At 39.2% G+C, this 72089-nt stretch overlaps 1 protein-coding gene across 1 annotated transcript; it reads right to left on the reverse strand.

The window, feature by feature from the left end:
• Positions 1-15491: 15491 nt before the first annotated feature.
• On the reverse strand, positions 15492-51239 carry PRR35 (proline rich 35). Its single transcript, XM_044088909.1, has 2 exons — positions 49528-51239; positions 15492-16988 (listed from the first exon to the last, which is right to left on the reverse strand). The coding sequence occupies exons 1-2, from the start codon at positions 51150-51152 to the stop codon at positions 16121-16123; spliced, it is 2493 nt and encodes an 830-aa protein (XP_043944844.1). The 5' UTR covers positions 51153-51239; the 3' UTR covers positions 15492-16120.
• Positions 51240-72089: the final 20850 nt, after the last annotated feature.

The following is a 72089-nucleotide window of genomic DNA, read 5'->3' on the forward strand; positions in this document are numbered from 1 at the left end:
CTGGGCCATTCCAAAACTTTAATTTTCTTCTGGTGAAGCCATTCTTTTGTTGTAGGTCTCTTGGCAACCTTCCTGACCAGTTTTTGTCTTGTCTTTTTGTCAATTTTGGAGGGGTGTCCAGTTCTTTGCACTGTCACTGTTGTCCTGTGTTTTCTCCACTTCACACATCAGAACCCAGGAACTACCGCCCCATTAGCCTGACTAGCCCGGTCTGCAAGGCCATGGAACATATCATCATGGAATTCATAAACAAAGACATTGGTAATCTCCAAACTCTGGACCCCACACAGTTTGGGTTTGTAAAAGGCAGATTATGTCTCCTAAACTTGACAGACTTCTTTGAAGCAGTCACCAAAGCCATAGATAAGGGTAATGTGGTTCACACAGCCTATCTAGATCTCACCAAGGCTTTCAACACCATCCCCCCACTCTGGAATTATAGATAAACTCACTAAACTAGGTATAAATCCCTATGTCACAAGATGGATTGCCATCTGGCTCACTGACAGAACCCACACTGATAGGAGCCATAATCAAAACTCCTAACGATGTTTACATCCTACAAAAGGGCCTCACTGACACAGATGCCTAGTGTTAAAGCCATGGCCTCAAGCTCAATGCCAAAAAGTGCATTGTCATCCCCTTTGGTAAAAACTCTGTACCCATGAACTACCACATAGGCTATAGTCTACTTAACACTGAAAGTGTGATAAGAGACCTTGGGACAGTGGACAGTAGTCTCTCCTTTGATAATCACATTGCCACAGTAGTCAGGAAATCCTTCTACATGGTACACCTCATCACAAAAGGTTTCTCATCCAGAAAAAAAGAGGTCATTGTTCCCCCTCTACTCATCACTCATTAGACCCATTATAGAGTACAACATCCCTTTTGGTATGTACCTCAGAAGACATCTACAACAACTGGGAAGGCCACAGAAATACCTCACAAAGAGGATTACTGGCCTCAAACAGATGCCCTACGCAGACCATCTAAAAAACTCTAGCTTCACTCCGTCGCATATCGCCTACTCAGAGGCGATCTCAGCCTAACATACAAAGCTATGTCAAACCCAGAGCTGTTGGACATGCTCCACTTAAAAAAATTCCAATCCCTCTGAGCTACATGCTCTAGGGACCTTAACCTTGTCACCACAATAAACAGAACATGCTGGAGGGATAGATTCCTGTCCCAGAGACTTTCCATACTTTGGAACAGACTACCTATCTATGCTAAACAGAGCTCCTCATTAGCACTCTTCAAGAAAAATCTTTATGATTGGATGGGAAACAGGAAATTCACTCAGAGGATCACTTCTGTGCTTGACAGGGGCACAGGAAAATAATTTTCTTGGGTGGCGAAAGCCAGGGTACCTTTTTGGCTAGGCTTATATAGGCCCTAGGGCCAATAGCCTAGTACCTACCTATGAACCTATATGTATGGTATGTTTTACATAGCATTATGATTTTCTGGTACATCAGTGGCAACTCATTATAGATTGATGTTAGGAACTGATGACATACATTTGAGTTACTGACTCCATACACACCAGTGAACCCATGCTACTGCACGACCTGTTATTCTTTGCACTTTCCAAATTTGTCTGGCCACTAGTTAATCTTTTTCCTTATATTTGGGCCTTTGCCCGACTCCTCTTCATGGCTTTGTCCATATTTCATGCTCTAAGTGGTTATAGGTATGTTGTGACTGGGGTACATGATGTAACACTACACACAGGGTTACAATCTTCACACCTCTGACTGTACATGTTTTGCAGGGTGTCCAGCATTCCACCTCATATGTCTGCTCTGCTCCTCTGACAGTTGTGTTTTTCTGGTAATATACTACTAAATGGTGCCCACTGAACTGTGGTCCATACTGTCAGTTATGTGATAGCCTTTACATCCTGCTGCTACTCTGACTCGTTACAACCTGCTGTTATACTAACCACCTTCTTGGTTAGTCAGGGCATGTATAATGTCTGTATGTTTGCCCCTATGTCCCTCCATTGTCTCTGGCTTTGTCCAGTTTTCTTGCAGTAACAGATTGGGACATATTGACAGCTTGTGGGACTCATACCATAGGAATACCTCACAGCCAGCTTTGAACCATGAACACCATCAACCATGCTAATGTACTTAGCTCACTGAGCCACAACAGCCACCAGAAAGTGAGTTTTAATTCCTCACACTATCTACAGCAGACATACATGTACACTTTGACTCCTGTATATTGTGGAAAATAGGACATGTAGCCAGGTTGTCTAGGACAGCCCTGGGAGTGTGGGTGGTCTGCTGATATATCCTTGCAAACATATGCTGTGGTATTGCAGTTGTATTTGAACACTGATGTGTGGGGGTAGGGGACTGTAGCACTGTGAGTCCTGCATCTGTCCTATGACCCCGCAGTTTGGCACTTCCCTTACATACTGCTATGAGTTTTGCTGCCTTGTGGCCTATTGCATATTATGGGCAATTACTATTGGACAGAGTATCTGTTGTCCCACACAGCTGTTTTTTTTTCTGCAACTAACCCAGTTGCCTGCTCTATTTCCTTGCATAAATGCAGCAGGCCCATACATATGCAACCATAGTCTAGTACCCTGTACATTTGCTGTAAAGGAGATTGACTTACCTTGTGCACTCAGCAGTTGTAATACTTGTTTTCTAGGACTGACTGTCTGATGCATGTAGTACACAGCCAATACATGGTAAGGTACAGGTTGTGTGGTGTGGCTGGCATTATGTATGCGAGTTGGAGTAAGGTTTTCATCCCTGGGACCCTAAGTTGTCAGTGCATGTGCTATGCTTTGCCTCTTTGTCAAGGCCAGGGCATACTGGGCATGCCTATGTCTGCCTACAGGGACAGCCTCAGGGAGTTCCTCCTCCAAGTCCCCTTGTGGGTGTGGCTGTGAGGACCTTGGCACTTGTGGGGGCTGTGTGCCCCTTCCTCGTGATGATCCTGCTGCAGCTGTTTCCGCAGGATCATATTGTGTAGCATGGCACATACTGTGAACATCTGTGCACATATGGCTGGAGGGTACTGCGGGGCTCCACCTGATATACAGAGGTACTGGAGCCATGACTTCAGCAGCCCAAACACACCCTATATGATGTTCCTAGTTTGCCAGTGTGTCTCATGGTATTCTTCGGTAAGTGTGTGCGCATTTCTGATGGGTGTCATCATCCACGGTTCCAGTGCATAGCCAGCATCCCTACTAGATGGCTGTACAGGATGCCCCCCCTCAGCAAACATCTGGTACAGCTGTGATGCATGCCAGATATAGGAGTCATGATAACTGCCAGGGCTGCCAGCACATACATTCATGATGATGCCCAGAGCATTGCACATGACCTGGCAGTTGATGGAGTGATACCCCTTGAGGTTGACATAGACTCTACCCTCCACACCGGGCAAGGCTTTAATGTGTACATGAGTACAGTCTATGGCACCCAGTACCTCAGGGTAGTGTTCTACATAGTAGAAAAGACACATACTGCTGGCCCTATCCTTAGGTGTGCAGGGTAAATAAATGTGCTCACTGGCATGTGTTTGCATGGCAGCCAGGAACTGGTGGAGTACCCTGGATGCAGATGCCTGTGAGACTGCCATCATATCCCCAGTTGGTCTTTAAAAAGTACCTGTAGCTAGTATTCTAAGGGCTACATATACTTTTGTTTTCAATGGGATGGGTTCCCCTCTGTTGGCTCTGTGTCTGAGTTGAGGGTGGCAGAGCTCGGTGAGTTCTTGTAGTATGTCTCTATCCACCCTCTAGCACTCCACAATCTCCAGCTCATGTAGCTCCTGGAAGGTTATCCTGGGCCTGAACACTCTTCTTCTTAGTCTAGGCCTATTGTTCATGGCAGCATCAGCACTGACCTCAGCCACTAACACATATGGCTGTAGCAGAGCAGCAGCAGCCCCTAGCATTCTGTTAGTTAAAATTCCCAAGTCTGTACTCCAATGGTGCAGAGTGTCTGGGGAAAATCAGATTGTAGGGTGTATGTATAGTTTATAGTGCTTTGCTGCAGATGGAGCCTGTTTGATTGGCTAACTATGATTCATTCCACCTGTCAGGTACATCATTGAGTGGTTTGAATGGGCCAGTGTAAGTGGAACAGGGGTTATCAGTATTTTCTACATGATTGGCTTTCCCAGGCAGCAATTTCCTTTTTTTTTTTTTTTTTTTAAACTGCCTTCCCTGTTGAGCACTACTGAGCGGCACTGGTCAGCAGTCTGGACACCCCACACCCCCATGCTTGGGCACGCTTAGTATAGCTCAAACCAGCTAAAACACATGCCGTGTAGCTAAACAAAGCTTAGCAACACTGGACACACCCCCCGGTTAGCTGAGAGGTGCGCCATGTAAATGAGCCTTGCTGAGATCCAGTCAGCTTATACATATAGTGACACACCCTCTTTTGATGTCAGCTAGCTCTTCTGTGGACACCAACATGGTTTTGGTGGTACACAGATTTTATCTGTGGACACAGTAGCCCATTTTTGCTATTCAGTAACCCCAGCTGATTTGCATACAGATCCGTGCACACAACCTGGATACTTCACTATTCCGGGGTCTGTCTCCTTAACAATCACTGAAATCTGCCATTGTACATACTCCATGCAGGGCCTATAATGCATTACCCTCATATATTTCTCATTTTTACTTGTTATACTTTTTAATATTTTTTTTTTTTTGTAACGGCATGTTTGCATGCTGCTGCTTGATGCGCACACGTAATATGAGTATTAAAAAAAATATTTATTACATTATTTTGCATGATTTTTTTGGATACACAGGGCATAGTTTTGCACATAACTATGCCTATTCGGCAATTCCTGACCTTCTAAATGGGCTTTTACAGCCCCTGTTCCATTTTTATTTTTTTGTACATGGATATTTTCTGTGTACACTTCGGACACCAACATGGAGTCTGCAGGACTGATTATCTGCTTGCTGGATCACTCCAGCACCCTAATTTTCATACAATTCACCTGCTTATGAGGTGATTTGCATTCCACAGACACTTCCATGTCTGCACCCCCCTCTGTTCTGTATACTGGATTGCATGGCAGCTTACTTCCGTGTAAGCTCCGTGCCACTAGGGCCTACACAGAAAATCACTTTGTGTAGGCTTTATTGAATTTCCCCCTTAAATCTATCTCATTAACTAGCCCTCATTCTAACCTTAACCCACAAAGACTTGCACGCACACACTCACTGTACTTCACCAGATGTTGCAGGGGATAACTGTAGAAACAAACTCAACGCAGATGTGATTACATTTTTGTAGAAAAGTCATGGAATGATTTGTAAGTTGCAAGAAGGTGAGTCAGGGTAAAAATATTGCAGAAGAAACAACAGCTCCATCACAGTAATAAAGTTGCATTGTTTTCATAGAGTGAAATCTGGAACATATCATGTTTATTCATTAGAATTTAGAACATATTACTTATGTTACCAGAAAAAAACATTTTATACAATCCTCAGTGTCCAGATCTGCACAACGTTAAACTGCTTTATGTGTGTCTTGGCTTGCTTATCATGTTGCTTAGAATTTTAAATCCGTTTGAACTGAAATATACTTCCTTCAAAATGTCTTTATAATATCACAAAATCCTATCAAGTTGATTGCATGTGTTGACTGAAATGGACTTGGAGATGCAATTCATTCTGCTTATCAGTTGCAGCTAATTTATCTCATTGTTTGGAATAAAGAATTGATTTATTGTCAGTACATTGCCAGTTGAATGTGCTAATTTATACAGTGAAATGAAGGCATCACAGTTAATATGGGAGATACAGATAGCAAGTTTCTTGAACTGTTTGTGCACATTATTTTGTCATGTTATTTTGTCCTCCACTGCCTGTTGACTGCCAGTCTAGTTGTCTTTTCTCTAATCACCAGGTAATAACTGACTGAGGAGGGCTATCATTGATGCAGCCATCAATGATGGCTGAGTTGTTTTATGATCCTATATGTCTTCTGCTTGCTGACAATCATAAGGACAAGGGGAGTGCAATGGGCTGTATGCACTTGGCATCCACTCAGTTCCACAAGTGACATGGCAAGCAAGCAGTTCTGCCCCTCTTCCCTGAAGCACAGGATGTGGTTTCCCTGTTTCCACTGGAGGAATCCTTATATGCCCCAAGCACTCCCACCCATCCCTCTGGAGAGGTGAGTGGACCAAGCCTCTTCATTCCTCTCTCTCTCTTCCTTCCTTCCTAGATTCTTCACCATTGGAGCTGCTAATGGTTGGAATTTAGGCACAGAACTAGGCATTTCTGGACAGGTGGTGGCCTCTGTAACAAATGCATGTCAGTATCCATCTGATTTTTACTTACCTACTTGCTGCTGAAGAAATGATAAATAAAAAACTGCACCTAGAAATAGAAGAGCCCAAGGCGGCTCTCTTTGCACAACTCAGGATTGCCACTAAGGGCTCAGAATGGATATTGCACTGCTCTCACCTGCTGCTGTCCCCACATTCTTTCTTTTCTGTATATTTGCAATATGTATATAAATTGGCTGTTTCTATCTAACTAGTAGAAAACAGGCTACATAAGTCATATCCATATTTTGCAGTCTGAAATATGAGAGAGAAGGCTATGGTCATATTCATGTGCATGCAAAAGCATAAGCTATAAATCCCATAGCATATATACCCACTGAATGGCATTTTTTGCCCTCAGGTGTACATGTACTGGCAAGGCCACCAGAAGGAACAATGCCTAGAAAACTTCAATAGCCCTGAGAATGAACTACTACTACAGGCCACTGCACACATGGCATGCACATCTTGGAGAAAGGTACTGTAGACACACATTATTGGGACCAAATTTGGTAGAGACTGGTGTTGTCTGTGAATGCTGCAGGTGGATATATCATGTCTCTAAAATATGTGCGGTGAAGGATTGTTGATATGAGTCTCCATGCAGAGGAAAATGCTTGGACTGCCTTCACTGAAGTGGCTAACATATATCACTTGCTGGCAAGGGGGGATCAGTCTCATGTTGTCTGGCATCACTCACATATGTCAGTAGAAGTACCAGGTTATTAATATTCATTGCAGATCGCAATAACATTCACATGTATGACTGAGGAAAGGGATTGATCTAGGCCTACATGCATATTTTTCTTTCCAGATACTTCTGGTCTGCAAATGTCACATCCTGTCAAGGTGTATCATCAACACATTGTATATCACTTTTTTCAGGTATAACAGTATATGTGCCTCATGCTTTCACAAGTTCCAGGACTCAGTACAACAGCTCAACAAGACAACACAGGGCTATTGTCAGCTGGGTGTCGAAAGCATAGCAGCATGCAAATGGCACAGACTGATGACACAGTGGCATTATCTGCTAAACTACTTGGGGAGGGGTCCCCCATATCCACCATTATAGCAGTAATAGCTGAGCATACAACTTGACTGAAACATGGCAGATATCCTGTATCTTACAGCCCCACACAGTGGCTCTATCTGTGCCCCCAAACCAAACAGTATCTGACATGCACATTTCCTTTGAAGTGGGCATAACTACCACATGGGAGAGATGTAGGAGTGTAGCACTGCCATGAATTCAGGGCTGTCTTTGATGTGTCTGCTACAGTTTGAATCAGGCAACAGATGTGCAGATCAGTAATTCATACACAGATGGCTGCTATACTCATCATTATGTAGATAATGAATGTTGTCCATAGCTTCCGGGAGGACATGTACCAACTGCACAGTGACCTGGAGTATAGGGGCAGGTAGCACATACAGTGTTGCTGATGTACTGGTGACAAATGGTGCCTTCATACATGCATCCATGACATTCATGAGACACATTGCAGTTGGTATTTAGTCTGCCTCTGCAGGAGGTGCAGCCCATGGGTATGGATGGTCCCAGATACAAGGTGTCAGGCACAAGCCAGCCCATATCACACTACACAGAACATTGATGAGATGGCATCAGTATTGCTTATAGGTACATGTTCTGTCACTCCCCTAATTATGGCATAATGTAACTGATGGGTGCTGTCACTCTTGAGGCATGACAAATTGGACTGCTCAACAAGGTGTGTACATGGTTCCATAGTTCTACCCCTTTTCTGCTGTTGACCAGATCCATGATAGTATAATTCAATGCACTGGACAACTGCAATGGACACTTCATGCCATCCCAAACCCACCACTGGAAAATGTGATCCCTTATTCTATACTGCCTCCCAGAGTACATGGTTATAATTTTTACTTCTTGTGGCCCTACCCAATACTGTAGTGTAGCAGTCATCTGTCAGTTTGTCCCCCCATCTGTATAAGTGATGACGACTGTGCCCAACCAAGACACTAACATATGTGGGTATGGGGATGTGTAATGCATAGCCTGAGTGTGACATTACATCTGTCATTTGATTATGTGGTGTCCATGTAATGGTACATAGTTGTGCACCATATGCCACATCTTTTCCAGTCCTGCAATGTATTGTGCCTGCTTTGATCTTGGCTGTGGTATGGTTATTGAATGTTCCTTCCTCTACTCCCCACCCTATTTTTTCTGATGCTTCTTCATCTTGTATGGCAGATCCTACCATGATGTTCACCTACTGCTCCATTTTTTTCTACAATACCATGTTATGGAGCATGGCACAACCAATGGATATCTTAATGCATATCTATAGTCTATATCACAGTGCCCCTCTTGAAGTGTGCATTCCTGCTGTAATCTAAATACCTGTTTCAGTATATTTTGGGTTTCTATATGGGCCATATTATATGGCATTTTTACATGGTTCAAAGGCTAAGTATTGTGGCCATAAACCAATGCACTCGAGCATATTTTGGCATTGCCTGCAACACGCAACAAACAATTTATTGTATGTGGCTTGTTCTCCGCATGCGTGGTACATGTCTGTATTGGCTTGTCTATCTGTCTTGTGTGTAAACCTACCAAGTAGGTGATCCTATGGGAAGTCCCCACACAGGAACTGTTGATATCATTCAGGTGCATGTGTAAATCATTTGATCTGCCTGGGTGATAGACAGACACATTGTATATAATGATTTGAGCATTACAGACCACCTGGCAGTTCAAGGATTAGAAGCACTTCCTGTTTAGATATTGTCGTGGGGTTCTGATAACAACATGGGTACAGACTATGACTTCTAGGAACTCAGAGAAATGAGATACATCATAGAAAGTCCACATGGTGTTACCTGTCTCCTCTGCTGTCCTGAGAAACTAGACATGCTCCTCTACATGTTGTAGCATAATTTCTATGGGACCAGTTTAAGATTTGAGAGGCAGATATTTGCAATATCCCTAAAGAGTCCCCCCTTAGGCCACTGGAAGGTCATTGAAGCTGAGATGGTTAATACTACTCATATATCTTTGTGTCTAGAGGCATGAGAATACCATATATACATTTTCATTTAATCTGTGGACAACATACTTCATTTATGTCCCTTATAGTGTCCTTTTCAATTCAGAAACAGTTCACAGTCTGTTGTTCTGTCACATGGAAGTATGTCAGGTGTTGTCTGTACCTCCGACACAATTTTGTGAGCAGTGGCACTGACAGCACTCAACACATGATGTTGTGTTACTGCTGCTGTGATTCCTAGGATGGTTCCTATCATGTACACCATGAATCGTGGCATCCAAACTGTGTAAGCACCACAGCACAGTGCCACCTTTTTATACATCTTTGACTCACTCTGCCATTTTGGGTTCTTTCTTTTACATATTCCATGCAGCTCATTTACATGTTATTATCCAGTCTTTAACATACTGTGCTGTACTATTTTGGCCATTGTATGGCTATGTTGTCTGCGTCTTAGAATTACCCACATCCTCTGCGTGGCCACTATTCCCACTTATTTGACCGGTACATTGCTCTAATCTTCTATGAATCACAGCCATCCTTAGTCTATGACATTCATGGTATGAAAACTGATTTCTCTTCTGTGTACTTTGAATAGACAAATTATAATTTTAGAAACAATTTTTTCATGGAATAAATATTCTTCTTAACCCTAGTAAAACAAATCATCCTAATCCTGGCACTGGCCTTGATTTATTCAAGAAGAAGTAGATAATCAGTTTTAATATTTTTTTGCATTTTAATTTTCCCATATGTAATTTAGAAGTAGCAGTCTCAACAAATTACAACAAACTTCTACACTTTTTGCCCATGTAAACATTCAAACCAGCTATATTTATTTCCCCTAATTTAAAAAAAATCTTCCCCAAGAATACTTCATATCTACTTGAAAATGTGTAGCTAGGCCTTCCATCTTAATAAATTGCTATGTAAATGAAAATTAGGACTCTGTGTCCTCTGGAATATGGTAATAATTTTTCCCATGCATACATGGGGTCTATCATGCTCGGGTAGTAATTTTAGATATGTTGTTGTTTTATCTCCTCATTCAAAATGTTTAAAAATGCACTCACTCACTCTTAATGCATATATTATTTTACTGTCCAAAACATATTTTCAGATTTGCAATGTGCCTTTCACCTAGGGTTTATTGACTTTTATACAATTTCATGACAATCATCTCCATCAAGGCAGCTCTGTAGGGGCACTATATCTTGACCTGACCAAAGCACTTGACTCTGGCAGACACTCTTTCTTCTTGCATAGCCCTGCTAGAATTGATTCTAGCTAAAACAGACCTTCAGTGACCCAGCAGGTATTTGCAAGGCTGTTATGGTGGTAAACCCAGGTTTAGGTCTTTGTTCCCTTCTTTTTGCATTTATAGTCAGTGACATGTCACTGCACTGAGGAATAGCTGGATTAAGCCAATATACACATAACTTGGCTAATGCTATACTCATACCTTGGGGAAAATGCATGTCCATACAAATTCAGCCATCAGCTGAATTAGGTGTAGGTCTCCTCCACACGTTCACATGATATTTTTTTGCCTTGGCGTCATACCCCTACATTTGATGTGTTCTAAATTATCAATATTTAATGTCTGATCTACAAATAACAGTTATCACTCTAAAAGTCTATCAGACTTGGACTTCTGTGCTGTGCTAAACCTTAGTTGACTAACTTTACTAGAGGCACAAAAGTCCCCTATCATCTTAATTCATGGTCTTTTGTCTGCACCCTAAAACTTACCAAACTCATGCACTCCACATAGCCCATTTCTGAGCAGTTATAACAGAGTAGATGACTTTGTTATTGGATTACCTTTTAAATTACATCTGTACTTTGTCAAAGACCCTTCAATGACTTCAGTTTTTGCACCGTTTAAGTATGCCACTAATTCGGAAGGCACATTCTAATTCATTTTCCTCAGTTAATAATATAAAACTAGAGCCCTAATAGAAAGGTACACCTTACCCATAAATCTTCACTTAATATGCTTTTCTAGGTAAGATCTACGTCCAACATATCATCATTTTGGTAAAGCAAAGGGAGAAACAGAAGTAGGTTCCATATCACGTACACACACACACACACACACACACACACACACACACACACACACACACACACACACACACACACACACAAAGGCAATTTAGGGACCCCAATCCACCTTGTTGCACATCCTGAGAATATAAAAGGAAACTAAAGTAAGTAGAGAAAACCCACACAAACACAAGGAGAACATGCAGACTCCAAAGATGGTACCCCAGCCAAGAACCAAACTGAAGGACCTTGCTGTGAGGTGCCGATTGTACCTGCTCTACCACTAATGCCAGACTGCAGTTCCAACATTTAAAAATGAATACATGTCAGCAGAGCAGGGATGATGCCCTGCAGAGACATGAAAATGTTGTTATGGAACATATGTTCCACTGTGGTTACTGGAGTGTTATAGCCACACATCCCCAAACTCTCACCCAAGCTTTCTGTCCCCTGTCCCAGGAATTTTTGAACTGCTGAGTTAAATTAAACTTTGTGACTGATTCAGACAGTTTATTCCACATCCTTGTCACCCTCTGTGTGAAACAGTACTTCCTTAACTGCATCTTAAAACCTCATCTATCTGTAGCCCATGCCCTCATTTTCCCCTTCTGTGCTGTTTCTTCATTCCCAGCCTTATTACTTGGCTCTGATAATGCATTGTGTTTAAACATGTCTATCATTTCTATCTTCTCATTTCAGCTGTATATTATGTGCAACTGTCCAACTCAGCTGGCCATTAGTTTTGTTATTTTGGTAGCTTTCTATTGTAGTCTCTTCTGCCAATTTAATCTCATATTTTCTGTGTTGCTGTAAGAACTGGGCACAATATTTTGTATAGGGTTTTGTCAATATCAGGTACAGTGGAAATGTGATGTTATCATCTTGGAATGCATTGCATGAGCAATAGACTCCAGCATTCTTTTGGTTTTTGCCACTGTCTTTTTACACTTCCTCATATGACTTAGCTTTTGGGTGAGTGAGGCCCCTGGCATCCCTTTCATCCTCTGTCCTTCATAGAACCATCCCTAAAAGCATGCTTATTTTACCCGTATTACACCTCTTCCAGAGTGCACAGCCCTGCATTTAATCCCATCTGCTCTCTGCACGTATAGTAAGAGAACCTGATGGAGATGGGCCTCTTCCGTCTGTGATCCCTGCACCAATCCTGTCAGGACCATTCAATTTAATGATAATCTCCATATCCAGTAGGATAAACTGTCTACACAGGACTGTTCACAACTCTGGACCTTGTGGACTTTCACTGCTTACTGGCTTCTTTTCTGACATCTCCCTTCAAATGTAGCTCCTGCTTTTGATCAGCCAACTAGTTTCCTATGCACTTCATTGTTGTGGGCCTTACCCATATACATTTTAATTTTTCTCTCCAGCTTTCTATGAGGCACAGTATCTGAGACCTTGTTGAAGTACAAATGTTAACAAATCTGTAGAGTTCTGCTTCTCCACCTCATAGGTAAATGGGTAAAACGAACTGGATCTAGCTGAACTGACACTGTTGTTACTGTGTGAAGCCATACTGTTATCCATCAGTCAAAGAACTAATATTCAGAAACATGAACTGTCTGTCCTGTAGATATTTTTTCTATAAACTTTCTAGGGATGCTAGTTAATCTGAATGGCCTGTAATTTTTCAGCTGCTTCCTATACCTGTTTTTCATCTTTCCCATAACCCCTCCATCATCACTTGTTTGCATATTTTAACAGTTTAGTGATAGCTGCAGATGGTTGGAAAAACCTTCACACTTCTTATTCAAATAACAAAATAACACTCAAAGTTATTGAAAATACATTGTGCCCCAGAGGTCATATTTTTTAACACGGCAATAGAGGAGCACAAGTAGGCTATGTTATTTTGTAAGAATCACACTAACTATAAATCAAATGTCATGGAACTTAAATCTTGGTCTTCAGTTTTGCATCCACATTTTTTTTATCTTATAGATTCTAATTCCAGGGGGAAACCATTGTGCCTCCTCAGCCAGAGTTTGTGGGTTCAGGCCCCATCTGGTTGGTTTACTTTTGAAGTCTCAGTGGCTGCACAGGTAGCATACTCACCTCTGCTATTGAAAAATCACAAGACTGTGGGTTCTATTTGCTCACCTCATTCTTGGGTTTGTTAGTGTTACTGACTCTGCAGTATGACATAAGGGGGATGCTGTTGTCCTATGTGCCACATCATTTGGAGATGACATTAAACAAAAGTCCCATATGTCGGAGTTAGTAGTGGCACAGATTGATGTAAAAGATCCCATGACACATTGAAAAGACTAGGGGTACACAGAGGTACTTTCTTTGTCTGGCAGTAAATACAGATGACTAAGGCTGTAAACTATTAATGAACTACTTCCTACACTATGACTGAGAGCAAGTTACTTAAACAGACAGTAATGAACCATGTCTGGCACACTAAAGTAGTGATCATGGTACTCTGATGCAGACAAAAGCTGAGGGCACAATTCTAAACAGTCTGGTGACACGTATATATAACTTACCAGTCCCTTACCCATTGTTAGCTTATCCTGTCTTTGTATACATCTTCATACTGTGCTGTCTTTTCATGACTGCTCCGTTTTGTTGACAGCAAACTTACTGAGGTTATCCCAGTCATGTTTAAGTTGTTAACAGTGCTGAAATGGCAACAAGCACTGACTCACTGAAAAACAGGAGTAACTAAATGTAAGTATTTAGATAGGAGCACATTGTCTGTACTCCCCCTCCTACTTATATATACAAGCTATGAGGCCACACTGCCATAGAGAAAGGAGAATAGGCCAATCCCCCCCCCCCCCCTCTCTCTCTCTCTATATATATATATATATATATAATTGTATCTGTTCTGTCTGTGATACTGATTGATGAGTTGGCTCTTAGCATTTTTAACTACTAGACTACAGGAGCACTTATTCGAGAGGCACTTAGTTATAAATGAGTTATTTCTGAAATGCATGATAAATATATTATCGCAAAGCACTACCCATTAAGAAGCAAGCCCCCTTTTTCACAAGGCAGAATTAGTGTTTTGTATCCTAATTATGCATGAAGTACAAATAAGTAGTCTGTCCTTTCCTTTACCCTGTCTACTAATGTCATACAAGATGATAGTCACAGGTGATCTTCCTGTTAACAAGATTTTATGCTGTGCATGATCCTTCCAGTCCTGTATCTTACTAGCAGCCAGTGCAAATCCCTTTCTCATCTACTGACTAGCATTACCAGGTTGTGGTCATTAAGCATGCGTTTTGTGCATTGGATGTGACCAGCCAATGTGCACATCACATTTACTGGTTGTGCTTTGCTTAAGGTGCTGATTCAGGACAAGGTGTAGCTAGGCGCATGGAACTGTATTGCTGTCCCTGTGGTGGGTGCCTGAAGATCAGCAGTGTCACACATGCCATGAATCCTTAAGTAGCTCATTTAGCCGATACTCTTAGTGTGGGAAAAGGATACAGCAAAAAATTGCAGTTGTTATTAGGCTATGGAAAAGGAGAGCTTGTTCAGTTTAGCAAATACAGGTGAAGAGCTAAAGGCTTATGTGTCATTTTTATTAGGAAAGCTAAGGCTGTTTTTTTAACAAATTTAAAGATAACCAAAATGGAGTACTGTGTTGAATGCCATAGACAATTAAATACATTAATAAGATACAACACCAGCTTTTGGCCTGTTCAGTTATTAGCACTCAGCTCCCTACCTGCCAGCTGACTTTCTCATTCCCTTACAAATATATATATATATATATATATATATAAAAATATACACAAATATAATATATATATATATATATATATATATATATATATATATATATATATATATATATCTATATCTATATATATATATATATCTCTATATATCTCTATATATATATATATATCACAGCTATAATGCATGGACTGCAGTGATGTATCTTTTAAGAAGCACCCCCAGTTTGGGCACTACATATTGAGCAGATTCTAGCGACTTTGCTTTAAAAAGTAAGCAGTGACAGACTATATTGCCAATGCAACCAAAAAGAGGGAAGTGCCAGTATGATACGATTTGTTGCGTACATGAAGGGAAATGTGTAAGCAGTACCATCTGGCTTTGAGGTACTGTGACATTACTTAAGGACTGTAGAAATGGAACAATAGCACTTCTGGTATCTGTGGGTATGTGAAAAAAATAATCCTTCTTATCGTTTCCAGATGGGCTTGTCAAACCATTACATCGCTAGTAGGGGACAAAGAAAGCATAGAGCATAACTTCCTTTTCTTTCTTTCTGTGAAAATATAAACGTTGTGGCTTTTTACTAATTTCTGACTTGTTTTGACAACCACAAAATCCTCTTTTAGAGATACAAATCCTTGAGAAACTTGTGTTGCTGTCCCAAGTGATGAATGACGATGAAACATGTCCCCCAATTCATTTCTCAAAAATACAAGTTTTACAGAGAATGTGTGCTGCTTAACAAAGAGAGGGTCTGTCTCACATTTTAAATTTGGAATATTTAGTAATTTGTCATAGTAGATTTTGTTAAATTAGTACAGGCATGCTGTAGTAAAAAACAAGAGCTTGGTAATCAGTTTTGTCATTATTCTGCTAAGGATAGTCAGACCAATGCTTTGACAGTTTTTGTGGCTGTTCTTATTGCATGTCATTATTTTCCAACTTGGAAACAAACAATAACTTTGTTTGGTTTACATATATCACAGCGGTTCATTATCAACATGGGTGTGACGGGACACTGACCTTGTCCCACCTTTGCTAGAAGCTACTGTCTCCTCTGTTTGTGGAAGCAGTGGGCTTTGATGCACATTAGACCTCCCATCTGTGCACAAAACGCTAGAGTCAGCCTCACATTTTGTTGTACGGTTGAAGTATGGCTCAACATTCGGTCGCAGCTCTAGTGATCCCAGGTGAAATGTCTCAGTCTTGATAATACTTCCAAAACCAGCATCAAACAAGGCATGGAGATGCTGTGATCTTCCCAGTTTAAAGTCTGTCGATGTGTTACCAGTCTTTGTGAGGTGTCTTGATGCCAGACTTTCCCCAGTACTTTCATCATCCTCTGAATGAGACGATGCCATTTCTTTATTTTTAGAGCTGAACCCCAGTAGTCTTGCTTTGTTTTCCTCTGGGCTCTTCATAGATGCTCCAGTTGACCTTTTAAGGGAAAGGTCCAAAGGCCCTTCATGCTGTTTTGTTGTTTGCTCCAGTGTCTGATGGACATAAAATAGCTCTTTTCTTATTTTTAAAAGCTGTTCTTTGAGTTGCTTCTGTCCAGGAATATCCTCCTTTACTAAGATGGAGAGTTTCTTTTCTACTTCTTTATATTCATCTAGTGTTTTGCAGAGGTCATGAATCAGTACTGCTGGGGTCTCTGAGTCTTCATGGTTCCCTGCAGTCCTAGGCATGATATTGTATTTCTGGATGTCAGGGTGAGTGAGTAACAAGGATGTTGGAGATGCCAGCTCTTGGCTCATTGCTGTCTTGGAGTCTTTGGTCAATGATGACATTGTTTTAGTTTTCCAGTTATCTGAGAACCACAAGTGCTGTGGAGAGCATGACAGATTGCTGCAAGCAAAAAAAAAAAAAAAAAAAAGATTAATTCTCACATTTTTGAAACTTCAAAACATCATTGGATTTATTACTGATGTTAAAATCTTCATTTGCCAGTCCTTTCTTTCTCAAGTTTTTCTGCATACCAGAATACCCTCCTGTTTCTCTAACAGCTGTCCCTTTCTTATGTAACTTAACTACAGCTTACATAAAACACACCCTTGTTGTTAAAGATGCAGCTTTCTCTGCCACACCCTGCTATAGCATTTTCTTTTACTTCCTCTTTATTGTTAACTGTGACTCTCCTTGAAAACATCCTTATGTCTCATCATAATAATGTAGTGGGGTGGGATTGTTTGGGAGAAGCTAATATGCTTGAAATCTACTAGGGTGGCTTATTTGGCCATTTTATCAAAAGCACAGTTCATCAGATGGCCACTGTAACATAGGATTTCTCCTTAAGCCCAATGTGAGTGCACTAACCCAATAGTTGACTATATTAAAAAGATGGGTACACAGTAGGTAGAATTTCTTTACTCTTCATTTCTCAGGACAAGAACCACTATAACAACATAAATATAACACACTCATATACTTTCACTAAAGAAAGCTAAAGAAACAAACCAGTATATACTTCTGTGGAACATGTGGTTACATTGATGCTGAATGATAGAACTATATCAGCTGTATGTCTATACTGTCAGTGAGTGCTAGTCAGAAGTACATTAGCTGTATGCTTACACTATTTATGAGTGATAGTCAGATGTATATTAGTCGCATGGTTACACTGTTGGTGAGTTGGTAGTCAGAAGTGCATTAGCTGTATGGTTACACTGTTACTGAGTTGGTAGTCAGAAGTGCATTAGATGTATGGTTGTACTGTTGGAGAGTGGTAGCCAGAAATGAATTAGCTGTATGGTTATACTATTGCTGAGTGATAGAAATGCATTAGTTGTATGGTTACACTGTTGCTGAGTGGTGGTCAGAAGGGCATTAGCTATATGGATACACTGTTACTGAGTGGTAGTCAGAAATGAATTAGCTATATGGCTACACTGTTGTTGAGTGGTAGTCAGAAATGCATTAGGTGTATGTTTCCACTGTTGCTGAGTGGTAGTCAGAAATGCAATAGGTGTATGGTTACACTGTTGTTGAGTGATAGACAGAAATGCATTAGGTGTATGGTTGCACTGTTGCTGAGTGGTAGCCAGAAATGCAATAGGTGTATGGTTACACTGTTGTTGAGTGATAGACAGAAATGCATTAGGTGTATGGTTGCACTGTTGTTGAGTGATAGAAATGCATTAGGTGTATGATTACACTGTTGCTGAGTGGTAGTCAGAAATGCATTAGCTGTATGGTTACACTGTTGCTGAGTGGTAGTCAGAAATGCATTAGCTGTATGGTTACACTGTTGCTGAATGGTAGTCAGAAATGCATTAGCTGTATGGTTACACTGTTGCTGAGTGGTAGTCAGAAATGCATTAGCTGTATGGTTACACTGTTGCTGAGTGGTAGTCAGAAATGCATTAGGTGTATGGTTACACTGTTTCTGAGTGGTAGTCAGAAATGCATTAGCTGTATGGTTACACTGTTGCTGAGTGGTAGTCAGAAATGCATTAGCTGTATGGTTACACTGTTGCTGAATGGTAGTCAGAAATGCATTAGGTGACATCATGTGTTCAAGAGAAGAAAGCAGCCAGGCAAGAGTACAACTAAGAATAGAGAACGTCTTCCCACTGAAAACCTTGCAGCTCCTAAGTTGCCAATTGCAGGTTTTTGTCATAAAGATCTTTGCTACAGAAGTCTTACTACAGATGGAAAAGAGCCAATGGCTCATGTTCTTACATACATTTTTGCATCTTACATTCTTAATCAGTTCTTACCTGCTCTATAAAATTAATAATAATTCTATTGAGCTTTGTCTTGTTTGATGGCTGTTCCTAGGATTGTCTCTTTGGAGTGACAACAAGCACAAATAAGTCCAATTTTTGTGATAAGTCATTTTTAAGCTGTGAATTTCTTATGATGCTCCCAAGAGAAATTAACCAACAAATGCTGTTGTGCTTGTCAGAATTCCCCGAAGGTTTTCTATCTTCAGTACCTGCTTTGCCTTAGGGAGAATCATGATGCTGCAGATTGCCCTCACTGTGATCATTTTAAGAAGATGGCTAGAACTTTTCATTCTTTTTTAAAATACCTTTATTAAATTATTGCGTAAGACATAGATACATATACATTATAGAAAAGAAAGCAAACCAGACTGCAGTCATTGTGATCGTTTTAAGAAGCAAATGGCTAGAAGACAAAAGTGCACTTAAGTTAATAGAAAATTATACATTACGTCTATGTTTTATTTCATAGGTTCATAGGTTCATAAGAGGTTACTAGGCTAATGGCCCTAGGGCTTTTACAAGCCTTGCTGTGTAATAACCTAAGCACCGATATTGACCATAGTTAGATGGTCATTGTTAGCAGAGCGATTCTGTGATCACCACTGACTGCCCTGTTCATGAGGGACATAGGCGAAACCCTCAGGGTGAATTTACAGTCACCCACCCAATTGCCAAGATTGTGCTTGAATACGGCCATTGAAGAGCTCTGCTTCACATGGAGTGGGAGCTTATTCCAGAGGAGCACAGCAACAACAGGCATCATTCACTTTAACATTGCATAAATTGCTCAATTCCTGCCTTCCTTTAAAACTCACTCCTCCTGATGAATATTATTCTGTATGTTTTGTTCCCACAAATTCCATTTATTTCTATGTATTTTGCTGCTTTCCTTTTCTATAGATCCTACTTCCAGTTCTTTCATCTCTTTAACAATATTTAGTACTTCAGTTACAGTTTTTACATACAACTAATGCATTTCTGATTACCACTCGATAAGGCCTTACTATATCTAGACAAGTCAGATGTTATGTGCCAGCTCAAATGTTATGTGCCAGCTCAAAATACCCATTTCTTTAGTTACAGCCATTTGCTTCACCAATATTTCTGACAGAGTGTTCTGTAGGGAAGTTTTAAAAACTGCCAACTCATTACACTCCTAAAAACATGTTCCCAGTTACCTCTCCCATTCCCATCAAACGTCCCTCCCAGCATTTACTGTCTTCCTTAGAAAAGAGTCTTTGAAGTCTGCTTAGGGTATTTCAAATACCTATGTAAACACTTACAAGCAAAAATCCTAAACTTTCTGGACTTTGCTGGATATTTGGGAGCTATACATATATCCTTCCATTGATCATTTGTAAATTGCTTTTCCAGTTTCTCTTCACAATCTTTTCTAACCTCCTCTGACTGATTTTTATACTTACATACAAATATTTCAAGCATGGGCATTAATGCCCTTCTAGCTTGCCAATATACCAAAACATTTGTTCCCATAATAAATGTCCAGGCTGTTCTTAAAAATATCTAAACTAGTACTTGCTTTAATGTAATTTGGTAGTCTGTTTCAAGCATCAGCTACTCTGTCAGAGAACCAATTAGTACACTTCTTATTCCTATAGAATCTTCTATATAGGTTGTCTGATGATCCTCTAGTACTTTTTGATAACCCCAAACATTCCCAGAGGTAGTTGTCCCTAACTGCCCTATATACCTGAATAAGATCTCCTCTTAAATATCTGTAAGAGACACTGTACAAGTTCAGATATTTTTGTCTTTCATAATAACTTAGATTTTCACATCTATGGATACCCTTGGTATATTTCCGCTGTACTCTTTCCAGTTTATTCATGCTTGTTTTCCTGTAGGGTTTCCATATTGTTATTCCATACTCAAGTTTGTGTCTAATGTAACTAACTAACAATTACTTTGTTATGTTTGATTTCCTAGACTTTATACATTTTTTTATACAACCTATAGTTCTATAACTATAATTAGCCAATTGGTTGATATGATTAGAAAAACTCATAGCTGAATCTACCCATATACTCAGGTCCTTAAACGAGTCTACAGTTTCAATCACTGTGTGCTGTATTAAATATTTACTTTTCAGTTTATGCCTCCCAAATCTCATATGCTTAGTTTTTGATGTATTTATCAACATATTATTCTCCTGCATCCAAATGGTCACTTTAATCAAATTATTTTGCAAACATGCCTTATCTGTAACATTTGTAATCAGTTTACCCAATTTCAGGTCATCGGCATATAGACTGTAGAACACCTCAGATGAAAAAGTAAGGTCTGAAAGATACAATCTAAACAAGTAAGAGCCTAAGACAGAGCCCTGTGGGACACCTTGACTGTAACCAAGGATTTCACCTGTCCAGTTGGTGTGTGATACTTGCCATGTCCTATTTGTAAGCCATACAGCTATCCATCTTATCAACAGTACATCAATACCTAGTTGTACTATTTATTGATCAGTGTTTTGTATATGACCCTGTCAAATGCAGAAGTTAAATCTATATAAATCACATCACAGCACACTTTTTCATTCATAGCTGTTATATTGTTGTAGAACATCATGTTACAGGTGGTAATAGATTTATTTTCAACATATGCATGCTGATATATGGTTTCAAGTCCCAACCTATCCATTTCTGACAATAACTTATCCAGTATTACCTTCTCCATTATTTTTCCACAACATGAAAGTAGACTTAAGGGTCTATATGATTCTGGGTTTGTACTACTCCCCTTTCCCTTAAAGACAGGTTTAATAAGTGCATGTCTCCAATCTTGAGGAATCTCCCCATATTTATATGACCTAGTGAATATCAAATATAATGGTAGTGTAAGTTCTTGCTGAAGTGTTCTCAGGTCATTGTTACTTATTCCGTCTCCTCCCTGTGCTTTGTTTGGATCCAGTTTGCACAGTTCTTTTTCAATATAATCTAATTTGATACCAGTACCTTATCATGAAATATTTATAAGCCCTACGAATTATCTCTTTTTCACCACAGCTTCTGTTCTAAACTCGAGTAAAAAGTCTTCCAGAACGTTTCTTTCACTTAGACCTTCCCTATCCATTTTTCATTGATGAACTCCGATATCAGTCCCTGGTAGTGAATATTTCTGGCTAGAGATTTTCTTGATATAAAGATTGCAGAGATTTTGTCCTACTTCACTGTCTCACACTGGTTCTTCTGTTATTGTTTTTGAAAATGCTAAATATTAGTTAAGCATTTATATAAGTAAAAAGTAAAAAAAAAAACATAAGTTGAGAAAGAAACATAAATAATTATTTTCTTTAAAAAATACTTTAAAAAGCCAAAGCCAGTAGACCAGCCAGATATCTTACTTATATGCCTACATATTAGAGTGTAATGAATCTGTAGATCCCATTTCAGAAGGAATACATTTTATTAATTTGCATAATATTTGTGTCATTAACACATTTATTCATATTCTATGTTTATGACCAATTCCCTTGACAATCTGAAATGCTATTCTAAAACTTATCTTAATGCAATTAAGGTAAGAAAAATAAAAAATAAATAAAAAAATAAAAACTACACATAGATCATCTGCACTAAGAATAAATACTAACCACACCAAAACAAGTACTACTACCCAATCAGACCCATAGAACACAAATGTAATATTTGTGGAAAAATATGAAATAACCCATAATAAAAATGGAACATAATCATTCAATTGGAAAATAGGATTATTACCAGCAAAATGGACATATTCCAAAATAACTAAAATAAATCAAATTAAACTCCTTAAAAGCATAACTAAGCTCTAAAACTAAGCTATACTGATCTAAGTCTAGTTGTAATAACAAAATAATAGCAGTAACTTACATGACACCATTAAAAATAAATTATAAAATCACTCCAGAATTAGAGTAGAAAAACCACTCATGTTGTAACATTTTATAAAACCTAAGAAAATTACTTGAAGCCTATACAATATACAGTTTAAGTAAATTATGTAGTTATCATACCCTGTTGGAATGAATAGGAAACAGCAATGCAGACTTAAAAAAAGAAAAAAGCGAGAGCAAAATGGAATATGTATATGAGGGTGGGGTTTAATCCACGTTATATGTGAAATATCGGTTTACCTTTTAAAACTTGAAATGCACACTGTCGAAAGACAATTGTGTGGAAGTATGTTTTCAAGTTTTCAGATATCCAAATAGAAATGCAGCGAATGTGCAATGAGCTAATGCACATTGACATTCGCTCATTGCAGATTCGGCATCGTGGGTGCAAAGTGCACTATAGTGGGGATCGGAAAGTGGACCCTTTCCCCACTGTAGTGTGACCTCGGAGTAAGAATAATAAAGTACAAACCAGGAATCCTTCCAGATGATATCAGTGACCATGCCCTAACCTATATAATTAAACAAAAAACTCATAGCCCTTATTGTAATACTTTTAAAACCTCCCGATCAAAAAAAAACTTTCAACCAGAGAACTTCCAAAATGAACTGAAAGCATGTGACTGGACACCACTGCATCATCTTCAACTAGACAAAGCAGTGACCTACTTTAATACTAGATTCCTTCAAATCCTAGATTACCATGCCCCCTGACGCACCTCCCGAACTAGGACCAAAATAGCCCCATGGCTCACAAAACAAACTAAGCAAAAGATCCTCCTAAGAAATACAATTTGGGCCAAATGGAGAGCCTCTAAAAACCCATCAGATCACCTTCACTTTAAACAGTTGAGAAATGCCACCAAAAAAGATATTTTGCTAGACAAAAATAAAAATGTTAACTTCACCTCCAACAAACCCACCAACAAAATCCACAAAAGTTCTGGTCAGGCATTAACAGACTACTTCAGCCTGGATGCTCAGAAACACCCACCCCATCAGGTATCACCCATAATAACTCTAAGCAAATTGCTGATGCCTTTAATAACTACTTTACTGAAGCCATTCAAACTCTAGCTTATACATTACCACCTATTACCACTTCCCCACTGAATACCACCAACAATCCAGTTCCTACCCTTTGTATACAACCTGTACCTACATCCCTCATTTGCAACCTCCTTCAAAAACTCAAACCTTGAACCCCTTCTGCTGACTGCCTACCAGCAGAATACCTGCAAACTGCAGCTAAAGCCATTGCCTATCCCATTTCCATCCTTATAAACACATCTATTACTGAAAGCACAATCCCCTCCATATGGAAAGTCTCCCACATAATCCCTCTACATAAAGGTGGGACATCTACTGAGCTGTCCAACTTTCGACCAATTGCCTTACTCTCCCCAATAGCTAAAACAATGGAAAAATGTATCCACCAACAACTACTTCACCACCTTCTACATAATAATTTACTTGCTAACTGCCAACATGGTTTTCGACCATTCCATAGCACAACTACCACCCTGCTATCCTTTGCTGACTGTATAAACAAAAATCGTAACAATTAACTCTCTTTCCTCTGCACTATTTAAAAAACCTCTCAAAAGCCTTTGACATGGTCAACCATCATCTGCTTATTAATGTACTAAAAGCCCAGTCACTTAACCCACAAGCATTACTCTGTTTTACATCTTACTTAGAAAACAGACAGCAAGCTTTGCTTTGGGATAATAATCTTTCTACACCCCTGCCTGTGAACATTGGAGTACCTCAAGGTTCTATTTTAGGCCCTCTTCTCTTTTCAATATTTATTAATGATCTAAATACCAAAATTCCTCTAGCCACCTGCATTCAATATGCAGATGACTTAACTCTCATATGTTCAGACAAGTCCACAACCACGCTCCAGACCCTCACCCAGACAGTATTTAACATTGTTAAAGCTTGGTTCATGGAACGCTGCCTCCTCCTGAACCCCAGAAAAACAAAACTATTGCTCTTTGCTCCTACTCAAAAGTCACCACAAATTCACTTCTCAGTAACCTCTAATAATGGAACTAGCATCTCCCCTGACACAACAACCCGTCTCCTGGGAATAACAATAGACAACAACCTTAGCTATGATGACCATATGAATACTACCATAAAGACTGTCAACAGAAAACTAGGCTCCTTTTATAGAATCAAACCCTTCCTTACCCCAATAGCCAGAACCACTATTGCCCAGACCCACCTGATCTCTACCCTATTCTTTGCTTCTGCCATATATACCAATCTTTCTAAGAACAACCTTAACAAACTATCAACCAGCTATAATAACATAGTCAGATTCGCCACTGGCTGTCCTTTCAGAGCTCACCACTGTCACAACCTCAAACAACTGGGATGGTTAGAACTCCAGAACCAACTACTTTGTCAACAACTTGTTATCACACAAAAGATCCTCTACCACCCTAATAATACCCCAATCCTCACTAATCTGATAACTCCCTATAAAAATCTTGTAACATTACGCTCAGCTAATAAGCTTCTAGTTTCCACTATAAAATGTAACAACAAAGCTGCGGACTCAACTTTTCACCAACACAGTGGGGAAAAACCTGGAACCAGCTTCCAAGTGAACTCTCAACTCTTGCTTCCTCACTGCTTTTTAAAAAACACCTGAAAGAATATCTTGAAATACATTGGCTTTGTCCTTGCTGTAACCTGGACTGATACCTCATTGCCCCCTGTTGTACTTCCCTATACTTCTCTACTCTACTGTTCTGTGTTTCCTACCTTATTAACAACTAAGGTAACCTAACGAGATTTTCCTTCCTAGTATAAAAAAAAAAAATCTATATTTGATTTTCTCTCATATGTTGCTTTTTCTCAGATTTTTAATCTCAGCTTAAATTAGACTCTGTGCAAATTTATCTCATGTACAATCTAAACAATGTATAGCATTCTCATGTTACTATTGTATATATTCTATGTTTTGTTACTGCCTATGCTTGGAGCTTTTCTTCCCGGGCCTCTACTGAAAATGGACATATATCCAGTTAGACTAGCCCGGTCAGCAAATGTAAAATAAAAATAAAATAAATAAATAGGGGGTGTGGAGGGTGCAACAGAGCTTGCCCCCCTGCATTATGATCTGTATTCATAATTGTAGTTTGAAAATCAGCAAATCTGGTTTTCAATTTGCTGATTTTAAAACATCGGTGCAGTTCGGAATGATGGTTTTTGTCATTCCGGTTCGCACAAAGGGCCGTTCGGCAGGTTGATTTTCAACCTTTCAAAGGTAAACTGAAATATCTTGTGCTGCAAGACTTGTGGCTTCACTACTCTTCATACAATTCATTCCATAGTTGTATCATTCTGCAGAACATCTTTGCAGAAGATTTAGCCATGAGTAAAAACTATTTATATGCGCACCAACATGGCTAACAACAGGAAAAACAATGCTGCCACTTAAGAGTGAACCTGCAAGCTACCCTAAAAATTATAGTCCAATAACATACCTACCAACAATGTATAAACAAGGAGAAAGTTACTGTCAGTTGCCTTTCAGGTGCCAGGATCCACCACATAACGCATGCACTCAGGTCACTCCACAACAAGTACAGATATGACTCTGTCATTGTCTATGTTGGTGTGAATGACCTGAGATGTACCTCCCTGGACTACATGAAAAGAGACATGGAGGAGCTGTCCGATCTTGTAGCTCAGGCAGGTATGACCCTAGCCCCGAGTAGCATCCTGCCATCACCCAGAATGATACCACAGTACAAGGACAAAATGATTGACTTCAACAATTGGCTAAGCTTCTGGTGTCATTCTAAGGGGATCCAGTATCTGTCTGCCTGGGATGACATGATTGACAAACCACGATGCTTTGCCAGAGATGGCCTGCACCTGTCTCCCTTAGGATTCTGGATACTGGCTAAGGCTCTTGCCAACCCTATAGTTCCTTTTTTAGGAAGGTTCAAATGACAAATTCACCACCGTAACAGGTACAAGCAAGCAAAACCTGAGGGTGTTACTCAATGCTAGAAGTCTAAACCTCAAAATGCACTCACTCGAGGCACTCCTTAAAATGGAGAACATCGACATCTGTGCAGTGACAGAAACCTGGTTCAAGGCTCCAGAGAACACCCCTGCATTACTAGGCTATAATTCATACCACACCTTTTGGCCACCTAACCTGGACCGAAACACTAAAGGTGGAGGTATGTCCATATTCATTAAGGATAGCCACACCTTTAGGCTAGTTGCTCAGCATAATGCATCCGAGATTATCCAAGTGCAACTAACTCTTGGCAAGACCGCAATCCAAATTGTAGCTTGCTACAGATCCCCCACCATGCCCCAGGATTCCCACTCATTTCTTGATAAACTGGAAAATATTAGGGTACAACCTAACACCCTAATAATGGGCGATTTCAACTACCACACCATTAATTGGGAAAACTACTCATGTACCAACTCTTGTGCTCAATATTTTTTGGAATTCATAAATTCCAATGCCTTGGATCAACTTATCTACACCCCCACCAGGGGCAGTAATACCCTAAACCTGGTCATTACCAACATGGGCACCCGGTGTTCCACACCAGAGGTCAATTCCTCATTGATCAGATCCGACCACAAGCTAATCACCCTAGACATCCACATCCCACCCCCACCCCCCATTAGAGAAACCACCGTAAAATATTTCTCCAAAGCCAACTTCACGCTTCTTAAGACAGAAGTGACAAACTTCACGACACCCATGCTGACGGACAATAGAGGTATGACTGCTGAATCGTATACATATGCACTTTATAAGCACTTACACGAGTGCATGGATCATGCAATCCCTAACAGAACCAAGATGCTATCCTCCAAAAAAAGGAAGCCAATCTGGTGGTCCCCTGCCATAAACAAATTCTACAACAGAAGAAAGAAACTGTTGCAACAAAGAGTAAAATCCCATGATTGGAGGAACTCCCTGGTCAGCCTCAGTAAGAAGCCGAGATCCCTCATAAAATTCTCCAAAGCTAGTTATGAAAACAAAATCACCACTGATTCTAAAGACAACCACAAAGCATTCTATAGCTATGTCAAGAATCTCAATGGCAACACTCAGATCTGCTCTGAATTACAGCGCAATGGCACTAAATATACAGAACCAACTGATATTGCCAACATCCTGGCAGTAGCTTCAGTGCTAACTTTACCCCTCTCTCACCCCCTAAAGGGCCCATCTCTATACCGGAAGAATGCAAAGTTCCTGTAATCACAGCTGCACAGGTAAAAAACACACTCTCCAAAGCCAAGAACACAGCATCCATGGGACCTGACAACATCCCAGGCTGCGTTCTACACAAACTACAGAACGAACTGGCACCCCACCTAAGTACCATGTTCAGTCATAGCCTCACCTAAGGCTTTGTGCCCACTGAATGGTGCATAGCAACGATTATCCCAATCCACAAAGGGGGAGCCACCACGGACCCCGGGAACTACCGCCCCAAAAGCCTGACGAACCTGGTCTGCAAGGCTATGGAATGTATCATCATGGAACTTATAAACAATGACATTGGTAATCTCCAAACTCTGGACCCTACCCAATTCGGGTTTGTAAACGGCAGATCATGTCTCTTAAACCTGATAGACTTCTTTGAAGCGGTCACCAAAGCTGTAGATGAGGGTAAGGTGGTTCACATAGCCTATCTAGATCTTGCCAAGGCTTTCAACACCATCCCCCACTGTGGAATTATAGATAAACTCACTAAACTAGGTATAAATCCCTATGTCACAAGATGGGTTTCCAACTGGCTCACTGACAGAACCCACACTGTGAAAGTAGCAGACTCTAAATCTAACTTCAGACCAGTGACAAGGGAGTACCACAGGATTCAGTCCTGGGTCCTCTCCTGTTTGGTATCTACTTCTCTGAAGTACAGGCTAATACAGAAGGTCTTTGGCTAACAAAGTTCACAGATGACTGCAAACTAGGAGCCATAATCAAAACTCCTAAAAGGGCCTCACTGAGACAGATGCCTGGTGTCAAAGCCATGGCCTCAAGCTCAATGTCAAAAAGTGCATTGTCATCCCTTTTTGTAAAAACTCTGTTCCCATGAACTACCACATAGGCGGTAGTCTACTTAACACCGAAAGCGTGATAAGAGACCTTGGGACACAGGTGGACAGTAATCTCTCCTTTGATAATCACATCACCACAGTAGTCAGGAAATCCTTCTACATGGCACACCTCATCAGAAAAGGTTTCTCATCCAGGAAAAAAGAGGTCATTGTTCCCCTCTACTAATCACTCATTAGACCCATTATAGAGTACAATGCCCCTTTTGGTATGTACCTCACAAGACATTTACAACAACTGGAAAGGCTGCAGAAATACCTCACAAAGAGGATTACTGGCCTCAAACAGATGCCCTATGCAGACTGTCTCAAAAAACTCCAGCTTTACTCCGTCGCATATCACCTACTCAGAGGCGATCTCTGCCTAACATACAAAGCTATGTCAAACCCAGAGCTGTTGGACATGCTCCACCTAAAGAAATCCCAGTCCCCCCGAGCTATATGCTCTAGGGACCTAAACCTTGTCACCACAATAAAAAGAACATGCTGGAGGGATAGATTTCTGTCTCAGATACTTCCCATATTCTGGAACAAACTACCTATCTATGTCAAACAAAGCTCCTCATTAGCACTCATCAAGAAAAATCTTGAGGATTGGATGGGAGATAGGAAATTCACCCTAGGGATCACTTCTGTGGCTCTGCTCGACAGAGACAGAGGTGCAGGAAAATAATTTTCTTGGGTGGGGAAAGCCAGGGTACCATTTGGCTAGGCTTATATAGGCACTTGGGCCAATAGCCTAGCACCTATGAACCTATACACTGGTATTGATGCTGACAGAGTTTATACTCATTTAGAAGAAAACTTAATTATGGCAGTAAAACAAAAGGGCAATAAAAGAAAGTCATATGGAACAAAGGATCATTTGTTGTTAAATAAAGTCATAGTGGAGAACTGTAAAAAAAGGGAAGATTCTAAGTATGGCATGGATTGACTACAAAAAAGCATTTGATAGTGTCCCACTTTCATGGGTAAAAGAGTGCTTCGAAATGTATAAAATACACCCTATGCTGATTGACTGTATTAATGTGACCATGAAACAATGGTAGACCACTTTGCAATTAAGCCACGATAAAGGAGAAATTATCCCAGGGATAAAAATTCAAAGGAGGATATTTGAGGGCGACTCTCTGTCATGCTACAATTCTGCCTTGCCCTTAACCCACTGTCTACTTAACAGCTTAGGCCATGGCTATAATTTGGCTCCTAGAAATCAACAAAGTGTAAAGACTTCTCATCTTCTCTTTGTTGATGATTTAAAACTGTATAGCCCATCAGGTGAGGAACTGAAAGCACAACTGCAAGTTGTCAAAACTTTTTCAGATGATATAAGAATGTCATTTGGTCTTGATAAATGTGTAAAAGCAACCTTTAAAGAAGGAAAACTGCAACATCAGGAAAACATTAGTTTGGGACAAAAATGTGATATAAAAGAACTTGAGCAAGAGGGAGTGTATAAATATTTTGGAACTGATGAAGGATCAACAATAAAACACGATCAAATGTGGATAAAACTTAGTGAGGAATACTTTAGAAGACTTAACTTAATCCTGAAAACAGCATTGCCATCTAGGAACAAAATCCAAGCTATAAACCAATTTGCTCTTCCTGATCTAAATTACAGTTTTGGAGTGACTGACTGCAAAATGTGTTGGATAGATTAGACAGGAAAACAAGAAGGATGCTTCATGCTCACCAAATGATTTATAAAAAAGCAGTGCATACCAAGATTATATATTCTCCATTCTGTAGGAGGGATGAGCCTCCTTGAAATTGATTACATGTATAGATCTGCAGTCATGGGACTCCACACATATCAGCTGATCTCACAAGACCCAAATGTAGTGAAAGTTTTGAAACATGAGGAGAATAAATCTAAGATGACTTCTCTGCTTAATCTAGCAGAAGCATATAGGTATCAAGCAGGAATAGAAATCAAACTAGAAGTAGATAAAAATCAGGCAGCAACTGAATGTGCCAAAAAAACAAAAGAAAGAATATATGGTAAAGGACCACATGAGAAGGCAAGAAATTTGGAAAATGCATAAATATAGTTGCAGTACAGAAAACATCTGGAAAAACCTCATGTTGATCAGGAATGAATGCAGGAATGGTTAAGGAGAGGCAAATTCAAACCAAGAGATGAAACGTTAATATTGGTGGCCCAAGATAGTGGGCTACGTACATGCTGGTTTACAAAGTCCATTGAACATATGGAAGAAACAGACAAATGTAGGTTTTGTACAACCAAATTGGAAACAGTTGCACACCTCATTGCTGGTTGTGACATACTAATGGCAGAAGGACTGTATACTGAAAGGCAGCATAATAATGTGGCAAGACTTTTGCACTGGGGATTGTGCAAACATTATGGTATTGAAGTAGCTGAAAAACACTGCAAACATGAGCCACAAAGCATCACAGAAAATGATGGTCTACATCACATGAGATCACCCATTACCAACAGTTCAAAAGATAGATGCTAGAAAACCAGATATAGTGGTCCATGAAAAGAAGACAAAAGTAGCATTGTTCATTGAAATTGCCACACCCAGTGACTACAATGTCTTGCATACAGAGAGACACAAAGTCATAAAATGTCAGGATCTGCAGGCAGAAATGAGAGCGATGTGGAAGAAAGATACGCAGACAGTTACAATACTAGTAGGAGCAGCGGGTCTTATAAAAAATAAACTACAATCGTATTTAGATACATTACCAGTACAAGTAACCCCATACGACTTGCAGAAGGAGTCATTGCTGGGCTCACTGTGGGTGCTGCAAAGAGCAGTCTTAGCTGATATCAGATTGAAACAATATTTATTTTATGAACTTTAATCGTACTTTGACTTAGAAATGGGGTCCATTCCCATCATGGTATTAGAAACCCAAAAGACTTGGAGAAATTAAAAATTAGTTTTACTGTGCAAGATATTTCATGCATCACATTTCATACTCCCACATATTCAATGTGTATGTGTATATGTGTGTGTTTAACATCTATCTTGCTATATATTTATACTGTAGTAGGTATAACACACTGGAGAAAATAGTTTAAAAGTGTAGTTTATTTACAGTGAAATGTAAACCCAAAGTTCAATTCCAGGTTAAGTAAACATACACACACTTTTGCTTAACACATTTCTGGTCAGATTATAGTTCAGATCAGTGTTTCCTAGTCCAGTTTTAAAGATTCTCAGTGGATCAGAAAGTACACTTGTGTAAGATGAACTTACCATAACAGTAGATGCTCGAATTATTACTGCTGCAATAGCCTTAGCTATATGAGTTATATCTTGCCAAGAATAATACAGACAGCCAGCTTCCAAAGCTTTGGGGCACCTTCTATGTACCCAAATTGTCAGGCAGCTCAAGCTGAGCTTACTAAATGACAAGTTTGGGTGCAAAGCCCTTCAAAGCTTTCCTGCCATCAGAGAGAGGGAGGCTGAGCCCTGAAAGGACAAGGCTAGGACTAACAAAAAATGCATGTTTACACACCAAAAAAGGAGGAGGAGAAGGGAGTGAGTGGCTACTGCAGCACTGATCATTCAAACTTCTATTGTTATGTTAAATTCACCTTACACAGCTCTACTATATTCATCATATTGACTGCTGCTGCAGTAGCTTCAGCTATATGGGTAGATTACCTTAGCTAATTACATTTGGGAAATGGAAGGAGAAGAGTCCAGGAGCCCCTGTATAATGGTTCTAGCAAAGTTTGATCTAGACCTAGAGAAGGAATCAAACTAGTGCTTTGTTAAGATATGGACAGAGGACTAAGTAGCAGTTTCTACAATACTTTGAAAAATGGAACCATTTGAGAAAAGCCATATATGAAGCCAAGGCCCTAGTAGAGTGGGCTTTGATGCTGCCTGGAATAGATTGTCATGCTGAGTATAACAAAAGGTAATAGCTTTAGACAACCATTTGGAAATAGTCTATTTTGACCCAGGTTGTCCTTTCTTCTTACCTTCACAAGAAATGAACAACCAATAAAGAGATCTGAAAGATTTAGTTCTGTCAAGATAGTATCTGAATTGTCTTTGGGCATCCAAGGTATGGGGCATCCTTTGTCTCTCACTTTTAGTTTCAGGAAAGAAAACATGGAGATGGATAGTTTGGCTTAAAGTAAACTCAGTTACCACTTCAGGAATAAAATGATTAGTTTTCAAAGAAACCCTGTCTTTGCGAAAAATGATGTAGGGTTTACTCACCGTAAGAGCTTGCAACTGAGATACCTTTTTTGCCAAGGTCAGAGCAATCTGTTATCCATGTTAAGAACCTCAAGTCAGCCAGATTAGCTGCTTCAAATGGAGCAAGCGTTAGCTTCTGTAACACAAAATTAAGATCCAAAGGAGGGGCAATCAGTTTATTTGGAGGCCTCTTATGCAAAACCTCTTTCAAGAACATTTTGACATGTGACTGGCTTGAAAGAGGAAGAACCATGGGTAGATATGCTGAAATGGTTGATAAATGAACCTTAATAGAGGAATAAGAAAGGCCATAAGATAGTAACTCACACAAATATTGTAAAATCGTAGAACAACTAGCCATGAATGGTTGCTTGTTGTTATTTGCACCAAGTAGAAAACCTTTTCTGTTTGCTAATATCTGCTTTTCTAGTAGCAGGCTTTCTTGCCTCCATTAGTACCTGCTGCTTGTGCTCAGAAAATAGGTGTCTAAAAGTAATTAAGACCCTGTCATCCAGACAATCAATTGAAGATGATTGATGTTAGACTGTATCAAACACCCCTGATCTTGTGTGAGTAGATCCATTCTTTGAGGAAGCTTGTGGTAATTGCCCTTGGCCATTTCCAAAAGAAGGGAGATCCATGGTTGCCTGGGCCAGAAAGAAGTCATCACAATTGTCTTGGAGCATTCCTTGTGAATCTTTATAAATAGCCTGGATATTGGTGGAAAGAGTGGAAAGGCATACAGAAACATTCCTATCCAAACAAAAGAAAAGACATCCATCTTCCAGGCCTTCTTGCATGGAGTCCTGGAAAAGAATATTGCTAGTTGATTGTTCAAACAGGAGGTAAAATGGTCTGCTTGAGGAACTCCCCACAGAGTGATCAAATCTTGGAAGACCCCCTAGATCTGTTTTCCATTGGTGAGGGTCTGCCCTGGTCCTGCTTAGCTTTTCTGCCACATAATTTTGCTCTAATGGAATGTAGGATGCCTGTAGAGTGAGACTGTGCTGTGAAGCTTATTCCCAAGCTAACATGGCTAGTCTGAAAAGGGGGTATGACCTGGTTCCCCCTTTGTTTTTTTGATAGACATATCACTGTGGTATTGCCTGTAACCACTTGAAGAGGTCCTAGTGACCTATATGGATCAGAGAATTTAATGCGTTGAGCATGACAAGCATCTCCTTGTTATTTATATACTTGTTTCTATCATTGGTGTCCCACACCCCCTGCACTTTTCTCTTTCCTGTAACCACTCCCCAAGCAAAGTCCAAAACATCTGTGGTGACTGACTGCTTTGGAGCAGGGAGGGAGAAGGGAAGACCTTGATTTAAGGATAACTGTTGTCCCTACCAAGCAATTTCTCTTCTGACAAACCCAGTACTAGTATCTGAAAAGATAAAAGGGTGTTGATGCACCACTCTATCTTTCTCTTATGGAGTCTTTCCAGGGCTATTATGAGAATCATAGATGCCATGAGAGCCAAGAGCCTGAGGTATCCCCTTGCAGTGACTGAAGTCTGAGAGGAAAAACCTTAGAAATAGATCTTAATAAAGATCTATTTTTTCCCTGTGGAAGAAAAGCTCTTTGAAGTGAGGTGTCTAGTTGATATCCCAGGAGCACAATCCTGTGTGAGAGTCAAGAAAGACTTTTGAATGTTTTCTTGGAATCCCAGCTTGAGCAAGAGATCTCTCACCTAAAAGAGAGATTCCTGACATTCTTAAAAAAGACTCTGCAAAACATAAGCAAATCATTGAAATAACAGAAAACAAATGTGATATCCTGAAGTCTGCAATGAGCTATAACTGGAGCTAGACACTTTGTGAACACTCCTGGTGCAGTGGATAGTCCAAAAGGTAAGGCAGAGAACTGATAATGTGATCCAGACACACAAAACCTTAAGAAACACCTGAAGTGTGGATGAATAAGAATGAAATGATAAGCATCTTTTAAGTCTAGTGTTACTAGGAAACTCGAAAGAAGAAGAAGAAGAGGCAACAGGTTGTGAACTGACATCATTTTGAATTTGGGCACTATCACAAACAGGTTTAGTAAAGAAAGATCCAGAACTGGTCTCCAATCATTTTCTTCCTTTGGGACTAGGAACATCCTTAAATAAAACCCCTTCCGCACATAGGAAGGAGGAACTAGTTCTATCACTCCTTGGGACTGCATGTGTTGAAGAGCAGGTGTAAACAAATGAGTCTGTATTTGCAGGATGAGAATGGCGCCCTTGGAAAGAGGAATTTCCTCCCACTGTAAGGAAAGCACAAGCTGACTGTCAATCCTCCCAATCCTAAATGGAGTGTACTCTTCAGAGGCAGGAAATCACTGAAGGGATTCATGCCCAAACTTGTCTTTTAGTCAGCTCAGCTTGAGCTGTTTGACCATTTGGGTGCATGGAAGGTGCCCTGAAGCTTTGGAAGCTGGTCATCTGTCATGTCCTTGGCAGGAAATAACACATATACCTAAGGCTACTGCAGCAGTGATCAATATAAGCAACACCAGTCTTTGCATTTCACAGACTTGGTGTTATAGCTCAGGCTGTGCTGCCTTACACTTCCTAGATGCATCTGCAAATAGGCTCCCACTACACCTTGAGTAAATCCACAGGTTTTCCAGTGATTCTTCTAGTACTTCCACAACTTCCTCTGGTTAGGGTCCTCCAAGTGTCAACATCTCTGTCCGTAGCAGGCAAATGTCTCTGTCACTGAGGGCTGAAAGCCTTCCTTTTAACAACAGCGTTTTCATGTGATTCATATTTGATTACGTTCATAGATTCATAGGTGTTTACTAGACTAACAGCCACAAGGGCCTTTTTAAGCATAGCCATGAATCCCAAATCTCTGACAAGTTCTGATACCCTTGATAAGTGTAAGCAGTGGCTTGGGAGATGAAACATTTACAAGTCAGGGCCTGGGAGATGAACCATTTACAAATTGCCTGTGTCAGTTAGAGACATAGGTGCCAAACCAGGGATGAATGTCCTGTTCCCCATCCAATTGTCCAAGCTGCACTTGAATTTGGTTAGGGAGGAACTCTGCTTTACATGGATGGGGAGCCTGCTCAAAGACGGGGTAATCTCTGGGATACATACCTGTCTCTCCAGCAGATCCTATTTATATCACAGGCAAGGTTCACATCCTTACAATGGGTAATTCTGGTGCTGTTTGTTTAGCAGAAATGCAGGAGGTCCATTAGAGTGGGATCTGACAATGCCCTGTATGCAGGCATACATTTCCCCTCAAAAGCCTGTAGAAGATGGAATACAGGGATAGAGCCTTGAGGTGGTCTGCATAGGACATTTTACCTAAGCCCTGTATTTTTTAGTGAGGAACCTCTGTGGACATTCCAGTTGCTGGATATGCCTGGTTAGATACATACCAAAGGAGGCATTGTACTCAGCGATAGGTCTGATGAATGCCGAACACAGTGGAACAATGACATCCTTGGACTTAGATGCCGTACTTTTGTTTATAAGTTGCACAGCATAAAATGATTTCCTCACTACTATAGACATGTGATGGTCAAAGGCTGGATTACTATCTATGTGTGTCCCTAAGTCCTTGATACTGGGTCAACTCTAAGGGTTGTGCTGTCAAAATGATGGTTACCAGGGGTGGGTGACTTCCCGAAGAATACTATTATGCATTTCTTGGCATTTAGTTTTAGTCCATGGCTCTGACACCAGTTGTTTGTCTGTGTCAGCCCCTCCTGGAGAGTATTTGTGTCATTGTGGGATTCAGTGACTATTCAGTAATGCATTAATTCAATGATTGGGCTATCACAGGATTTCATTACTGTAATATGTTAACTGAACATGCTGTCATCAAATGTTTATTGTAATGCATAGTATATATATATATATATATATATATATATATATATATATATATATGGCACTTTTTCGACATTATGCCACAAAATACATATACCTGTATTTATTATTATTATTTTTATTATTATTATTATTATTATTATTATTATTATTATTATTTATTATTATTGTTGTTGTTTTGTTGTTGTTGTTATTATTATACTGGGTGGCCATACTGTGCATTTTCCATTTATAGAGAAAACCAGGGGTAAAACTCAAGAGATGATACATAAACTTGATAAAGATGAAAAAATAAAAAAGTAATTTGTAAGGCAACATAGCTAAATAGAAAGCAAACCAGCACAATAATGCATAAAATAGTAGGAAATACGAGACTGTACAATCAGCTTACCAGGTAATATAAGTATGACACTCTGTAAAACAGTTAAACGGGTTGCATATTGTATAACAAGAGGAAGGGTGTGCTATATAGTTTGGTCTTAATATAAATAATATCTGGTCTGATATCATACATATAATAATATATAGTTCTCTTGCTGCTTCCCTTTCTCCCCCCTTTTTTGTGAAGGTGTAACGAGGCATTCATTGTATACCTTCTCTCTTTCCCCATCTTTTGTGATCTGCCTCTCATCCTTACTCAGACATGCCAAGTCTAACCTTGCCTTCTGCTATGTAGCTAAGACCGCTTTTGCTTTCCTTCACAGTTCCTTCTGCCAACTCCCCTTCACCTTAAACTTTGCCTCCCTCTCTTCATTTTTGTCATTCTGCTTGCATCCATATATTGTGCCTTCCATGCCTCCATGAACATTTGCATTCCTTCTCTTTAACCTTAATCTTTCATTTGCAAATGACCTTATTGGTCTTCTCTTGTTTCTGTTGTACCATGCCCTTAGTCCTTTATCCTGAGCCCTAAGTATGCTGTTCGTGACTTATCTTTATAGCTTTCTCACCCATCATTTAGTCTCCCAACCTCTAAATCATTTTTGACCCTTTTCCCTAGTTCATATTATTTGCCCCTGAAGCTCCCACATCTCTACCTTTCTGTTTACTTTTTTTCTTTTCCCAACACTCCTCACTGTTGGCTTACAGCACTTTCACCTTTACATCTGTGGCACATTCCAGTGTGATTAGGATCACATCCAGAATTCATTCCATCGTTGTACTTTCCTTCCTCGTCTGGCTAAAACCCTCATAGTTTAAAATCTAATTCAGCTCCAGCTCATTCTCTGTCCTGGAACTCAGGCTCTCCCAGTATAGTTCTGACAGGCTTAGATTCCCCATACATATAATTGTCTTCCTCATACTCTGCCTCTGTATTCTCTCCTACAGTCTCTTATCCTCCTTTCTTGACATGTTTGTGGGTTGATACAGTGTATCAGAGCTGAGCTAGCACTGTTATCCATTCCTGATCTGGCACTTCTTGGTCTATTAAGTCCATTTTCCCTGTTCTGTGCTTCTAAACCCTTAAGGAGACTAAAACAAAAACTGAGGGGAAAGGTCCAGTCTTCCTGATCTGTACCACTCAACAAAGCAAAAAAAAAAAAACGTTTTCTACTTTAAACTGTAGAGCAATTGCCTGCTACAAATACAAATGTACATTGAAGCAAGTGATTTGCTAAGGTTACCACACCACCTACTAAGCACATTAGTGCTTCAGCCCTGACACCAGTTACAGTATTGGCATTCATTTCTGAATGATGGTACTGTAATATAGTGCCATTGGCAACTAACGATTGTGTCCCTTGACATCTTGTGCCTGGGGCAGCTGTCCCCTTTGCCCTACCCTAGCTACTTTTCTATATTGTATCATTCCATCAGCATGACCCCCACTTTAAATGCAGATGCTTACCCTAGGTATATCCGTCATACCCTTCATGGGGTAGTGCTCCTGCTCCTGTCTGACCTAGCATTTCATGCTCTGTCTTATTTTGATTGCTACTTGTCCTTCATTGTTCAACACTTCCCAAACAATCTGTAAAGTACCTCAGTGTCTCACCACTCTTGCCACTGGTCCATGTTTCTGTGGTACCAGCAATGTGACCCCTTTCCTTCTGTCCTTTTTCCTTTTCTTCCTTTTTCCCTGTTTGCTTGCACCTTTCTGGTCTTCTATTCTATACTCATTGCATTGCATAACAGTGCATTGCATAGTGCTGCTATCTAATCATTCTGTGAGTCATCCTTGATTGTCCCTCAGTTCCTCTTGTCTGATTCTCCCTTGTACCTGGGTATCTACCTCCTTTTTTATGCTAATGTAGTACCCCCTTCTATGTTCCATTTTAATTTAAAGGTGTGATAACTGAGTCATACACTGTTAACATATATTCAAATGCCACTGTCCTTTCTTGTCTAAGAAGGAAACGGTCTCTACAGAAATTTTCTGCCAGCTCACCCTCCATTCTCCTACCTGTCTTAATCCTTCTTTTTTGCACTCTCTGACTGCATGTAATTATGCTCCCTAATCTTTTCCTTCATCAGTATATTGGCTACTGGCACATGTACCACTTTACTGATAATGCCAACCCTGCCCCTCTGTCCTAGCATCACTCGGCCACTTGCCTGGATTTTCTTACTGCTATTTTAGATATATCTTCTTACAGGACAATGGTGCCTACATACACCATAATAAAATCCCACCCCCTCCTGTCTGTGACCATCTTTTTCACCCCCTTCCTTTGGATAAGTTTAAATGCAGAGGCTTCTTTCATTTTAACTTGATCTCTGCTTTCTCCTTGATAACATAATTAATCTCTTTATTGACTACCATTTTGAAAAAAGGTTGTTGCAAGGCTGCTGACAGTTTGGGTATTTTTGCTCTCTGTATATAAAGAGCTATATCTCCACACCTGTTTAACATATTCTTATAAATTTACAGGAATTATACTGTTAACTATAAAACATCTGTATATTATGCTTCTAGCTTAAGAGGAAAAGGAATAGCCGCATCTTGCATTTTAATGGAAAACAAATCAATTTTTGATGTTCTTTTATGCAACAGAAATACTTTTCTTTTAGACCCATAGCTATAACAATATTATATATTTCTGTTTGTACAGGTTTTATATTTTAACTATGAATGGAGCTGATGACTACCATTTTATTTTTCCTATATGCTTTCTGCCCTCATGCTGGCTGACTATCAGGCATCTCCCAGTCAGACACAGCCTAGTTATTTCTCAACATTGGGAATTTCACACAGTTTTGGGGTGAGAGCTTTACAGAAGGGCCCCCTCATTCAATTAGCCATGAGAAATAATGGTCACAGCAATGTATGTGAGCTTATTTCTTTCAGATATCTGCAGTGCTCTTTCATAGGAGAGTCACATACCTCTCAATCTCTTAGAGCAAGAAATATGGACAACATAAATAATGGGGGGACAAAGACCCAAAAAGGGACAATTTTTAAATATTGCTCTTACAAACTTAGAAAGTGGATAGAACAACAGGGTTTCCATCAGTATGAATTTTTAGAAGGATAAGAAGTCTGAAACTCAAACGTCTTTCATTATTTTCTGACTTCAGTCCTCAATTATTTGTAATAAAACAGCAATTTTATGAGAAACAAACCAAAACTGTGAGGCAGAAATCTGGTCATTCTGCTAAAATCTGGACAGTTAAGAGGCATGAAGAGTCATGGCAATGATTTTTTAACACTGTTCTAATAATTGATGTTTTCACATACAGATTTTAGCCACAGCCCTCTGAAGTATAAAGCAACTTAATGTAAGATGGATAGGTGGATGGATAGATGGATAGAGCTATACACATTGTCTCCCCAACCCCCCCCCCAAAAAAAACACATTATGACTCCCTGCACCTTGCTTATCTGAATGTGATCAACTGAAAGAAACAGTGTCCAAAGTAATGTGTTTCAGCTTATTTCTCTCACATAGACACTGTTCCTCCCTGACAAGCACTACAAATGATTTGTAGCAGTAGCAGAGTAATTGCCTTTTGCTGTCAGGTAGATAGCCTCTTCATCTTCCACCCAAAGAATAATTATAGACTGGCTCTATAAACATCCTCTTTGACACTGATCATGTTTGTTCTCCTGCCAAGTGCAGCATAAAGCTCCACCTCTGATTGTCATAATAAAAAATAAATACTACAGATCATTTCTGTGAGCAGTTTGTACTGCTAAAATTGCTTGCAGTTTTATTACTCTACCAGTATTTTTATTGTAATTAGCTGTAACAGAAACTGACCCCTTAGATTGGAGCTAGTGAAGTATCAGGTGAGGGAAATGGATCTCATGACAAAAGAGTAGGAAAAGGATCTGGTGGTGTTTATCTCACCTGACTGCCAGAGACAAAGTGTGAAGGCAATGTCAATAGCAAATATACTCTTAGTATGCATCTTCCGGGGAATATACTGCATCAGAAAAACAAGTTTTGGAAGCCGTATAAGGAGAATTGCATTAGGTTGCTGGAATGAGTCCAGAGTAAAGCACAAGAACTGGCGCATATGGTAGAGGGGAAAAATATATGATTCGAAACTAGAGGCACTGGAGACTAAAATAAATAGCATATAAATATGTGCACAGAGTCATCCATGAAAGATATGAAGGAGTTACCTTGAACAGGAAGGATGTAGAGTTTTTTGAGGGAGGACAGACAGCACATCCTAATCTCTATATTTGCAAAAATATTTCTTCATGGACAGGGCTATGGAACCATGAAATGGATTACTGAAATGGTTGGTGCTGAGTGAATCCACTGAGACATTAACAGGGCATGGAAGAAACAGATAAAATGTTAGGAGGAAAATGAAATAGGTTGATGAAGACTGTTAGAAAAGCTTAAAGGGCAGACTAGACAGACTTATTGTATCATTCTGCCATCAAGAATGTGTAGTTTAATCTCAGATAAAGTTGCACTTCAAAGTAAAAGTGATGTTTCTTTGGCTATTAGCATCATCAAATCTATCTGTAGCTAGGTGTTTTCTTATTGATAATATGCAAACAACTGTAATATGGTACATTAGTAGGATGACATAAGACCATGGTAGCTTTGCAGGTTGCTTATATACCTTAGGTAATTTAATTTCTTCCAGAAGGTTTTCCTATTCTTGGCTGAGTGCACAGTCAGTGAGGTTTCAACTGATCAGGTTAAGCTCATTTATGTTGAACCGCCTGATCACAGTCCCATTCATCCATCCATATCCCTCTTTTTTCCCATTTTTGCACATGGGCTTAGAGTATCGCATCAACAGTGGTCTTCATTTAGCGCCACTGTCTATATCCCCAATCACTATCCCCACAGGAAATCACTGTCAGTATGGTTTCAGTGTTTCTACCAGCAATTATTCAGTTTGTGTGGGCTTCTTCCCTTTCTCTATTGCAGTGTGACCACAGAATTAGTATGTGTAACAAAGAGAGGCATGGAGTTGAAGCCCCCTACATGGGGATGCAAGGGAGCCTGCCCCTCCTGCAAAAATACATTCTTATGTGTTTCTTTGAGGTGAAATTTCAGCTAAGGTGTTACATCTGATTGAAGCGTCATGGAATTTAACCCCAGTGAAAGTAGCAGAACCCATCCTGAACCTGCACTTAATTTCATCCATCTAGCAGGGGAGAGGACTACAACGTAGATTAAGTGACAAAAATTCATTTGGATCACAAGAAGAAACTCAACCCAGATGGACAGCCATGAAGGTGAATTTGGAAGTAGAACTATTGTACGTCCCATTTCAGTGCACGTTGTCATCACATAGTAACACAATGCTCTCTCAGAATGATCAGAGTGGGAATCTTTATGAATTTTTCACCTACTCTGATACATGGAGTACTTTTAAAGACATAAAGAAAAGTTGTATTTAATTCTGATTGCACACCTATGGCAAGGCAGCCATGGTTCTTCCTGCTGGTAGAAAATCTGGACTAGCTGTTTCACAGTTGTTTCACATTCCTCTGAGGGAGTATGTTCTGATCCAGAAGGAGGGTAGAATATCACATGCATCCCAGCAGTTTGTTCATCACATATCCTGGAAAATTAAAGTTTTTTTTCCCTAATGGGGACATATTTTCTTCCCAAGTAGGTACAATCCTGCAAAAGGCCAGAAGACTTACTTCTGCTAAGAAGTCTTGCTTGTCATATTGAAAAGATTTTCTTGTTGGTCTTGTGGCAAAAATTCACTCCCTGAATATGTAGAGCTCCCTAATACTTTTGGCTATCCATCTCACTTTCATAGCACAAGACTCTTACTCTTTTGTTACAGCCCATTTTTTGTATGTATTCATGGGAGCCTTCCTTTGTATTATGACTCGTGGAAGAAATTTTTCTTTAAACTGATTTCAAATATGAAATTTCCTAAGATGGCAGACTTACCTTAATTTGTTCTGAGCTGTGTTAATGATAAAAATTCAAATTGAGCCTATATACTAAGTTTCCTTGGAGTTTCTTAGCTGGAAGATGGTAGATCTATTATGAGGAGGAGGTGAATCCATTTCAGCTGCAAGTTTAATGCCATTGGATATTAGGCAGCTCAGTGTCTGAAACTTTCTTAGGCTATTATCCCCTCCCATTATACGCATATTGCTCTGTGGAAAGGTCTTCCTCTCCAGATTTCATTCACCAAATGCTGAAGCAAATTGCTTCTGAGAGATGGCCACTATCTATTTTCAAATTTTAGAGTGTGTTTTGGCAAACAAATTTTCAAGACATTTTCATTCAAATTTATTCTGACTCATTGACACTTTCCTGTGTTTTTCATTCAGCATTTAAGGTCAGACATTTCCCTTTTTTACCTCTTCTTTGATTCAGTTTTACAGTATTTTCTTCCTTTCCCTAGGTCTCGTGTTTTGTTGCATCCGCTTTTTAACTGACTACTGTTTTTGTGCTCTGATAGTTTATTCTCAGGCAGCTGTTGTCATTACCGATTTGCTGCTTAATATTTTGCTGTTTGTTGTAGATACCAAGCATTTAAGATTTGTTTATGTGGTTACAGAATACTGCCTCAGGACATATGCTGCCTTTGCATTTACTGTTCAGGGGAAGAACATTTTGAAAATGCTTCTGAAATTGATAAGGTTGTTACTGCCAATGCACTTAGAGACAAGAACAATAAATTAAAGCTGTTTAAGACAGAAAAAGATCTCATTCCCACCCCCGACAAAGCTTCAGCCTTGAACACTGCTTCAGGGTCAACTCCCTGACCACAGGGCCAAACTGGCAAACCTTCAGGCTGAATCTTCTAGTCCCAGGAAGAAACAAAAACTAATACAAATAGGAACAGACAATCCCCTCCAGGTTCAAAACAAACAAAAAAAAATCTTAGCTTGGAAGAAAATATTCTTCTGCTGATTTTGTTGGTGGTGTTTTCATATTGCCTATCAAAACACTCTGGCTGAAAAGTCCCCTGTTAACTGGTCACGACTAATAGTTTAACTTCCTTATTTGATGGAGACATTCTTAAGATTATAGGCTCAAGATTGTCATCAACAGTTTTTCAGATCTAATTTTATTACTCCACCTAAGACTGACTATGAAAAGTTTGTTAAGGTATTTATTAGACAGGCCCCTGATTTTTGGGAGGATAGATGCAACATATCAGTTCTTTCTTTGTTCACTTAAATCTTCCTGCTTTTTCTCACTGACCCCAGTCTCACAACTGGTCCAGAGGAACAAGCCACATTTTATCCATTAAGCAGTTTTGGTAACATCAATATCAGAATCTGTTATGTTAGCTGCCACAACATTTTATGCATCATAAGGATATTTACATATGTGGTTCCCGTAACGCACTATGGTTTACATATTTGGTTCCCGTAACACACTATGGTTTACATATTTGGTTCCCATAACACATTATGGTTTACATATTTGGTTCCCATAACACACTATGGTTTACATATTTGGTTCCTGTAACACACTATGGTTTACATAGTTGGTTCATATAACACACTATGGTTTACATATTTGGTTCCCATAACACACTATGGTTTACATACTTGGTTCCCGTAACACACTATGGTTTACATATTTGGTTCCCATAACACACTATGGTTTACATATCTGGTTCCCATAACACACTATGGTTTACATATTTGGAAAGTGTGATGAGAGACTTAGGGACACAAGTGGACAGTGGTCTCACTTTCAATAACCACATCGCCACAACAGTCAGGAAATCCTTCTACGTGGCACTCCTCATCACTAAGGGCTTTTCATCCAGAAAAAAGGAGGTCATTGTCCCACTGTACTCATCCCTCATTAGACCCATTATAGAGTATAATGCCCCATTTGGTATGTACCTCACAAGACATCTGCAACAGCTGAAAAGGCCACAGAAATACCTCACTAAAAGAATCACAGGCTTAAAGCAGATGCCATATGCTGACCGTCTAAAAAAACTCCAGCTATACTCTGTGGCATATTGTCTACTCAGAGGCGATCTCTGCTTAACATACAAGGCCATGTCAAACCCTGAGCTGTTGGACATGCTACACTTAAAGAAATCACAATCCCTCAGAGCCACACGCTCCAGGGATCTAAACTTTATCATCACAATGAACAAAACATGCTGGAGGGATAGGTTCCTGACCCAGAGACTCCCCATACTGTGAAATAGACTGCCCATACATGTCAAGCAGAGCGCCTCATTGGCCCTCTTCAAAAGGAACCTTGATGATTGGATGGGAGATAGGAAATTCACCCTGGGGATCATGTCAGCCACCCTGCTAGACAGAGGCCCAGAGAAGTAAATATTGTGGGAAAAAATTTCCAGGGAATTGTTATGGCTAGGCTTGCATAGGCCTTAGGGCCGATAGCCTAGTACCAACCTATGAACCTGTGCTTCCCATAACACACTATGGTTTACATATTTGGTTCCTGTAACACACTATGGTTTACATATTTGGTTCCCGTAATACACTATGGTTTACATATTTGGTTCCCATAACACACTATGGTTTACATATTTGGTTTCCATAACACACTATGGTTTACATATTTGGTTCCTGTAACACACTATGGTTTACATATTTGGTTCCCGTAACACACTATGGTTTACATATTTGGTTCCTGTAACACACTATGGTTTACATATTTGGTTCCCGTAACACACTATGGTTTACATATTTGTTTCCTGTAACACACTATGGTTTACATATTTGGTTCCCATAACACACTATGGTTTACATATTTGGTTCCCGTAATACACTATGGTTTACATATTTGGTTCCCATAACACACTATGGTTTACATATTTGGTTCCTGTAACACACTATGGTTTACATATTTGGTTCCCATAACACACTATGGTTTACATATTTGGTTCCCATAACACACTATGGTTTACATATTTGGTTCCCATAACACACTATGGTTTACATAGTTGGTTCCCATAACACACTATGGTTTACATATTTGGTTCCCATAACACACTATGGTTTACATAGTTGGTTCCCATAACACACTATGGTTTACATATTTGGTTCCCGTAACACACTATGGTTTACATATTTGGTTCCCATAACACACTATGGTTTACATATTTGGTTCCCATAACACACTATGGTTTACATATTTGGTTCCCATAACACACTATGGTTTACATATTTGGTTCCTGTAACACACTATGGTTTACATATTTGGTTCCCATAACACACTATGGTTTACATATTTGGTTCCCATAACACACTATGGTTTACATATTTGGTTCCCATAACACACTATGGTTTACATATTTGGTTCCCATAACACACTATGGTTTACATATTTGGTTCCCATAACACATTATGGTTTACATATTTGGTTCCCGTAACACACTATGGTTTACATATTTGGTTCCCGTAACACACTATGGTTTACATATTTGGTTCCCATAACACACTATGGTTTACATATTTGGTTCCCATAACACACTATGGTTTACATATTTGGTTCCCATAACACACTATGGTTTACATATTTGGTTCCCATAACACACTATGGTTTACATATTTGGTTCCCATAACACACTATGGTTTACATATTTGGTTCCCATAACACACTATGGTTTACATATTTGGTTCCCATAACACACTATGGTTTACATATTTGGTTCCCATAACACACTATGGTTTACATAGTTGGTTCCCATAACACACTATGGTTTACATATTTGGTTCCCATAGCACACTATGGTTTACATATTTGGTTCCCATAACACACTATGGTTTACATAGTTGGTTCCTATAACACACTATGGTTTACATATTTGGTTCCCATAACACACTATGGTTTACATAGTTGGTTCCTATAACACACTATGGTTTACATATTTGGTTCCCATAACACACTATGGTTTACATATTTGGTTCCTGTAACACACTATGGTTTACATAGTTGGTTCCCATAACACACTATGGTTTACATATTTGGTTCCCGTAACACACTATGGTATAGCTGTGTCTGTGGAGTATTGTTTTGTACTCATTTACCATGGGACACCAGCACTCCTCTGTTTACTGGTACATAGTACTGGGCTCTCTCACTTACTGTGGAACTGTCACTAGTGGCCATAGCTGTATAAAACTTCTGCACTTCACTATCCAGATACTATGATGGACACAATATGGGACACTCAACCACCGAGTTTACTTGAGTGACACATATCCCACTTGATCTGTTCTACTCAGAAATGGTGTAGCACAAATTTGTGTGATTGTTTGGCTTTGTTCTTCTCAGCTATTAGCAGCTGAGCAGAGTTGTCCATTCTATGTCCCTTTTTGTACTTAAAATTAGTCTTTTCTTTGCTGTGCATCAAGGCAGACAGAACTCTACAAACTCTTTGGAGCTGTACAGCACTTATTTATGAATCCAAGCCCTAGCATTTCAGCAAAGAAATATCCTTGATACAAAATATCAGTGTTGCAAAAAATGATGCAAATGTTTCAAAACATGTCAGTGCCTGCAGATTAACAAAATGCATTTCCCAGATAACTAGTTGTGTCTCTGAATGTTTCTGAATGTAGGGAGTCAGGGGAATAGTGTTGAAAGATACTGTCACTTGAGACTTGAGTTCTTCTGTTTTTGGTTGACTATAATAATTTTTTTATAGGAACACAGGAATAATACCAGGCAGGTGATTAGAAGCACCATAACATACCTTGCCATATGCACCTTTAAGAAGATGTACATAAAAGTTCTTGCTAACCTTTATGAGCATTTAGTAGGCTCACCTCCCAAACCAAGGCATACATGATAATCCTGTGTACATTTGTGACTAGTCATGCAGTCATCAAGACTAGCCTTAAAGACAAACAAAGTAGGACATTGCTTGACCTGTAATGGTAACTTACTCCATAGGCTTGTAATACAATGAGTTAGGAACCTGTCCATCTGGTGAGTTTTGCTAATTTGTTGGTGCAAACTTAGGTGCCTAGAATGGGTGTTTGTAGAGACACTGGCAAAGAAACTGGAGATCAGATAGGATTAGATCTTTCATGGCTTAAAAAGTGAGAGAGAGGTCACCCCTGAGCAGCCCGTAGGGTTCTGAGTACAAGGAGAGATGTGGCAATCTGTCATAATAGTTGAAGAATTTAAGTCCTTTACTTTTTTGGGTTAAAATCATCGGGACATTTCCAGTTGAGTGATATGCTTGGATTTGTACATACCAAAGTAAGCATTGCATTTGTTGATGGATTCAATAAGGAAATGGTGGAAGGGTGACTTCTTTGGCTCTTGAAGATTAACGGGGCCAGATAGAAGGATTTTGTGACTATAGTGAAAAGCAATGATTGAATGAGAGAGAGCGAGGTGTCCATGTAAGTACCAGGTCTCCTATGATTGTATTTGTTTGAAGAGAAATACCACTTATGACATACAAGGTGGTAGCGCCTTTCTTACTGAATGCTATTACAATGAACTTTTTTTGCAATTAGCCTGAGACTGTTTTCAGTACGCCAGATATGCCCGTAATCCAGCCTTTGTTGGAACAATTTAGTATTAGTGGATGAGCGGATAACAGTGCCCTTCTCATAGTCATCAGCAAACTTGGTCAATTACACATCAGGGATATTGGCTTGCATGTCTGCAAAATAAATTTCAAACAGGATAGGGCCTTGTAGTGACCCCTGTGGCTCCCTGATATTTAAAAATTTATATTCAGAGACGGTGCCAGCAGCTTCCACAACTTGGGATCTGTTGGATAGCCAGTGCAACAAGCAGGCAACACAGGGGTTTACATTTAGTCTGTCTAATGTTTCAATAATACCAGTATGCAGGACAGTGTTAAAAACCATGACAAGGTTAAGATAAGTAGTGTGCACAGACTGACCCCTGTCCACAGTCTTTGTAACCTTTTCAAAGAAGTTTACTAGGTTGATGACTTATAAGAACATAATACTCAGAACAATATTTATCGTACTAAATCTAATAAAGGAAAACCTGTTTCTCTTCTTGTTGGCTTGCAGAATCGGACAAAGGTTAATATGAATAAGATGGTGAATGTGTGCAAGCTGATTATAATGTTGACCAGGAAGATAAAGGAGATCTCCCTAAGGTTATTCATTTTCAGGTGTTGTTATAGCAAATATCAGATCACTTTAGAAAGGGCCAGCCAACAACAGAGGGAAAGCCCTTGACTTATTTAAAACAGTATGCAGACAAAACTCAACTCAGAAACATGATATTACCTGCTCTGGCAGCTCAACTCTGGGGTAGGTGTGGCCAATCTTTTGGGTTTCTTGATGATATTTGCTGCAGGTCCAGTAAACGACATCTTACTAAAATTATTTTGTGAGGACTTTGCCGGAAATCCATCACTGAGCTCCATATGATCTGTTTTCTTATTTAAAACCTCCTTGAAAAGAATTGGGTTGCTGCCCATGTCTGTAGAAGGTTTTTGCTTTGATGCGTTACTGTTAGAAGCATTTATTTTCTCAGATGTCCATTTTTCTTCCTCAGCCATTATGTCCTCCTGCTCAGAAACAGCACATTTATGGTTGTAATGCAGAAAGAGGCTGTCATTTTCTTCTGGTTGCCAAGCCAGTGTTGGTTTAAGTGCAGGAACTTTAGGTAAGTTATTTTTTTTGAGGCCATGTAGAGCAGTTGGCTGAGGATAGCTTGGAGGTGGAGACACAGTCTGCTGTGGTCTTCCTTTGACTGCTGCTAGTTTGCTTTCAGCAGAAGTGAATGCTTGTTCAAAGAGAAGTGGGTAGTAAAGTCTTGGCAAGAAGGATGGTCTCTCTGTATGTTGTACAGCCTGAAGGTTGCCAGAGTGTTGGGGTAGCAACTGAGTGGCAGAAGCCAAAAGTGGAAACTGACCTAAGTGAGGGTGAACAGATGCTTCTGTTGTCAAAGTAGGAGCCAAACAGGAGAAGAGACCAGCACTCAGGGGATAGTTGATTCCCAAAACAGATAAATTCAAGTTTGTTGAATCATGATAGTCCTTGTATGCTGGAGGGGGATAGCAGGGGATAACATTAGATTCTGTGCAAGGTGGGGAAATTCCTGTCCCATTCTTCCTTTGTCCAGCTGTCACGAGCTTCCATTGTTCCATAAGGATGCCGGTTCCACTGAAGCCATTTTTCAGCACCTTGTTTTGTTTCATTTTTACTTCATTATCAGCTGCTACTGAGGCTTTGCTTTTTACTGTGTGGTTATTTAGGGAAAACACATCAGTTATAATAAAATCAGGGCTAGCATCCTTACATAGCCTAGCTCGTTTGTTTCTGGGTCCCTGAAGTAGCCTGTTAACATCAAGCATAGTTGTGGGGGCTGCCACAGGGGCTTTGTCTGCTGATTTCTTATAGTCCTTCCCCAGCTCTGTTTCTTTGAGAAGACTGCTTTTGTCTGTGTCCCCTTCCTCATCCTCTTTAATTTGGCTCACTTCCTCATTTTGACCAAGCAGAGGTAATTCTTTGAGATCCAAATTATCAGCAATAATGCGTTCATCCCCTTTATTTAGATTTTCTGTAACTAAAGGGGAAGCAGAAATGTCTGCAGCATCCTCTTCCCCTTTTTCATTTTGGAGATGAGATGTTTCAGCACTATGAAGGAAATGGATTTCTGGATGCAGAATGTTCCCTTTCTTATATGGCCATTCAGATTCAATGAGCAGTGACAATGAGTTTTTGCAGAGACTGTATTTCATATGATTATACAGGTGAGATTTTTCCATGCAGGTGAAAGGACACTGGAAACACTTGTAATTGTAAGGTTTACCCCAGGGTCTCGGTATGTAGTGAGGCTTTTTTGGCTTCCTCTCTTTATGTTTATAAATAGAATTAACCTTACAAGCTGTCTCTTCTTTTGACATGGCTCCTTACCAGTCTGGATTTTAAAATGCTTCTTCCTTTTGTCCTTTTTTTGGCTAGGATTCCCAAATCCTTTCAGTATTTTCTTGTGAAATGTGCACTACATCAAGACAGGTAGAATCCTATATTGGCAATATTTATCCAAGGTTTGGATCAGACTTCATCATGGAACCTGTAAGGATAAGAAGCCAATAGTTAGGTATGCTAGTCCAAGAAATATTCCATTAACATTTTTGGAAGAAATAATCTCCAATAAATGTTATTTTATTACGACATTTTCCCTATTTGTTAGATCTCTTTAGAAAACAGTTTGAGTAAGATAGAAGATAGAAATACCTATTGTCAAAAAACTTGTGAAGCAACAGTGTTGGAACAAATAGATTGGATACATGTTCATGATATGAAGTGGCATTTATTACTTCTGTCTGAAGTAACTGATTATTACAGATTTTAGAGTTTATTTATTATATTATTGTTACACTATGAAAGCCCAGCTAAAATATATTTATCATCACAATTTGTGGTTACAGATTACACTATTAGAAGCGAGGGAATTTAACTTGAGGTTTTATTTCAGACCTGGATTTGTGTCTTCCTCCAGCACTAGCACATTGTTACCACCCTACATCTTAATCATTTCTATTATCACTGCAATGGTAATAGGTAGACACACACACACACACACACACACACGTATGCAAGTGCGTATACACACACACACACACACACACACACACACACACACACACACACACACACACACACACACAATATACTGGGTGACTTATTATGGAGCAGTAGGAATGGGATGACATTAACACTCTCCAGCAGCATTTCCTCACTTCCCACACCTCCACCATGACTGATTTTAACACTACTCATGTCACATCTGTGGCAGTTAACTTGCATATATTTATTTACTGTGTTTCATACCTGAGGAAGTCTGGCTAAGCAGAGCTTATTTTTGGAGGAGGCCTGTGGAGAGCAGCTCCATTACATCCGGACACACAGAATCATCACTGCACTCAAGATAGTTGCACAGTACAAGAAAAAGCATAATAACTACATATGAAAGAAAGAACAAAGGACAAAAATCAAGGTTCAGAAAAGCTTACAGTGATGTGGAAGCTTTAACATGGAAGGTTTCTGAATTGTAGTAAGACATTTGATTCAGATACCACTCTACAGCTATGGTTTTCTCATGGTGGGGGCTGTAGCATGAAAACTGGTCTCACTGAAGAAGTTTATTTATTTATTTGTCATGTGTTAACCGGGTTAGTCCAACTGAACCAGTGGCCTGTTTTCAGTGGAGACCCGAGCAAAAAAGCTCCAGACATTTATTACAAAGTTACAAAAAAGAAAAACACCTGACAATGACATTTTATGAGAACATTAGAAATTTATAAAAGGCCTGAGAATGAAGTTTACATAACCATTACAATAATGTGCATAACATGCAGTACAAAAGTTAGAATTTTTTTTAAATCAACAAAAAGAGAAAGAGATGCAAGTGAGATAGGGCACTTGCAATAGCTGGATGTTAAAAGTGTTAGAGGTAGTAAGGTGGTAAGGTGGGATTTAAGTAGGATGATTGCAGTGACAGGTGTTGGCATTTAGGAGAAAATGTTTAAGTTCGGATTTAAAGAGATTTATGTTAGAAATGATTTGGATGTTAAGGGGGAGTTTGTTCCATGCATGGGAAATACTGTATTTGTAGAGAAGTTTACCAATGTTTTTATTTGGTTTATAGGTGTCCAGAAGGAGCTGCCCAGAGCTGTGAAGAGTTCTGGGAGGGGTATAATGTGATTGATATTGGTGAGGATAGAGCAGGACAGGAAAGAGGTTTTAAGAGTAGAGTATGAATGATTTGCAGCTGGGAATAAAGCAGGTGCTGGGGGAAGTCAAGTCACTGGAGTTGTTTTAGTGCATTGCAGTGATAAGACTTGTAGGACTGGTTACTGGCAAATCTTGCAAATATATAGTATGATTGACAGAGTTTAGCCAGAAGGGTAGATTGTAGATGTGAAGAGATGGGGGAGGTATGAAGTACACACGGAATGAGGAAGTCCTGGGCTAGTTTTTGCCTACAGTCAGGGGCTAGGTATTGTTTATGTCTGTAGAGTAGGCCGAGTTTTTGATTGGCCTTTTTGATACAGTGCTGAATGTGGATGTCAAATTTTAATTGGTCATCGATAATAACACCAAGAAGTTTAGTATGTGGGTCAGGTTGTATGATGGTACTGTTGAGAGAAGAAATGGTGAAGGTTGTTTTGAGGTTAGAGAGGGTTTTTGGAAAAAAGAGAAGTAGCTTTGTTTTTTTTGGGATTTAGAATTAGTTGGTTGTCAGTTAGCCATATTTCTACAGATAGGAAGCTATGTTGAGTAGTAGAGGTTAGAGAAACTGTCAGAACAGGTAATAAGGGTAGAGTCATCTGCATATTGTGTCAGGGAGGATGCTGCACAGGAAGTATGCAGTTGGTTTGTGAAAATATTAAAGAGTGGAGGGCCAAGAATTGAGCCTTGAGGCACCCCAGTTTGGATTGGTAGGTAAGGGGAGCAGGTAGCCTGCTATCTTACTGATTGTTGCCTGTTAGTGAGATAGCTAGTGAACCAGTTAATATTAGAGGGAGATAAGTTGAGATGTGATAGTTTAATTTGAAGTTTGTAGTGTGATATGGTATTGAATACTTTAAAAAGGTCAAGAAAGAGGCAAGAAACCAGTACATTTTTGACCATGGCTTCAGCAACTGCTTGAGTAAAGGACAGTAGGGCAGTAGATATACTATGATGGGGTCTGAAACCATGCTATGTAGGGGTTAGGAGGCTATTATCTAGAAGATACTTAAGCTGTCTGTGAATGGATTTTTGAAGGAGTTTAGATAGCGGAGAGAGGATAGCAATAGGTCTGTAGTTGGATGGTTCATTGCTTTTGCCTCCCTTGTGTAATGGAGTGATAAATAATGATTTCCATATATTTGGGACAGTGGATTCTTGAATAGATCTATTGATCAGGATAGAGATGGGGAAGGCTATTGAGTGAGCGGCTAGTTTAAGAAGGGGGAGTTGTCAGAAGAGGGATGCATGACTTCAGCTTAAGTAGGAGAGATTTGATGTAAGATGTCAGGATGGGGTCAAGTGTGAAAGAGGGAGTATTGGTAAAATGTGGAGTTGGGGGCGTGTGTTTACTGTTCTGATCATTGTGGGTGAGTTTGTGAATAGATTCAATGAGGTATGAATTTAGAAGAGTGGCAGTTTCAAGGGTTGTTTTTTCAGGGTAGGGGTTGGGGGTAGAAAGGTTGCCTGGGTGCAGGATCTTATTAACACAGTACCCATATTTATTTGGGTTAGACTTATGGGTGAGTTGGGCATTGGAGTAGATTTTTTTTCTTATCTGTATTGATGTGTTTTTTTAGCCAGATTACATAGCTGTTTATAGGTTTGGAGAAGAGAAGGTGATTTAGTTTTATTCCATTGTTTCCAGGTGCTGTCTCTTTTTTTCATAAGAGTGAGTGCATCTTTTGAGAGTCAGGGGGTGTGGGTTGTTTTGATTTTTACTTTTCTGAGAGGTGTGAGGGAATCAAGGATGGAGAGAAAAGTGCGACTGAAATGAAGGACAGCATCATTTAGAGGGATGTGTTTCAGAATTGACCAGTCTATAGAGTTTAGCATGTGATTAAAGGTCTCACTGTTAAAAGTGCAGAGATTACAACAATCTTTATAGAGATGGTATTAAGGTATCTGAACAGCGTGCCTAAGAACTCGGATAGGAAGGTGGTTGCTAAGGGAGTCTGGTAGGGTAGTAGGGTTTTGATACAGGTTAGGGTCAGTTGTTAGGATCCAGTCAAGAGTGAAGCTACTATTATTGTTTTTATAGAATCTAGTAGGTGTAGTAAGTAGCTGATGAAAGTCATGTAGGTTGATGGTAAAGGTGGGCTGGTTGTAGATAGTTTTAGCCAGTCAATGTCAACATTTCCTAACAGAATGGTTTCAGAGCTGATACTGAGTGATAGCCATGAAAGTATGGATTTGAGGACTAGAGTGTTATTACCTGGTGGGATATAGATAGGACCTAAGGGAAATTTCTTTTGTGGGTTAAGGTGACAGTTTTGGATAAGTAGTTCAGCGGGATGCAAATGTGGATGCATGCAAATACAGCAGTGAGGGGGAGTGGCTGAAGCTAATTAGCCATGTGCTGTCCACCACAAATGGAGGCAGTACCCAAGTAACTCAGCAGAGCAATTTTGAGAATTTGGCTAAATCATTTTTCCTGCAGGGATGAAAAAGTGTACACCATCTTTTGACTATGTGCACTCATTCACTCCTATTGGACAGCTCATGTCTTGTGGCATGAGTATGGATAACTATAACAGGTCCTTAGGGTTGTGTTTGTGCCCGGTGTATAGGTGTGTAGACGTGTGTATGAGTGTATGAGTGTCTATAGGGTCATGAATGCAGCTGTATGATATGTGTCGCATTTTTAGCCAAGCTTTGGATCAGAGTTCATCATGTAACTTGTAGTAAAGTCTTGACAAGAATAGTGGTCTGCATTTGGCGTTAACAGAAGTGGCATGTATCTGTGGTTTTTTCATGTCTGTCCAATCACACTACATAAGGTTAAGTATAGGAACTCTGGCTCTGTGTGTTTGTGTGTGTGTGTGTGTGTGTGTGTGTGTGTGTGTGTGTGTGTGTGTGTGTGTGTGTGTGTGTGTGCGTGTGTGTATGTGTTTGTGTGTGTGTGTGTGTGTATGAGAGGAGAAGCATGCATGCAACTGGGTGAGTGTGCAGTGCTGTAAGTATGAGAATGTCAGTAGGTGCTTGTTTATAGCTGTATGTGTGTGTGTGTGTTTGTGTGTGTGTCTGTGTGTGCAAATGAGAGGAGAAGCATGCATGCAACTGGGTGAGTGTGCAGTGCTGTGAGTATGAGAATGTCAGTAGGTGCTTGTTTATAGCTGCATGGATGTGTGTGTGTGTGTGTGTGTGTGTGTGTGTGTGTGTGTGTGTGTGTGTGTGTGTGTGTGTGTGTGTGTGCGCATTTGTGTGAGAGAGGAGAAGTATGCATGCAAATGGGTGAGTGTGCAGTGCTGTGAGGATGACAATGTCAGTAGGTGCTTGTTTATAGCCACATGGATGTGTGTGTAGATGTATGGGATGGGATGCATGCATGTAGGAGGGTGAGTGAGCAGTGCTGTGAGTATGAGAATGTCAGTAGGTGGTTGTTTATAACTGTGTGTGTGTGTGTGTGTGTGTGTGTGTGTGTGTGTGTGTGTGTGTGTGTTGGGGGGAGCTTATGTGGGCCAGTAGGCTGACCACTAGAACAATCAGTTATGACAGTTCAGTATTTAATTCAGAGACGTGGTCATGAGCTGCTAATGAGATGTCTTGTTGCGCAGTATGCCATATCTGTGAATCAGAGATTCTCTGCATTGGACTAATTGGTTGGTGGAAGAATCTCTGTAAGTACCAGTGAAATACTTGTTAAAAAGGCTTGATTAAAACTGATACAGACTGAAAGGCTGCACTTACAAACTGAAGTTATATAATGCCCAAAAAACTATCCTCATAACACACTGCAAGAATTACTGCTGGGATAGCTTATAACAATCCAGACATACTAGGAATCACTGAATCCTGACTTATGCAAAAATGAAGGATAATGAAATCTTACCACCTGGATACATTTTAAGGCTGGACAGGACTCATAAAAAGGAGGCAGGATAGCCACAATCTACAAAAGTAACAACAAAACAAGGTGCAAACTGGATAAAAAACAAACAATGCCAACAAAATCTGGACTGGTACCAATGGTACCAATGGTCAAAAAAGGCAAGACTGGTGCTAAATTAGCATACCACAATTTATTGAACGCTTTCGTCAAAAGACTTCATCAGAAACACAATAAAATTTAAAAACATCATTTAAATACTCGAACCAATTAAACAATTAATCCATCAATGTAAAATTTAAAAAGACAAACCACTAAAATACATAGAAATACAAACAAAAACTTTAACTTAATTTAAATATGCAATTAGATTAGCATCTTTGTTAAGATTCAACTTTCTATATTTTAAAAAACATTTAATATTGATAGCCTCATTTAACCCATTCCAAAGAATGTATGAAATATAAGAAGTTTCTTTTTACTATTTTGGAAGTTGTTGAAATGGACCTGAGAGGTGGAGATTTCAAGAACTTTCTTGAACAAAGAGAATCGATATGGCAAATTAAACTTGGGACTGACAAGAAGCCTAGGTTAAATGAGGCTATCAATATTAAATGTTTTTTAAAATATAGAAAGTTGAATCTTAACAAAGATGCTGATCTAATTGCATATTTAAATTAAGTTAACATTTTTGTTTGTATTTCTATGTATTTTAGTGGTTTGTCTTTTTAAATTTTACATTGATGGATTAATTGTTTAATTGGTTTGAGTATTTAAATGATGTTTTTAAATTTTATTGTGTTTCTGATGAAGTCTTTGGACGAAAGCATTTAATAAATTGTGGTACACTAATTTAGCACCAGTCTTGCCTTTTTTGACCATTGGTACCAGATTTTGTTGGCATCTACAAAAGTAACATAAGTATCTCCCTACACTCACTACCCCCCACATCATAATGTTAAAATGCTGAAATGCTTACATCCTCTTTCAAAGTCAACACTTGCAAGAACATATGCATAATAAATGTCTACATCATACCCCCTGTTAATAACACTGCAGACGAATTTCTTTCTTGGACATCAACCAATATCTCTCAGAAACCATAACATTAGGGGACATGAATATTGATTGACAAACCACAGATAACAAAAAACTTACAAATGCAATTAACTTATAGGGGTTTATCCAGCTTATCTCTACTCATACCAACTACAACAAATCCACTGACAGATATTCCATCTTAGATTGGATAATTACAAATAAACTAGACAAAATAAACTATGCCAATACTATTTCTGACTCCCTTGGTGATCACCTGCCTATTGTTGCAGTAAGAAAGCACATTCATAACTAAAAACAACATCGCTATAACCTTGCTCGCTGTCTCTCCACTTTCAACAAAAACAATATCATGACGAATTAAAATTAGTAAACTGGGAAGTGCTAAACACAATCAACTTAGCTAAAGACTAGCACTATTTAACATCACATTTTATAAGTATACTAAATGAGGCTGCACCCATAAGGCCAAAAAGAATTAAATGAAACCTGGCTCCCTGACTAACAAAGGAAGCTAAACAGCTCATAAAAACAAGGGATAAAGCATGAAGAACCTGTAAGAATCCAGTACTGATGCCAACAACAAAAGTACAGTCATCTTAGAAATACTGCTAAAACCAAAATCCAGTCTGACAAAAAATACTGTGTAAAATTACAAATAGTGAATCAGCACAACCCTAAGATATTCTGGTCTACTATCAAAAAACTCCCCCATCCAGCCTAGATGACCCAACCTAGCCCCAAAATAGATGCACCAAGAGACTTTATTACTGACTAATTTCACTAACACTTTGTAAATTTCATTCCCTTTCTCTTAAACCTATAGTTGTCAACAGTTTGTATAACATTTCCAGATCCCATAGTCCATTCTCAGGCTCTCATACTTCAACCCACCCCAACCTCAAATACATCAAAATAGCTACAGATGCTCTGGCATACCCTGTGTCTATCAAAATAAACCAGTCTATCAAGGAAAGCTATTTTCCCACTCTTTGGAAAATATCCTACATACTTCCCTACATAAGGGTGGAAACTCCACTGACCTGTCCAGTTACAGGCCCATAGCCATCCTATTGCCACTGTTTAAAATACTTGAAAAGTATATGCAATCTCAAGGTCTTACCTATATGTTCTCTTATACAGCATTGTTTCCATCCACATCACTGCACTACTAAGCTTTGTTACAGCAGTAAATCAAAGCAGAAACAACAATAAACATGTCTCTTTCATATTCCTTGATCTGTCCAAAGACTTTGACATGGTATTGCACCAAAAATTATCATACAAGATGTCTTCTCTAGGCTTTGATAAACTCTCACTATCCTGGTTTAACAGTTACCTCTCAAACAGGCAAGAAGGTGTAAAGTAGCAAAAAAAAATCTCTTCTTTTCTCAGTAACCGTGTGAGTCACTTTATGCTTTATATTAACTCCACTAAGTTTTAATATATTCATTAAACACTTGCATTTATCAACTGAACAAGCAACCATCATTCAATACGCAGATGATTCCACTATTATCTGCTCTGCCAAAACCATAGTTAAATGACAACACTACATCCAAGATGCTTTCTCACGGACTGAGACTTGGCTAACTGACTCAGAGCTCCTTCTAAATCCCCCAAAATCCAAAGTTATCATATTTGTCCCTAAGCAAATATCTGATCAAAAAAAATCCTTCTCATTTCTATCATCAAACAATACCAAGATAGAAATGATAACCCATGCCAAATTATTAGGGGTTTTCATTGATGGAAATATAACATTTGACCACCACATAAAACAGGCTGTAAAGAAAACCCATCAAAAACTGGGAGCTTTCTATACAGACAAACCCTACCTAACAAAGCAGGCTAAGAAAAGCATTACCTCATCTCTTCTCATCCCTACTCTCCCATACACAGCCCTCATATTCATCAATTTACAATCAACTCAGCTCTCCTTGCTTGACAAGTGTTATAATAAAACTGTAAAATTTGCTGCCAACCATCATTATAGGATACACCGTGACTTCAATGGCGGGAATTAAGGCACTATTTAACCTGCTCACAGCCTGTCATAAGACACAAGGTCATATATCACATATATAAATGCCAAGTCTAAACAATATTCTCCAAGTCTGCAGACCCAAAAGATCATTATCCTCTTCTGACAAAATGTTGCTAATTATAATCAAACAATACTGCTGGGGGCTCCCTGTACTCCTCCACTGCCTCTAAAACCTAGAATTCCACACCTCTCTTTCTATCTTAGAATATTAGAAAATGATAAGTCTTTCAAGCTACACTTAAAGAATCACCTAAAATTAGTTGCATATGCTCCTATATCTCTCCTGGGATAACCAAAATGCTGCTTGTCTCTCTCCACTTCTTTTCCTGGGCATCTCTACTGTCTCTGTTTGTAATAAATGCTTCTCATACTCGTCCTGGTATAACCACAGTTTGGATTGCTGTTCTTTGTTCTTCAAAGAACCTCTTATTTTTATTGTCAATGTCACGATTTACAAATTTTTTTCTGCCATAAAGTTTTTGTAACAAATTGCATTATATATCAATCATAAATAACTTGTTTACATTTTCTTGTCCTCAAATATAACGCTATATAATATTTTTTATTCTACTAAGTACTATTTCCATATCAGGTGTAAACAAATAGTTATCAAACTATGAGTAATACATACTGATCTAAAATGTATTAACTACTGTTTTACTGTTTACTCATTTTATTGTGGAGCTTTTCTCCCAGGGCATCTGCTGAAAAGAGGCAGCTTGTCTACCCCAGTTGGACCATCCTGGTAAACAAATGCAATAAATAAATAAATAAATAAATATTAAATAAATACAGTCAGTGTCATTCATCAGTACGTCTGTCATATCTGCAAATGTGTTTGGTGTATACTGAGGTAGAATAAGAAGAAATATTATATTAAAAAAGTAATATAAAGTAGACCATAACCAAGCTGATGCATACTAGTAGTCTTTAAGGAAAAAAGCAAAAAATACAGTATGAGAAGTTTTATAATGAAGAAGATGCAGAGATGTAGGTAAGAAAAACAGACCAACAAAGGATGCAGGTACTGAACAGCTAAGTGAAGCAAGGGGAAGAAGAAAAGGGATGCCGTCTGCAACAGAAAGAGGTAGCAACAAAGAAAAAATCGACAGTAGTAGTGGCAGTGATAATTGGAGAGGCTATAAGGTGAATAACATTACATGTGGAGCGGGGAGTAGGTATCTGCTATAAGACCAGAACAGCAGATGTGTAGAGAATGTGTAGATGGGGGTGTATGGTAGGCACAAATGTAATGTACAAAGAGAAGGGAAGGAATTAATATGGTAAAAGACTAGTCTGCAATAAAAATGAAGGGTGGTCACTAGAGATGATAGACCTGAGAAGTATTATTGACTTACTGTGTGTACAAGCCTAAAGGATATAAGGGGAGTGAAACTAAGCAGGCATCTAGATCATATCACAAGCACAAGTCCATAGTGTTGAGATGTAAGTCTTCATCTCAGTTTGTAAGCTAAAGCCTGTGAACAACTGCCTTTCTGAAGAGAAGGATTCATTCCAAAGTTTAGCCTAATAGTGACAGAATGTGGAATCCCCATGCTGATGTAGAAATTGTCACCAAAGACCCATTTCAAGATCTAAGAGTACATCTTCACTTATGTCAGTAAAAGATGTAAATGAACAGAGTGCATTTTGGAGAACAGAAAATCATGAGACTGACCATTAGCTGACATAAGGTGCAGTAGTTCCATAGCTCTAATTATGTGAATGAATGAAGGACAGCATGATTATGTAACTTGTATTATGAGCTGATAGCAAGTGGGCAATGTTATGCAAATTCATGTTTACTAAATGAATACATTGGATGAAGAGAGAGTGTATGAGCAGCAAATACATGGAAGTAGTCACACAGCCTGAACAGTTTTACCATGGTTTAGTGGGACCTACAGACAAAAGCTACATAGAGTAGATACATTTTTTTTTTTTTGCAATTATGTTTTTATGTTTAAGTTGAATATGCGTGAATGGTTTGTAGTGAGGTCTGGTGCCATGGCTGAGTTCTATGTTTCAGTTTTGCAGTCAATATTAAAGCTCATGTAATATTTGTGTTTTGTTAAATGAATCAGTAGCAGGGATCACACAGTGCTTTCTTTTCTAATTAAGGACTAAACCACAATTTATAAAAAAGTTTTTAGCACAAGTAAAGCCTGATCATAGGCAATGGGTAGAGAACAACGGAGTTGAGTTATCCTCATACATAGTGAGAATAGAGGCGTCAGAATGTTCTCGCATGTCACTGATAACGCTTTATGATTAGTACGAACTATCAAGTCTTTTGGTGTCATATCATAAAGTTTTTAAGTAATAATCCATGACTGTATGCAGGTAATGCAGGATTTACCCACTGTTGGCATTTTTTGATCATGAGGACAAAGGACTGGATTATTGCTGTTATACGATGACATTATTTAAGAAAAACATCTTACCTTTTCTTAATATGTCCATCCATCCATTTATCCACTACCCCTTTTCCCATTTTTGTACTTGAGGTTGGAGTATTAAAAGTCTTTAGTGCTCTTTTGCTGGTTTCTGGTAGTCTGGAGCACTCAGATGACATACTGCGCATGCTCTGCATGTATACTGGAACAGCTACACCGAATGGTGTCGTCTCTCCGCTCCATAAATAACCGAGGGCTGAATTCATTGAGTTGCATGGAACTGAAAGTACAGTTCCTGGCATGGAAAACTTTGAGTATTTTTTTAAAATACATATACTGTTATAACCTGCTCCATTCAGCAAACTGTTAGTTTAAGATTTTTTAAAAGCAATTTGAATTCTCTGCTCAGTGGGACAGAGAAAGTAAACTAATGTATTTCTTCATGTAGAAAAAGAATACAGGTGGCTCACTGAAATATAAACTTACATGCTTTTTTCTATAGGAAAAGACACATTAGCATACTTTTTCTGTGCCCTAAGTGAAGAATTTAAACTGTTCTTTTAAAAACATCTTAACCTAATAGTCTGCTCCACTGAGCATGTTACAAGGATGGCATTAAGTTGCATATTCTAATAGAAAGTCTGGCTGCACAGTGACAGGACTTCTTTCTATCGGTATATGGTCGATTTACAACTGGCACTCTGCTTGAGCCATCCAATCAGCATGTTCATTTTTGAACAGTAATGGGCCTTTATTGTATGAATGTTGTTATGCCGTGTTCAAGGTGTTTCACTACAGCCTTTGTTTTCATTCCACATTAAATGTTTTAGATTAAGGATGGTATATGGCTTCCTTCCAAGCTTGGTAAAATATTTATCTAGAACTTGATCTTTTTGAGTTGGCACACCGTCAGAAATATGTATCTATAAACATGCTTTAATTTTTCACTGTAACCCGAACAGCCAAAGGCTACTGCAGCAGCGAGGAATTTGAATATCTACTGTTATGGTAAGTACAACTTAATAACTGTTTATAGTTTAGTGTCTCAGTTTAATGCCATTAAAAACTCATGGGACAGCTCTTTTTTAGGCAGGGAGAAAAAATAACTAAAACAGTCAGAATTATGTGTACAGCCTCCTATAAAATTGTCAGCCTTAAATAGTTATGTCACAGGATTCCTCAAAGGAAATCATGCAAAATATGCTGAATTTCAGCTAAGGTGCTACAGATGTGCCAAGTGTTGTATCATGCAAAAAACATGCTTTCCTAACACATGAAATAAGAGGAATCGACAATTATTAAAAACACTTTTGGTAAAAATGTGTTGGTTGTTTATGCAAGATTCGTGATAAGTAGAAAATGCAGGGTAAAATACTTACTGTTTTTTCTGGGGAGGTGTATTCTGTCTGATGTTTTTCAGTATTATTTTGCATTTTAAGGTTTGATGACTGATAAGCAGGTATTATAAGCTGGCAGTCATCATCATCTTCTTTCGGCTGTTCCCGTTAGGGGTCGCCACAGCAGATCACCTGTTTCTATTTTTTTCTGTCCTCTGCATCTTGCTGTGTCACACCAACCACCTGCATGTCCTCTCTCACCACATCCATAAACCTTATCTTAGGCCTTCCTCTTTTCCTGTTACCTGGTAGCTTCATCCTTAGCATATTTTTCCCAATAAACTCCTCATCCCTTCTCAGCACATGTCCAAACCAATGTAATCTTGCCTCTCTGGCTTTGTCTCCAAACCTTCCAACCTGGGCTGACTCTCTAATATACTTATTCCTAATCCTGTCCACCCTCGTCACACCCAGTGCAAATCTTAACATCTTTAACTCTGCCACATCCAGCCAAACTCCTGCCTTTTTGTCAGTGCCACTGTCTCCAACCCATATAACATAGCTGGTCTCACTACCCTCTTGTAGACCTTCCCTTTCACTCTTACAGGTACTCGTCTGTCACAAATCACTCCTGACACTCTTCTCCACCCACTCCATCCTGCCTGTACTCTCTTCTTCACCTCTCTTCCACACTCACCGTTACCCTGAACTATTGACTCCAAGTATTTAAACTCATCCACCTTCGCCACCTTTACTCCTTGCATCCTCACCATTCCTCTATCCTCCCGCTCATTCACACACATATATTCTGTCTTAGTCCTGCTGACCTTCATTCCTCTTCTCTCTAGAGCATATCTCCATCTCTCCAGGGTCTCCTCCACCTGTTCCCTACTCTTACTACATATCACAATGTCATCTGCAAACATCATAGTCCATGGGGACTCCTGTCTGATCTCGTCTGTCAACCTGTCCATCACTATTGCAAATAAGAAAGGGCTCAGAGCTGATCCTTGATGTAACCCCACCTCCACCATAAACGCATCCGTCACTCCCCCCCGCAGACCTCACCGCTGTCACACTACCCTCGTACATATCCTGTACCACTCTTACATACTTCTCTGACACTCCTGACTTCCTCATACAATACCACAACTCCTCTCTAGGCACCCTGTTATATGCTTTCTCCAAGTCTACAAAAACACAATGCAACTCCTTCTGACATTCTCTGTACTTCTCCATCAACACTCTCAGAGCAAACATCACATCTGTAGTGCTCTTTCCTGGCATGAAACCATACTGCTGTTCACTAATCATCATGTCCCTTCTTAACTTAGCTTCCACTACTCTTTCCCATAACTTCATGCTGTGACTGATTAATTTAATCCCTCTGTAGTTACTACAGCTCTGCACATCACCCTTATTCTTAAAAATCGGTACCAAAACACTTTTTCTCCATTCCTCAGGCATCCTATCACTTTCCAAGATTTCATTAAACAATCTGGTTAAAAACTCCACTGCCATTTCACCTAAACACCTCCATGCTTCCACATGTATGTCATCTGGGCCAACAGCCTTTCCATTCTTCATTCTCTTCATAGCTATCCTTATTTCCTCCTTGCTAATCCATTGTACTTCATGATTCACTATCCCTACATCATCCAAACTTCTCTCCCTCTCATTCTCTTCATTCATCAACCCCTCAAAGTACTCTTTCCATCTGCTCAACACACTCTCCTCACTTGTGAGTACATTTCCCTCATTATCCTTTATCACCCTTACCTGCTGCACATCTTTCCTAGCTCGGTCCCTCTGTCTAGCCAGTCGGTAGAGGTCCTTTTCTCCCTCCTTAGTGTCCAACCTTTCATACAACTCTTCATATTCCTTATCCTTAGCCTTCACTACCTCTCTCTTTGCTATGCACCTCATCTCCTTATACTCCTGTCTACTTTCTTCATCTCTCTGACAATCCCACTTCTTCTTTGCCAACCTCTTTGCCTGTATACTCTTCTGTACTTCCTCATTCCACCACCATGTCTCCTTGTCGTCCTTCCTGTGTCCCGATGTGATACCAAGCACCTTTCTAGCTTAAGCTATCTTAAGCTGGCAGTACATTGCTGTAATTTTTAACTCATTTCTGTGTTTGCAATGTGATCAAATGCTCCTAATTTTTACAACAGATTATTAATTTTCAGTTTCATTAAGAAAAAATTTGTTTTCTTTATTTCTTTCTGTAGGTATGCTGTCTTAATAACTGCAGACATTTGTTAATGCTGCCTTCACTTATTGTCCTATCTTTGCTATTTGCTACATGCTTTCTGATATTACTGTTTCTGCAGAGTGAATTTATACTGACAAACAACTAAACTTCTGATCCATTCACCCTACATTAGCAGTGCATGACATTTCTTAAATTTTACATGGAAGATTTAAAGCACATTTTGGTGTTTAGTTAATCCGTGGTGGTGATGCTGCGGTAATGTTGTCGCCTCACAGTAAGACACTGTCCGGTTCAATTCTTAGCTAGAGTGTCTTCTCTGTGGAGATGTGCGTGAATGGGCATACCTTCGTTGAAGGTTGTGTGTCAGGGCTGGTAACTCGACACGTAAAAATCATCTACCAATCATTAGCGGACCGGAGTTCCGCTGTGGCGACCCCTACCCGGGAAAAGCCGTAAGACACAAAAAAGTTAATGTTAGTTAATCTTTTACTTTGTCCTGTGAAGTGATGAGGCTGCAGGTTAGGATTCTAGTGCTTCATGAATTTTACTGTCTTTATTTACTTTTTAGTTGGACACAAAGGGTATATGCTAATAACGCTTAGACAACAGGCAAACTGTATATCAATACCCTGACTGGAGAATGTGTCTGCCATTATTTTATTCTCACTAAGCAGCGTTTTTGCTGTTTAATGAGTGTAAAATATAAAAAAAGAAGGCAAAAAGGTACATGTGTCTCTGTGTTTGTGTTTATGTCTGTGTGTGCATATGCATGCATTTCAGGGAGAGTGAGCGAGCCATTATTTTACACTCACTAAGCTGCACTTTTGCTGTTTAGCGAGTATAAAATAAAAAAAAAAAAAAAAAGAAAATGCAGTGTGTGTGTGTATGTGAGAGTGTATGCATGCATGTAAGTAATAGAGAGAGAGAGTGATCGTGTGTGTGTGTTTCTGTCTGCATGTGTGAGTGAATGGGTGCATGAAAGCAGAGAGACTGTGTGTGTGTGTGTGTGTGTGTGTGTGTGAGAGAAAGAGAGAGAGAGATGGATGGAAAGAGAGAGAGAAAGCAAGAGTGATGTGTGATTGAATGCATGTATATAAGCAGAGGAGACTGACTGTGAGAGAGATCGAGAGAGTGAGACTGAATGTGTGTATGAAAGCAGCTGGAGACTGTGAGAGATTGAGAAAGAGGGTGAGACAGATCTTGTGTGAGTGAATGTGTGTATGAAAGCAAAGGAGACTGCGTGTATATGTATGTGTGTGAAAGCAGAAGAGACTGTGTATTTGTGTATGGGAGAGAGAATGGGCTGTGTGTAAAATTGTTGTTTCACTTTCTTATTTTTTAAGCACTATATTATTTTTTATATATATTTGATGTAAAGTGCTTCTTCCATCACCATTAACATATACTACAGCAAGTTTGAAACAGTAGGCGAATGAACTATTTTACATTAAAAATGTATATATAAAAAAATATATAGTACTTAAAAAATGAATAAGCAAGTAAAACACAACAATTTTAGAGTGAGCTCATTGTCTAAGTGCAATAATGCCCTCCAGGGTGTGTGTTAATGTGTAATTAAAGGCTTCTAGGTGTGTAAGGGCCCTCCACCTGCAGTATTGGGCTTCATAACACCCCTGGGTGTGCACTAATTACACGTTAACACACACCCTGTCAGGCATTATTGTTAATTTAGACTTTTTTTTCTTTTTTTGTTAATTGTTCATTTGAAGCAGATGTGATGGCACTGGTGCATGAAAGTGTCTTTTGTATCATGATTGCAGAAGAAATGAAAAAAAAAAACAAGCATCTTTAACATCTTTATTAATAAAATTCACACCACCTCCAAAGAAGCAACCTTAGTCCAATATGCAGATGATGCCACACTCAGCTGTACAGCTAGAACGATAACCATTTGAAATGTCCCAAAATACGGAGACTGAATGGGCTAACGATTGGACTTCGAGATTACATTTTTCAGAATATTCCCTTTTCTCCGAGTATGGTGATTTTGGAGTTGGTATATATAAATTCAGGGTGCACATGGGGGGTGCAGTGGTGGCTTGCCCCCCCCCCGCTAAAAGAAGTATTAAGGAGAAGAACAATTTTTGACATTCGCTCTTCTCTTGTGTTTTCAGTCTTTTTTTCTTTTCAGCTTCTTGGCACTCAGCATTTCAAGTGCTGACATTTCAAGCGGGAGCCCAGGTACAACACTAGATAACCTACAGGTCATCACACAGCAGAGATTCCTTTGTACAGAATCCTGGCTGTCAGATTTATAAGTACTTCTGAATGCAAAAAAAGACCAAACTAATGCTTTTTACCACCAAATGTTACTCTGAACAAAACCAACATTCCATATTCTATCATCAAACAACACAACAACTGAAACAGTTTCTCAAACGAAACTCCTAGAAGTCTTACTTGATGACAGCCTAAGATGCGACCAACACATACTCCAAGCCATAAATAAGACCCACAGAAAGGTAGGCTTCCTCTACGGGGCCAAAAAATGTTTCACAGATAACAGTAGAAAATCTATTGCTAAAACCCATCTACTCCCTTTCCTCTTATATACATCATCAAACTTTACAAATCTTAATATCACCCTGAGAACAAAACTAGACTCGTTATTACAAAAAGGCAAAATTCACAGTTAATACTTCCCAATCCACATATCACTGCAAAGTCGTAAGAGGCATAAATTGGCTACGACTGCCACAATATCTGTAATACTCCCATCTACCACATGCCCACAATCTAATATACAGCCTAGACAAATGCCCATCTCTACAAAATTTACTGCTTACACAAGCACCAGAGCCGTACATTCCAACAATAAATCCCTCCTGCTCAGAACCAAATTTAGAAACAAATTTAACAACTCAACTGGTGTGTCCCTATTCTCCCATCATGTCACGGTGAAACTCCAAGCAGCTTGACATAAAACTCACAGACAAGAACACTGTTTTGAAAGCAGCACTAAACCAACACCTTAACAATAACTGCTTCTGCACTACTCCCAGATAAACCTATCTGGCAGTTTAGCACAAATGACTAAAGCTATAAAGTAGTAATGAGAATCATCCTGTAGTTCAGTGGGTTGATTCCCTTAGTCTTCATTTAAACTGACACTATGACAGGATGGGTTAATGCATTGTTGATAAAGTCAGATGGTACTGGGTTCAAAATAGGGTGTCAGCATAATTTCAGGGGTGACAGTTGCTGATTCAGGGGTAATAGGTGCTGACTGAGGTTTCCTTTTTGGGGATAAACTCTTAGCTAGGATTGTAGGGGCCCCAGGGCCATTAGCCTAGTAACCTCCTATGATCCTAGTATACACTATCTATATACATACATACATGCTTCATTAGAAACCCTCTTTTCATCAATTCCCAATTTCATCCCAAACATCCTCTTTTATCTCTCTCTTCCTTGCTTATACACATCCTTCCCACCCATCTTTTAAATCCTCTCCAGTAAAAATCCCCCCACATTTCTACTTACAATATACGTCACTAACTCTACTATAATATGTACGTTTCTAACACCACCAAACCTGCCCCTTTTTCTGACACATCCTTTTCTCTTATCATATCACTTTACCACAGATCTTCATCCTCTTGTCTGCTGTTTATAGGATCATAGGATGTTACCACTCGGAGGTCATTTTAAGCCTGACCATTTCAACCCAATGTAATACCATAGAAGTACTAGTTAGTATCCAAGATTGCATTTAGTGATGACTGCCCATGTCCAGGAGGGTTGTGGGTGCTATCCCTGGTAAGAATTTATGGTGCCCCATCCACTCATCCAGCTTACTCTTGAACAGTGTCATAGAGGTGCTCTGTTTCAATGAATTGGTAGCTTGTTCCAAAGACATGGCAGTCACTGTGAGATATATCTGCCCCTCCAGCATGTCCTATTTAAGTCACAGGCCATCTTTAAGTCCCTGGAATGGGTAGCCGTAGACCCATTTGATTTATGGATATGCAGTAAGTTGATTAGATTTGGGTCTCGAGTTGCTCTGTAGGCCAGGCATTCTCCCCTAAGAAGTCTAGATGATACAGATTATAGTGACAGGGACTTTAGTCACTCCATGTAAGGCATTTGAGAAGTCAGTATGGAACACACCTACACTGTTCTTTATGGACACACACACACACACACACACACACACACACACACACACACACACACACACACACACACACACACACACACACACACTTGACTGCAGTGAGTATAGAACCCCTACCTATCTAGGTTTATATACTACAGATCAGAGTACTTAATGCACGTACCACAGCACTGCTACACCTCACTTCTCTAAAAATACTACTTTCCATTTAAAGATACTGCTATAATAGCACTGACCTTCTAACAAACAATATCTTGACCTTTCTAAGAAACAGAACTTCACTCACTTTTACATCTACTTCTTTCCAACCTATAATAATACATTTCATCTGGAAAGAAAAACATAAAGTATGCCTTTGCATGCACCTGTGTGAATTTAGACCCTACTGCAAAACAAGGCTGAATCTGAACCTACTGTAAAACTTTCAATGTAATCCTAGATCTGTATATAGGATTTTCTTGTCCTTGTATTTGTATTTTCAGATACTATGCATACCAGTTCTTAATTCCCTGTAAAAAAGGTTTCAATGTGATTTTTCTGAAACATTCTTGTAAAAATGTATAACTTTGGATTTCTTGTAAAACTGGAGCTTTTCTCCCCAAGCTGGTGCTGAAAAGGGTTTTTATCCCAGTCGGACTTTCCTGTTAGTTAATAGATACATAAATAAATAAACAAATAAAAGAAAAAGGAGGTGGTTCTGGAATAAGAAACTGAAAGTGAGGTCATTTCAGAAATGGTATCCTAGTGGAAAAATTAGATTATGCCTTCATTTACAGAATTTACGAATACTGTTGTTGTTTTATGTCAAAGAAATCTCTACAGTTAAGATAACAAACAAAATAACCACAGAATATAAATACAGGATAAATCTGAACTAATTAATAGATAAATATGAATCCATATTCTATTATCATTGTATGGCTGTTTAATTAATTTTAGTAATATATAGCAAGAATAAATGTAGATATTTGTGTAAATTATTATTTGTTAAATTATGCCACTGTGTTTGGTTCTATATATAAAATTTCCATAAAATGTTTAAAAAACAACATCCTGTCCAGAAAATGATGATAAGACATTAATAATTCCTAATGTAAAACCATTCACACCACATACCTCCCTCACTATAGTAGTCTCTTTCACCACTAATGACATTTATTTAACAGTTGTCAATCCTTCCTTCTCTTATGATGTTAATCACAGTATAACATGTTGATGATGTATTACTCGATTTTTACTTGTAAACCAAAATGTTTTTGATGTTTTAGTTGATCTATTCTTTGTTATATATTGTACTTGGATCTTATCTTGTTGCTTTGTTGTACACTGTACTTGGAGCTTTTCTCCCTGGGCCTCCGCTGAGCTCCCTTTAATCTTACGCCACTTTGCCTAGGAAACAATTATTCTTTCCACAATAATGACATTGGATTTGATATTCGTTCACATATAGATGTTTAACATAATGCGGAAGTAAATGGACCTAGAGGAGCATGCACACTAAACCGAGAACATAACAATGCTGGAAGTTTTTCAACTAGAAGGGAAGTACCAGCAATAAAAGAATGGCTCGGGTCAGCATTTGCTTTTTCATCAGGACAAATGCAAGGTAGTTCATCTATGGACAATAAACTTAATGAATTTGATAGTAAGCTTATTCAGTGTAGAACATTACAACTTGAAAATGCCTACCTGAAAAAATATATCAGGCTGAAAATCATTCTGAAAGATTTGCATTTTTGGTGCTACCCTACAGGCCTGGTCAATAACTCACCTTTACACATGGACCTGCTAAAAATGTTTGATAACTGTGGTAGGGAATTTCCTGAAATAATTGCTAAATATAACCAGAAAGATATAGATGTATTGATTAATGAATTGACTGTTTTAGATAAAGACATTAGAGATGATGCATTGTATGAGAATTCTAAATATACGGATCTATAACAGCATAGACCAACAAATTGTGAAGTTAAAAACAGGAAAGATGGAGAAAATTGAAAGGGACGTAAACCAATATGCTAATGGGACAGCTTACCGAAAACCATCGAGTGTGCAACGGAGAATTAAATTCACCTATAATAC

Source organism: Protopterus annectens, chromosome 12.part0 (assembly GCF_019279795.1).
Source record: "Protopterus annectens isolate FY-2018-M chromosome 12.part0, PAN1.0, whole genome shotgun sequence".
Lineage (NCBI taxonomy): Eukaryota > Metazoa > Chordata > Ceratodontiformes > Protopteridae > Protopterus > Protopterus annectens.

Excerpts from the sequence above, each read along its gene's own strand:
- PRR35 (XM_044088909.1), bottom strand. The coding sequence starts at position 51,152 with ATGTCAAAAGAAGAGACAGCTTGTAAGGTTAATTCTATTTATAAACAT. Across the intron at positions 16,989-49,527 it reads GAGTTGAGCTGCCAGAGCAG|CAATCTGTCATGCTCTCCAC; the intron begins GTAATATCATGT and ends TTTTGCTTGCAG.